The sequence below is a fragment of the Rhinatrema bivittatum genome, chromosome 1 (assembly GCF_901001135.1).
Source record: "Rhinatrema bivittatum chromosome 1, aRhiBiv1.1, whole genome shotgun sequence".
In the NCBI taxonomy this organism is placed as follows: Eukaryota; Metazoa; Chordata; class Amphibia; order Gymnophiona; family Rhinatrematidae; genus Rhinatrema; species Rhinatrema bivittatum.
Window position 1 is genome coordinate 34414446 of NC_042615.1, and position 72089 is coordinate 34486534.

The 72089-nt window shown below is 44.3% G+C and overlaps 2 long non-coding RNA genes across 3 annotated transcripts; one reads left to right on the forward strand and one right to left on the reverse strand.

Moving 5' to 3' along the window:
* Positions 1-22635: 22635 nt before the first annotated feature.
* On the reverse strand, positions 22636-25150 carry LOC115079841. The gene is made up of 3 exons (XR_003853398.1): positions 24960-25150; positions 24359-24406; positions 22636-22921 (listed from the first exon to the last, which is right to left on the reverse strand). It is a non-coding gene; the product is annotated as an uncharacterized LOC115079841 (long non-coding RNA).
* Positions 25151-25221: 71 nt separating this feature from the next.
* LOC115079844 lies at positions 25222-38850 on the forward strand. 2 transcript variants are annotated; one of them, XR_003853403.1, is made up of 4 exons: positions 25222-25343; positions 27315-27506; positions 37357-37462; positions 38620-38850. It is a non-coding gene; the product is annotated as an uncharacterized LOC115079844 (long non-coding RNA). The 2 variants fall into 2 exon arrangements; XR_003853402.1 differs by lacking the exon at positions 25222-25343 and adding an exon at positions 25557-25602.
* Positions 38851-72089: the final 33239 nt, after the last annotated feature.

Consider the following 72089-nt stretch of genomic DNA (forward strand, 5'->3'; position numbering starts at 1 on the left):
AACTTTAATTGGTCTACTATTTTCTAGGGATGTGCAGATGGAAATTTGTCATAATTTTTTTAGTATTTGTTAATTTTTTTTTTCTATTCATTTTGTTAATTTTTTTTTTTAGTGCACACTAAATCAAAATAGTGCATACTATATTGAAACTCCCACTTCACAAAAGTGGGAACAAAGAGGAAGTTTGAAACTACAGTTAGTAGGGATGTGAATCATGTGCCCGATCGTTTTAACGATCGGGTTCGGCTGCGGGGAGAAAAAAAATCTGATCGGCAAGATTTGTTTGGTTAAAAAAAAATCATTTTTCTGAATAGTGCGCACTAACGCGAGTTAGTGCGCACTATCAAAAATTGTTACTTAATGGTTTAAAAGTAACATTTGAGGAAATGTTCGTTAGCTAGAGGTGCGCACTAAGCCGCGCATGCTTGGTGCTGTCCCCCGTGGCCATTTTGCTACCAGATATAGCATTCACTAGCCAGAAAGAGAAAAAAAATGCCAGTAGGCTGCAGCAGTGACAGTGCCAGCAGTAGCCACTAGCCAGTAGCCAGTCTAGCCTCAGCCTGCTCTTTAAATTTAACCACTGTAAATATAATAAATTAATAATAAAGTTTTTTGTTTAGTTTTTCTATAGTATGTTAATGTTTTGAAGCTCAGGTTGCAAGTTTCTTTATTAAATGTTTTGTTTTACTAAAGTAGCATATAGAGGAGTACTTAATTTCATTTTATGTAAAGTTTCTTTAGTTTAATACACAAAGTACTTCATTTTATTTTATTCTACTCTAGTGAAAAAAAAGTTTATTTTAACACAGGAACTGCAAACTTGAGCACAGTGAATAGGGGGGGGGGGGAGAAAGAGGGATGTGAAGGGGGAGACAGCCCCTGCATTCAGCAGCTCTGATTTTCTGAAGAGATCTGTCCTTCAGAGACCAGGGAGTGGGACTGCTTGGCCCTTCACCTCCCCCTTTCCCTTCTCTCTCCCATATACCAGCAGTGGGGGGGGGGGGAGAGGGATGTGAAGGGGGAGACAGCCCCTGCATTCAGCAGCTCTGATTTTCTGAAGAGATCTGTCCTTCAGAGACCAGGGAGTGGGACTGCTTGGCTCTTCACCTCCCCCTTTCCCTTCCCTTTGTCAAGCTACCAACCGTTTCCATTTCCCATCCCCCATATATTAAACTATCACCTCAGTGGGAACCTTGGTAACATCAATAAATAAGAGGGCAGCCAATAGGAATACATATTAAGAACATAAGAAAATGCCATACTGGGTCAGACCAAGGGTCCATCAAGCCCAGCATCCTGTTTCCAACAGTGGCCAATCCAGGCCATAAGAACCTGGCAAGTACCCAAAAACTAAGTCTATTCCATGTAACCATTGCTAATGGCAGTGGCTATTCTCTAAGTGAACTTAATAGCAGGTAATGGACTTCTCCTCCAAGAACTTATCCAATCCTTTTTTAAACACAGCTATACTAACTGCACGAACCACATTCTCTGGCAACAAATTCCAGAGTTTAATTGTGCGTTGAGTAAAAAAGAACTTTCTCCGATTAGTTTTAAATGTGCCCCATGCTAACTTCATGGAGTGTCCCCTAGTCTTTCTACTATCCGAAAGAGTAAATAACCGATTCACATCTACCCGTTCTAGACCTCTCATGATTTTAAACACCTCTATCATATCCCCCCTCAGTCGTCTCTTCTCCAAGCTGAAAAGTCCTAACCTCTTTAGTCTTTCCTCATATTCATTCCTAACTGACCTTAACTGACCTAAAAAGTGTCAAATTGTATCATTTTCTGTTAGTGCGCACTAACAATGGGTAGTGCGCACTAACTTCCTGTTAGCACGCACTAACTCCCGTTAGTGCGCACTAAGACAATTAACAATTTTTTACGATAAATCGGGGGAATTTCTATTGTTTCGCACTCTTTAACGATTAATGACGATATTAAAAATATTGGACGATAATTTAAATAGTTAAAAAATGATTCACATCCCTACTGGTTAGTCTCACCTTGGTGGTGGGAAAATTAATGGAGACTCTGCTGAAGGAAAGATTAGTGAAGTATCTACAATCCGGTAGGATGCTGAACCAAAGGCAGTATGGATTCACCAGGGGAAAGACCTGTCAGACAAATCTGATTGATTTTTTTGATTCAGTGACTAGAGAATTGGATTAAGGAAGAGCACTAGATGTGATTTACTTGGATTTCAGCAAAGCTTTTGATACGGCCCTGCATAGGAGATTAGTGAATAAAATGAGAAGCTTGAGAGTAGGCGCCAAGGTAGTGGCGTGGATTGAAAACTGGTGGACTAACAGGAAACAGCATGTAATGGTAAGCGGAACCTCTTCTGAAGAAAGAACCATGTTAAATGGAGTGCCACAAAGATCGGTGTTGGGACCGGTTCTGAAGGGACTGAAGGTAAAGTTTATCTATTTGTGGATCATACCAAGATCTGAAACAGAGTGGACAGGCCTGAAGAGTAGAGAGAATGAAACGTATTCTCTTGAAATCGAATCTATCCTCAAGAGCATGAAACCCTCCTCCCACCAGTCTGACCCCATCCCCACTAAACTACTGCTCACAATTCCTAAAACCATCTCCAAAGCACTGGCTGAAATTATAAACTGTTCTCTCTCTCTCAAGGATCAGTACCCGATTCTCTGAAACTTGCCACCCTTAAACCACTATTAAAGAAACCTAATCTGGATCCTACCAACCCGGCTAACTTTCATCCCATTGCAAACCTCCTATTTATTGCTAAACCCATGGAGAAACTCGTCAACACCTGCCTCTCAGAATATCTAGATGATCACAAGATTCTCTTCCCTGCTCAGTTCGGATTCAGGAAATCTCTAAACACTAGGGATGTGAATCGTTTTTTGATGATTTAAAATATTGTCCGATATATTTTAAATCGTCAAAAATCGTTAGGGCCATGATACAATAACAATTCCCCCGATTTATCGTCAAAAAATCGTAAATCGGGGGAAGGGGGAAGAGGGAGGGGAAGGGGGAGGGCGGGAAAACCGGCACACTAAAACACCCTAAAACCCACCCCCGACCCTTTAAATTAAATCCCCCACCCTCCCGAACCCCCCCAAAATGCCTTAAATTACCTGGGGGTCCAGTGGGGGTCCGGAACGGCCCCCCACTGGACCCCGGCGCCGGCCATAGACCAACACGATTCAACTGCAGGAGGTTGTTCCGGACCCCCGCTGGACTTTTGGCAAGTCTTGTGGGGGTCAGGAGGCCCCCCCCCCAAGCTGGCCAAAAGTCCCTGGGGGTGCAGCGGGGGTCCGGGAGCGATCTCCTGCCGCAAATCGTTTTTCCGTACGGAAAATGGCGCCGGCAGGAGATCGACTGCAGGAGGTCGTTCCGGACCCCCGCTGGACTTTTGGCAAGTCTTGTGGGGGTCAGGAGCCCCCCCCCCCCAAGCTGGCCAAAAGTCCCTGGGGGTCCGGGAGCGATCTGCTGCCGCGAATCGCAAAAATCGATTGGCGGCAGCCATAGACCAAAATGGCGCCGGCCATAGACCAACACCCTAAAACCCACCCCCGACCCTTAGACCCAGATTCAGAACCAACATAAGGAAATATTTTTTCATGGAGAGGGTAGTGAATGCCTGGAATGCCCTTCCAGAAGAGGTGGTGAGCATGAAAATAGTAAATGAATTCAAAAGGGCAAGGGATAGATACTATGGATCCCTAAAGGCTTGAGGATGATAATGAAGAAAAGAGTGCATGGGGGTAACCTGCACAGTGTGGCAGTTAGTACCATTAACCAGAAGGCATGGAGAGATTACTACCCTAAACCAGTTAGCCTTGATGATTTTGACACAACTGCAACATCGCTCTCTGCACTTTGACGGTGGGACAGGGAAAAACGGGTTTTGGATTCTGAAGATAGCTAACCACGGGCCCTGACTTTTTATGTTCTAGGGTACTGATATGCTGACATTGGGGATAAAGCTTCTATGGTCAAGTCCAAAAGCAAAGAACATTCAAGCAGCATTGTCTGAATTATCAGGAAGGCTGCTCACCATGTAAGCTTGTGGCAGTAATTTTGTTATGGGTTTGACAGTTGCTTGGTTTTGCTTGTAAGTATTACTATTCTTAACATAACGCATGGGGGTAACCGGCACAGAGCGGCAGTTGCTGCCTTGAAAAGCCTGCTGGGCAGACTGGATGGACCATTTGGTCTTTTCCTGCTGTCAGTACTCTGTTACTATGTATGTTACTAGCGTGCACTAAATCCAGTTAGTATGCACTATTTCAATGTAGTATGCACCACTCTCTCTTGGTGATCTTTAACATTTTGACAATAAAGTCCCTAAATCAATAGCTGGTACATGCCTCTTACCAGTTCTTGGAAATGTATGCATGAAACTGGTTCACATGTGAACTGAGCCCTGGGGCAATTTAAGTGTAACCATTTACATGCATGAAACTGAGAGAGCTTGAAAATTCAGCCCTAAACGGCAATTAAAAAACAATTCTTGATATATTTTGCTTGGTTTTTGTTTCAATTTGCTCAAGAAGGGTAAATGACTCACAGCAATGATAACAAAAGTCTTGCTTCGTTTTTTTTGTTTTCACAAACTCAATGTACAGTAGTGTAGCTGCAGCATGTACTTTCCCACACTGGCTGCCTATTACTGTAGTTCAACCTTGACCCAGGGGCATCACCCTCTCTGCTGAATTGTGTGTGAAGTCTATTTTTGTGGCTGGAAGATGTTAGATTTCCTGCCACTTGGGACTAAGCTGGAATACATGGAATGCAAAGACTATCCCCTTCACACCAGCTTCTGTGTTTGAAAGGTTAGGGATATTATATTCACTACATTTTCAAAGCTGAGAGATAAGCCTTTGCTTCCGGCATGCAAATTCACTATCATGCAAAGTCTGCAGTGGTTTAGAATTATCGGCTCTACTATAATCTCACTTTCTACTGTAACTCTCCCTTCATGATCTTAAGAACATAAGAACATGCCATATTGGGTCAGACCAAGGGTCCATCAAGCCCAGCATCCTGTTTCTAACAGTGGCCAATCCAGGCCATAAGAACCTGGCAAGAACCCAAAAACGCTGGGCTGGATTTTATAAAGTTGCGCGAGCGCGTACTTTTGTTCGCACACCAGGCGCAAACAAAAGTACGCTGGATTTTATAAGATACGTGCGTAGCCGCACGTATCTTATAAAATCCAGGGTCAGCGCACACAAGGGGGTGCACATTTGTGCAACTTGCGAGCGCAGAGTCCGGCGCGCGCTGCCTGTTCCCTCCGAAGCCGCTTCGAAATCGGAGCGGCCTCGGAGGGAACTTTCTTTCCACCCCCCCGCACCTTTCCACCATCTACACACCCCCCGGCCCTATCTAAACCCCCCCCTACCTTTGTTGGCGGGCTGCTGGCGCGCCATCACCCGACCCGGGGGCTGGTGCAGAGGCCTCAACCACGCCCCCGGGCTGGCACCACGCCCCCTGGTCCCGCCCCCTGACCCCCGGACACGCCCCCTCCCCGCCCCTTTTACGAAGCCCCGGGACTTACGCATGTCCCAGGGCTTGCGCACGCCGCCGAGCCTATGCAAAATAGGCTCGGTGCGTGCAGGGGGGGTTTGGGGTAGGTTTTCGGGGGGTACACGCGTATCTTACGCGCGACCCCTTTGAAAATCTACCCCAGTGTCTATCCCATGCTACTGATGCTAATAATAGCAGTGGCTATTCTCTAAGGGGCCGATTTTAAAAGTTATGCACGTGGGGTACATTTGTGCGTGCCACAAATCTGGGGTCAGCGCGCGCAAGGGGGTGTTAGGGAATCTCAGTTTAGTGGACCCTTGGGCTGACCTGCAGGAGACTGGGAGAGATATTCAAAGTCTCTTGAGACACCACAGGCCGGGAGGCAGATGTTCAGGCAGGACGTAGAGGAGCTCTTCACCCTGGAAGCTGGTGCTCCCCCAGGAGGAGCCCGTAGGACCCCGGCCGCTGGGACTTAGGCGAGGTTTCACCCTTGAAAGCCGAAGCCCCCCCCCCCCCCCGGGAGGAGCCCGTAGGAGCCTGGCTGCTGGGACTTAGGCAGGTTGATGACCAGAACTGGGAACTGGAACCAGGCAGGAACTGTAGCAGGCAAGCAGGAACCAGGCAGGTACTGTAGCAAGACTTGGGTACTAGAACCAGACAGGAACTATAGCAAGCAGGCAGGAACCAGGCAGGTACTGTAGCAAGCAGGCAGGAACCAGGCAGGTACTGTAGCAAGACTCGGGTACTAGAACCAGACAGGAACTATAGCAAGCAGGCAGGAACCAGGCAGGTACTGTAGCAAGACTCGGGTACTAGAACCAGACAGGAACTATAGCAAGCAGGCAGGAACCAGGCAGGTACTGTAGCAAGCAGGCAGGAACCAGGCAGGTACTGTAGCAAGACTCGGGTACTAGAACCAGACAGGAACTATAGCAAGCAGGCAGGAACCAGGCAGGTACTGTAGCAAGCAGGCAGGAACCAGGCAGGTACTGTAGCAGGCAGGAATGGAGCGAGTTCCAAGGCAGCTCACTCCGGGGCACGAAGCAACAGGAATCCGGTAGGTAACCCCGTTGCAAGGCAAAGACCGAGGGTCCGCAGCCGGCTTATAAAGGCCGCGGCGTCTGACGTCAGGAATTGGGCGGAGTCACCACTGGCGGGAAACGGCCTAGAAAAGCGCCCAAGTGGCGCATGCGCACGCCTAGGAGCAGGGCCTCCACGGGAGGCTTCCCGGTGGCGCGGCCCTCGCGGGGGACGCCGCCGAGCCGGCCGCGAACTAGGGCCACGAGAAGCGGGAACAGGTCCAGGAACACGGACGTAAGGGACTGGTCGCGGCGCTCGCGGCCAGAACCGTAAACAGGGGGGCGCACACTTGTGCATCTTGTGCGCGCCGAGCCCTAGGGGAGTCCCGATGGCTTTCCCTGTTCCCTCCCTTCGGAGCGGCCTTGGAGGGAACTTTTTTTTTTGGTCTCCCCCCCCCCCACCTTTCCCACCCTTCCCCTATCTAACCCACCCCGCAGCCCTACCTAAATCTCCCCCTTACCTTATTTCGTTCAGTTACGCCATACCCTGGCCCGCCCCTTTTTCGAAGCCCTGGGTCATACGCGCATCACGGGGCTTGCGCACGCCGCCGAGCCTATGCAAAATAGGCTCGGCTGCCACCTCCCACCATACTCCAGCTGTGGAGTATGGTGGGAGGTGGCAGTAAGGCCTCCTTCCCTAAAAACCAGAGCACAGCTAAGCTTAGGCTGTGCAGGAAGCAACTGGGAGCAGCACGCAGGAGGATTAAGGTGAAAATTGCTTTCTTATCATATGCGTTTGAGACAGATGTGGTTTGAGAAATTAATGCTACAGAGAGACTTTAAACTACTGGGATAACTGGGGACTGTGTGTGCTTAAGCCCAGCTCACCAACTGGGGTGAGGGAATTTGAACCTGCAGCTGTGACACCCTGGAAGGAACGGGGTAAAGTAAAGTTATAGAAACTTTCAGCTACTTGGATAACCTGGGACTAGGTGTGCTTAAGCCCAGTTCACCAAGTGGGCTAAGAGGATTTGAATCCATAGCTGTGACACCCTGGAAGAAGCAGAATAAAATATAGGCAATAGAGACTTGAATACCTGGCCTGGAGAGCCTCCAAGGGTGGAACCGGGAAAGCTACAGGGAAGAGTCGGGCAGCGGGTCTATGGAAAAAGCACCCCCCCCCCCCCCCCAGCCCGAGAAGCTTAACCAGTGGTTCAGTTTCTTATGGCACCCGAGAATTCCAGCCGGATTGTGACTGGGGGAGTGGCCTAATGCAGGTCACATATCTCTAACGGGCCGATACAGTAAAGTCTGCGGGAGAGCAGGCCACTCACCAGTACACACGATGCAGTATTTAAATTAGGTCCGGCGGTAGATCCGGGCAAAAGGAGCGCACTGTACTGTATCGGCCTGCAAGTTAGCTGCACCTCAGAAGGTATAGAAGGTATACTTAACTTTCCAGCCATATCCATGTTAGCGAGAGCCATCTAAGTTTTAACTATCACCCTTCTAGGCAGATTCCCTCCTCCCATGGCAGAAGAAAATTATCAAGTTGGACTAATTTACATAACAGTCTGACCTTGATGGTGTGAAAATTAATGAAATCTTTACTAAAAGAAAGGATAGTGGAGTACCTACAAGCCAGCGGCTTGCAGGATGAAAGGCAGCATAGATTTTTATAAGAGGGAGATGGTGTCAAATGAATACGATGGATTTTTTTTGGTTGGGTCACCAGAGAATTACATCAGGGGTATGTGCTGGATGCGGTTTACTTGGATTTCAGCAAAGCTTTTGATACTGTCCCCTATAGGAGGCTCATAAATAAACTGAGCAGGCTGGGGGTGTGTGCTGGATTAGAAACTGGTTGAGTGATAGGCGATGTGGGGTAGTGGTAAATGCAATTCACACTCAGGAGAAAAAACGTGATTAGCGGAGTGCCTCAGCAATTAGTCCTGGCTTTGGTTCTGATCAGATTCTTTGTGACACTGTGGAGGGGTCAAAAGGAAAAGTCTGCCTTTTTGCAGATGACACAAAGATCTGCAACAGAGTGGACAGTGCCGAGGGAGTAGACAGAATGAGACGTGGCCTCAACATGCTGGAGAAGTGGGCAAATGCTTGGCATTTGAGAATCAATACATAAAAGTGCAGCGAGGAAAGATGAGATAGGGGAGCTATGACAGAGATATTCACTTTTCTCAAAAGGTTTCCATGCACACGAGCTGAGCCTTTTTCAAGCAAAAAGAGGCTCTAGAAGGAGGGCTCATGCAATGAAGTTGAGAGGGGGCAGACTCAGGAGTAATCTCAGTAAATATTTCTTTACAGTTGGGGGAGATTTGGAAATTTTACATGCACAAACACATCTATCAAAAGAGGATGAATCCAAACTGGGGAGACTGGATGAACCTTTTTGCCCTCTCTCTCTGGCATCATTTATTACGTTACTATAATACTTTAAGAAGACGTAAAAAAAATATTGATATTACATAAGGGATCGCTGATCACATCAACTTGAGTTCTGATCCTCCCAAGCAGGAGCTGAGCCAAACCAGTATTTGAACGGGAGGTCTCTGAAGAGGAAGCGATGCTGGCAGCTCCTCGAAGGACATTTTCTCATCTGAGCTGGTACTGACCCAATACCCTTGCATGGTGGGAGAGGGCAGCATCTTACCGAGAAGGACGAGAGCCTAAGCCAAGGTCTTTTTGTTTGCTTCAGCAGTAGCACCTGAATCCAATCTGCTTTGAAGTTCCCAAAAGACGGAATATAAAATAAATAAATAAATAAAATGTGCATCTTTTCTTTACAAAAGGGATTGGGGCTGCTGCGTGAGTATCACTATATCTTGTGCTTTCTTGTAAAAAGGGGGGGATACCTGCCTTTTGAAGATAGTCTCTTCTCTGAACCATGGACTACATTATCAGCCTTTTTTTGTGGTGCATTCTTGAATGTATCCTCTGTAAGGGATGTGCAAACCTTTTAAAAACAGGATGGCAGATAAAGGTCCCGGATGGTAGATAACGACTGTGTGAGCCATCTAGTCTAACCGGTTTTATCCCTGTTGTATTGCCATGTGGACTGCCTAGATTGGCGAGGCTCACAGGGAATACTTCGAAAAGGAAATTGAACAGAAATAAATTTGACCTCATATCTGCGTCCTCCTGAGCAAAAATATTTTGAGAGAGCAGAGATCTAATGGCAGAGTGAAAACTGCATGCAGGGCTAGGAACATTAATCCTGGAGTCATAGGTGAATTTCAGCACAAGCCATAGCATATGGACTGGCAAAATTCCAACACTCTCCTGCATAACGAGGCTAATTAGACATACAAATCACTCTCCTATCCTGTTGTATCCACCCCATTTGAGTTTAATTGAGTTTGGGCGAGTGACATAATACTCATGCTAATGGAATCCATAGATTGCACTAACATACTGGATTATCTTGAGACCTGAACTTGCGCTATCAGATCCCACGTACGTCTCTCAAGTCATCTGTTTGTCAGCAGCAGAGGAGTGAGGAGAATTCGACCCTCCAAAGGAAATCGGCACTTGAGAAAGAAAAAAGAAATTTGAATGCACTGAAATCTTCGTGCCCCTGAAGAGGTTTTTCCTAGTACTACTTTTATATATTAAAGTTGTGGTCTGGTTAGGAGGGGGTGAACACTCACAATCAACGGGATCCGCAGCAGAGAAATATTCACTTTGGTTTCAAACCCAGTAAATGTAAGCTTGAAAAAATTAAACACTGTTAAGTTGGAGATCTTGCTAAGTGCTTAAATTTGCCTGTGGGGAGTCTAATTCCTTCAGTCCCTCTTTCCTGGTAACACTGTGTGCTTCTTAGCTAAAAAAGAAAAAAAAAGAAAAAGAAAGATACTCAAGCAAGTATGGATTCCTATGGCCAAATGAATTTGAGCCGTTGAGTTTAGAAGACAGATCTGCACAAATGCACGCAAAACGAAGTTTAAGGCAAAGAACGCATCGAAGTAATAAACTAAAAATGCAAATGCAAGCAAGTACAGAAGAAATCCTAGAGAAAGAGAAAAAAAATTGTGAAAGCAAGCCACAAATTACCCCTGAAAGGCAGCTAAAGCAAGTCTGTCATTCTACACATTTGAAAAGAGGGATAGCAGCTCAAAGACAAATAATCCGGCCCAATGGTTGCTTTGCCATGTGTTCCATAAGCAAAGTTGGCTGCAGTGCACCCCTTCTTGTGCCACTGACAGTTACGATAGTGCGCACATTCAAAAGCCAAGCCGCAAGGTCTGGTAGCAATTCCCGCAGATGGAATTTCTTATGCTTGTGGCTCTTGGGTCCATTCCAGCTTGTTAAGTGCATGTGCTCTTGCTTTAACATTAGAATTTGTTACAGTGTGTTCTGGGAGGGAGCAAGGTCGAAAAAGAGAGCCAGAGAGAGAATGAGGCAGCAAAGTGAGAAAAGCAAAACTTGCAGTAGAAAAAAGGCAGATCAGCTCCTTGACTTGCATCTTGGAAAGAAAGTCAAAGCCCATTTTTTTTTTCAGCAGGCATTTGGTGGTTAAGTTGAGACCGATGTATACATTCTGCAGAACAACCTACAACACAAACTGAGAAAATAAACAATGAACCTATGTGATTAAGGACATTCTCCTTTGAGTTACTCTGGCAGTGCCTGTATTATGTCCTGCATGCAGTACAATGATGTGGCTGTCTTCTGGGTTTGCTCCACCATAATTCAAATTTAGGAAAAAAAATCACTTCAAATAGTCCACCTGGAATTGGGGCATTCCAGTCCCTAGAAAGCACATTGGCACCACACGACACCAAGTTAACCTAGCCATGCTTCTAGTACTCTTAACTATAGCTCTGCTCTGCTTCTAGTGCATAATTAATGCCATTAGCACTCTTTCACTTAATACTAAATGCAAATGATTATCAAGAGGAAATAAACTTGAAGTCTCTGCATGGCACTAGCTGAAGTGGAGGTGGACAGCAACAGCATTAGCTCCAGAATGACTAAGAATAACAGAAAAGAAACTTTGGTTCATAACTGTATGTGCAAGCAAAGGGCTGGATTTTCAAAATATTAGCATATATGTGTGCAAGTAACTTGCATTCACGTACATGCTATTTTATATAAACACCAAGGGCCCAGTATTCCAAGATATCTGGATATTTAAGTTATCCAGATATAACTGTTATGACTTGTAGGTGTGTGGACACTTGGGCTGCGATGAGAGGTGGTACCGCCCACAGGGAGGAGCCCTGTGAGCCTCACTGGCGGTAGGCGTGGTCTCAGAGGACGTCAGACACAGCTGTGGAACAGAGTCTTTATTATAGAGTGAGAAAGGCACAGCCCGTGGAGCGGGGAGTGCAGGAGAAAGTAATTAGATCAGAGCAGAGGGGTATACCCAGAGGGAATACCTCAGATGTGGAGATCCGGTAGTGGCCCGCGGAGCAGGGTACGCCGAAGAAGTCTCACTGTAGTGGTGATGCGGTAGTGGCCAGCAGCGCAGGGTACACTGAGGGATTCCTCACTTCGGGATGGTATAGTAGTGACCCGAGGTACGGGGGTCATGATGAGGGTCCTGTAGCGATGATGTGGTAGTGGCCTGCAGCGCAGGGTACACCAGAGAAGTCCCACAATAATGCTGGTAGTGGTAGGGAGTCGAGATACTCACAGAGTGGTAGTTTCAGAAGGGGTCCTGGGAACAGGAACAGACAGTGGTCCAAGGCTGAAGGCCCTCCGAGGAGCGGATAGCCAGAGACGAGGAAAGGCTCCCGAGGAGCGGGTACCCAGAGCGTGTCACGCCAAAGTAGAGTAGCTGGAACTGGAAGTCCGAAAGGACGAAGCGGATTCAGCAATGCGGGAACTCCTTGCTAACTCGTCGATAGGCAGGGCCAGTCAGCTTCAGTACAGCAGGGTAACTACGTCATCCGGAGGGGACGCCTCCGAGCTTCCCGCCATGACGTGTTTAAGACTGCCCTGTGCGCGCGCGCGCCTATGTGATCCCAAAGGCAAGATGGCGGTCGGCAGTGCCCGCGCTGTCCCGGGAACGCCAGGAAGACTGGCTGTAGCTGGCGGAGGCCGCCATTCTCCCCAAAGGTGACAAGGCAGCAAAGAAAGAGGTGAGCATCAGTGGTCGCAGCCGTCTGGTGATTTCAATTCTGCGTACATGTTTAAAATATATAAAAATTTGCATATCACGGAGATTCCATATATGCAAATTTATCTCAAGCATATTCATTGTTGATATGCTAAAAATCCAACGGGCTGTGGGATCCCCAGGACAGCCTTGAGAAACCATGCTGTAATTAATATTTCAGTCAGTAAAAGAAGGCAAGTTAACAAAAGGATTAATAATACGTCTACCTGGAACAGGCACTCTTAATCCTTAGTAGATGATGGCGACAACTAATACATATTCCTTAAGAAAAGAAGAAAATTGCCTTATGGTCACCGAAAATAAAACTGAGATCATGTCTTTTCTAATTGCCCTTTCAGGCTTACCTAATCCTTGTTTCCAGATTTTATGCGCTGGTGATAGTTTAAGCTTTTTCTCTCCTCTCTTCCGAGTTAGGTTGTCTGAAGCATTGGGCCATGCACTGTCACACTCAGGATACTGTAAAAACCAAGATTAAGTTCATGCAAAGAATCACCCAATCAGATGCTACATCAGTGAACTAAAATCAGACAGTGCGTTTAAAAGAGGCCAGTTATGCAAGCATGATTTCTAACAGATGAAAGTGTTCCTCAGTAGTTTTAAAATCTGTCGACCTGAGTCCTGCCTTCCTCTGGTCAGTCAGCCATCAGGATGAAGGCATCCCCTGTATCCAACAGGCCACCTCTCACTTTCGGATTGCCTCCCTGCTAGCAGCGTTTCACTGGAACAAACTACCACCCCCGGATATCCAAGGGGCTGTGTCCTGGGCCATCTCCCACTCAGAACTCATCTCAGTGAGCAGGCTTCACCTAGTACCTGATGTGCTCAGCATTTTGTCCGGGGTATGTGCTGTAATTCGGTCTGAACAATATCAGGTAACTTTTCAAAGGAGCAACACATGTACATGCAGCATATGGCAGTGATTTTCAAAAGCCATTTACCTGCATTATGGGCACCTAACGTGGGTAAAACCTATGGACATTGTCTGTGCTGTTTCATGTTGTTTTCAAAACAAAACGATAGAAAAAAAAAAAAGCACAAAATTTTGTGGTTTTCCTTCGATCATTTTTAGTGCGCACTAATTCTGAAGAGTGTGCGCTAAGCCCGAATAATGTGCATTATTTTGCAAACCTACATAAAAACAAAACAAAATTGAGAGTAAAACCTAAACAATATGGAAATTTTGCCTCTAAACAAAATGACCCATCACAACATTTTTTGGCCTGCACACATTTAAGATTTGCTTTTCGGCAGGTCACTCCTTCCAATACTTTCTACTGAATTTAATTTACTATTTCCTTTCAATTATCCTATTCATGGCATTTAAATTAAATTGAGCTTTAACATCCAATACATCCATTAAAAAATGGGATTTATTAATTGGCAGTGTGTTATTAATACGCCTTTGTTTTTATTTTATTTGTACTTATGCAGTACATTGTGTGCCTTAAGTTTTGGCAAGCACAATGGCAAGCAAGAGGTGGCTAGCGCCACCAGGCTCTGTTTGCCGAGTATGAAATGAATCCATCAGCCATACGGACACAGGAAGCCCAGTACTCAGGGCTAGTATTTTAGCAATAGCGTGGAGGGAGCCACGCAGCTTGTAACATGCCATGCATTTCTGCCCCCCCAAAGTGTGTGCATATGTTTCAGTACACGCAATAGCAGGAGCACACACTTTCTCTACCCATTTTATAAAATGATGCATATTCTTTTTGCGTGCATAATAATTATAGCAAAGGAAGCCCCCTGGTCCAGGAGCTACGATCCCCTCTTGCTTTTGTCTGGCCCTACCATTCCCATGAGCCATTGACTGAGAGGGCCAGGGACGGTGTGGTTTTTTTTTTTTTTTAAGTGAGTGGCTGCTGAGGGGCAGGGTTGTGGTTGGGAGGTCAGCCAGCCAATGGAGAGGCAGCACAAGGCTCGGTTTGTGAGTGAGCTCCGAGCAGGCAAGTGCCCGGGTTGGCAGCTGTAATGGCTGCTCTTCTCTCAGTCGCACTCCAGCTTCTCATTTCTTTGGGGTTTTCGTTCGCTCTTGTTGGTATGTCTGCCGGCTCCAGTAGGGTTTCCCCTCGGTGGACTTTGCTTTCAGAGCCTTTGTCGGCATTTCTCGGCTTTGTAGGTTGTGGTTGGCGGTGTAGTGGGAGGCGGGAGGACAGGTGGTGCAGCGGGGAAGCTGTTTTGTGCGGCAGCCGGTCAGAGCTTCCAGGTAGAGGCAGGGTGAGGTGGTCCCTCTGCTAGTAACGTTTTGTTTGTTCGTTTTTGGGTTTATTATAAAGCTATTTTAAATATGTGTATTTAAACCTGTGCACAATCGTTTATGAATTTCATTAATTTTTGGCTAACTCTGAAATAAAAAGGGATTCTGGAAAGAGGCATTGGGATTTTATCGGAAACTGTTGGGAATTTACTTCATGTAATTTAATGCTAAGAACTAAATAACTAAATTTAAACAGGTGCATGGTTGCACATGTGCGTGCATTCATTGACCCATGCCCAGGGATGCAGCCATGTTATAACATACGTGCTTATATGTGCACATGTTATAAAACAGCCTGGCCGTGCGCACATGTGCGTGCAATTTTAAGTGGACGAGCGCTAATGCTCACAAATGCTGCTTCTACTGCGTAAGTGGGAGGATTTTAATAGACACGTGCACCAACGCCATTGCCAGCTTTCCCAGTTTGTTCCCAGTTCACCCAGTTAAGGGATAGGATGTCTAAACCCTCTCGTTTAATAGACTCCCTTCTCCCCTGTTAGCCCTCATCTTTAAAACCCCGCTGATCTGCCTAGATTTGTTTTACAGCTTACACTTCATCCATAGCAGAAGTAAAGTTAGGCGGCAGGGGACCCCATCACGCGCCAGTGCACATAAGCATTTATGTGCTGATTTCAAACTGAAATTCAGGAACGCCCATGCCCCGCCCACTCCCCGCCCCTTTTTGGAGACTTCATTTGTGTGCCGTCCCAACATATTCCTGCATCCCCTAACTTCGGCACCCGTTGGGCTTTTAAAGTTCATCTTTAGATATATTAGAGTTCTATTTACTGAGTTTGGGGTTTGCTACAACCAGATGATGTCAAAAAAGCGCAGGCAGCAAGCTGCTCGGGAGAGACCTTCTCCTAAGGGATCTCTGGGTGCTACATCTTCTGCTAAAAGGACATTGACAATGCCAACTTCATTGAACGGGATTTATCTGAAGTTCAAGGTGCTTTGGTAGCAAGGCTTAGCATCTCTAGAGGCCAGGGCAGAGGTCTGATTCTGCCAGAGTTTGCTCAGGAAAGAAGCTGGCGGGTGACTGCTTCGTCCTTCTCCACATCCCTTGTCTCTTTTCTCATAAGGCAGCTTCAGATTCCAGGAGATCTCACGAGCGATGCAGCTGACGTTTTACGCTTTGGAACTCGAGTCAGGCCCCGTGCCAATTCTCCCGAGAAGACTTCTGATGAGGGCATGCCTGATGGTCAGTATTCTTCTGATCATGATGGAGTTTTAGAGGCAGAGGTGTCTTTAGCTAGAAGGGCAGCAAGTTTTCCTAAGACCGTAAATAAACAAAAAACATTTTCAGGAATCTCAGATGTATTATGAAAAAGAATGGATAAAGAAAAGTGGAAGGGTAGGGTTATTCCTGCTAGGCCACTGAAGTTTGGAGTTCTTCTGAATCACAGGTCTCACTGGATTCCTTTTCAAAGTCGGAGTCGGAGTCTGAAAGTGGACTTTGCTTTAACTGCATCTGGAGGAGTGGGGTCATCAGCGACAGCTCCATGATGGCTCTGGCAGTGGGATATCCACACGTGGACACGTCTTTAGTACTGTTGCGCCTTTGAGTATTCATGGACTTCAGAAATTATGATTCTTCGAGGCAAAAATTATTGATGTATTTCCTATACTGGCAAAAGAGGAAGATTATTCTGTCAAGAAAAAAGGGGAAGATAGCAAAGCTGTGTTTTATTTTGTAAACCGCCTAGGTAACTTGCTTCACAAGGGGTATATAAAATTCAATGCATGAAATGAAAAAGGGTACAGTGAGTAAGGTGATCTAATTTGCAGATGGCATAAGCGGATTGTGAGAAATTGCAGGCGGACCTTGCAACACTTCAAAACTGGGCATCCGAATGATGAATGAAATAGAATGTGACCAACTGCAAAGTGATGCACATGGGGAAAAGTAACCCACTTTGTAGTTACACGATGTTAGAATTCATATTAGGAGTTACCACCCAGGAAAAGGATCTGGGCATCATTGACTCAGTGTGTGACGGTGGTCAAAAAGCAAACAGATTGTTTAGAATTATTAGGAAAGGATTGGTAAATAAAACTGAGAATTTTATAACACCTCTGTATCACTCCATGGAGAGATCACGCTTTGAGCACTGTGTGCAATTCTGGTTGTCGCATCTCAAAAAAGATATAGTGCACTAGAAAAGGTTCAGTGAAGGGTGGCCAAAATAATAAAGGGAATAGAATGGCTCCCCTATGAGGAAAGACTAAAGAGGATAGGGCTGTCCAGTTTGGAAGCTGATATGATAGAGGTCTATAAAATCATGAGTGGAATAGTATGGGTAAATGTAAATTTGTTATTTACTCTTTCAAAAAATTCAAAAACTAGGGGAAACTCCATAAAGTTAGTAAGTAGCTTATTGAAAACAAATCAGAGAAAATTCTTTTTCACTCAATGCACTATTAAGGTCTGAAATTCATTGCCAGAAGATATGGTAAAGGCTGTTAGCATAATTGGGTTTAAAAAAAAGGCTCGGACAAGTTCCTGGAGGAGACATCCATAAACTATTATTAACCAGGTAGACTAGGGGAAAGGCACTACTTATCCCTGGGCATTAGTAGCGTGGGATCCATCTATTGTTTGGCTTCAAAAACGGCCAAAGCTACCTATTAATCCTCCTAGACCTATCAGCTGCATTTGATACCGTAAACCACAGAACCCTTATGGATCGGTTGACTGAAATAGGAATAACTGAGAAAACATTACAATCGTTCTTGTCCTACCTATCACACAGAGGCTACCAGGTATTAATAAATAATACCCGCTCGAAGAAAATAAACCCAAACACTGGTGTTCCCCAAGGCTCTGCACTATCCGCAACCCTTTTCAATATATACCTCCTCCCGCTTTGCCACTTCCTAAATGACCTTGGGCTCACCCACTTCCTATATACAGATGACATCCAAATACTAATCCCAATCCAAAATACATTGGAAGAAACCTACAAAAAAATAACCTCACATCTCACCAAAATAAAACAACTATTAACCAACATGAAACTCATAATAAACATCAAAAAGACAGAAATAATACTCCTGGATAGAAAAAACACCCCATCACCCCCACCACAGCTCAACATAGAGAACCAAAAGACAACAATCTCCCTTGTCTCTCATGCTCATAACTTAGGGGTCATCATCGACAGTGAACTATCCTTCATGAACCACACCATGAATAAAATTAAGAAAGGATACTACAAACTACTTACACTAAGGCGATTAAAACCTTTCCTTACTCCAGATGACTTCAGAACAGTCTTGCAACTACTCATCTTCTCCAACCTTGATTATTGCAACTCCCTAGAATTTGGATTACCACTCTCCACCATCCGCCCGCTACAAATCTAACAAAACACTGCCGCCAGAATCCTCACAGGAACAAAAAAGCACGAACATATTACACCAATTCTCATTGCACTACATTGGCTCCCAATAAAATTTTGAATAGATTACAAAATACTGACCCTACTGCACAAAACAATATATGAAGAACGAACAAACCGGTTAAGTACAACAATAGAAATACACACACCTCAATGAAACCTCCGCTCAACCAACAAAGGCCTTCTGAAAATCCCACCTGTGCGCTCCAAACAACTCACCTCAACTCGTGTAAGAGCCATATCCCTCGGCAGCCCCAAACTCTGGAACACCCTCCCAACGGAACTAAGAACTCAACCAAACCCAAAAACTTCAAAAAGGATCTTAAAACCTGGATGTTCACCAATGACACATGCACATCCTCCCCAAAATATAACACAATCCAGAATGAATTCTCCTTATCCCCGCCTTGTTAACCCTCCTACAGAACCCCACCATGTACACCAGTGCTACTTTAAGAATATCACTCTCCACCTTACTATTGCTATGAATGAACGCCATATGCCAATCCATCTACTAACCTTTCTAACATTTTATCCGTCGAAAACCCGTAAACCGTTATGAGAGCGATATTAATGCCTCTTCTAACCTCTTAACATTGTATTCATCGAAACTTGTAAACCGTTATGATGGCGAAACCGAATGACGGTATATAAAACTTGATAAATAAGTAAATAAGTAAATAAATAAATAAATAAAATGTCAGGGTCTAATGAAAGTGCAACAGAATAGCCATGCTTTTGACTGTTGTTTAATAAAAGAAAACTGAGGAGAAAACAGAACATGTACTCCCTACTTACATCCTGCAGCTAAACAACCCAGGTAGTCAAAATTTGTGATTTTACTTTCTGGACAACGAAAGGAAGAGATCCAATATAGTTCAATGTAGTGCAGCACAGCCCGGTTGAGACCCAGTCTTAAACACTTGGTAGATATTGTGCCAGCAGAGGACTCCCTGCTGAGTAGAACTGAAAACAGCTGGTTGCACAGGGTGAATGCCTGAGTGATGTAACCCAGCCTATAATACCTGGAAAAGTAATAATATTACTGCTTCCCCTAGTCTTCACAGGTGGAATAGCTCTCTCTACAGAGCTCCAGCCCACTACCTCCAGGGTCAGTGGTTTAAAAACCCCAGCAGTCCTTCCATTGGGATCCTACCAGGTAGTTGTGATTTGAATTAGCCACTCTTGGTAACAGGATATTGGGTTTAATGGACCCTTGGTCTGACCCAGTATGACTGTTCTTTATGAGAACAAGAAGTGAAACATGAGACTGCTAAATCAATTCACAACTGGGTTTTAGCCTTTCACATTTTGGCTAGAATACTGGGTGAGGCAAAGCCAGAGCATTACCCTAGTGTTTCTTCGTTATTCTGATATAGTTATTAGATCCCATAGAACATATGGTAGATGGGCTTGGTTAAATTATGATGAACAGTTTCTAAAATGATTGGCGGATGTGGATATTTCTTTCTCTGCGATGACACCAGAGAGACCTTGGCCCTTTCGGTCAGGTTCTCAACTGAGTTCAGCAGCGAGTCACAAAGGCTCCTTCACTAATCCTCCCCAGTCTGGTTTGCCACTTTTGGGGGTGGAGATTCTCAGGTTATATCATCCAAAGGGGGCAGGATCTCCAATATGTGTTTCCACTTTACTACAGGGTAGTGTATGTGAACAAACTGCATTTTAAACAAAATGTTCCAGCTGTGAAAAAGGTCAAGGTCAAGAAGTCCATCCAGCAACTCCTGCCTTCCCAGTACCTAAGGGCCACATCTCAAATGAATCTGGAAATTCTGGATCACTGGTGAACTCATTACCCTAATGTTCATGATGTGTCCTTGTTTTGCTATGGTTTTAGAATTCCTTCCATGGTTCCCGAGCTGTCTGACAGATCTCAGACTTAGGGAAAGAAACATTGAATAAGGAAGTAGCTTTGGAAATAGGAACCAGAGCCTTTTCCTCTACCCCTAGTTGAAGGTTTGGTTATCTCTCCTTTGGGCATCATCTCTAAATAAGAAGAGGGTAAGTTCCATCGTATTCACAATTTATCTTATTTAAATGTATGTTAGGAAGATTACTGATTTCCTGCACCCTACTCAGTGCTGTACGACACAGTATGCCTCTTTTGATCAAGCTAGACAGTTTCTTAGAGTAGACAATGCGGTGTTGACTCACTTATGGTTTAGAATCCGTTTTTTGCCTTTTAGTGATCCATACGGGCTGCTTTCACTTATTATAGGGTTTACATTTAATTCCCAGTACTTTTTTTGATAAACGCATGCCTATGGGATGCTCAGTTGCTTGGAGGCCTTTACTAATCTTTTTTCATTGGGTAACTGCACAAGCAGCTGAGAGTGACCATATTATTCATTATCTAGATAGTTCCCTGGTTGTCTCGAATGGCTGTAGACATCTTGTGACCACATTTGAAGCACTAGCTAAGGAATTTGAATTGATAAATCAGCTGACCCTTGCAGAGTGCTCAAAGTTTTAGGGACTGAATTAGATTCAGGGCATATGGTGTAGCCTTTGCTGATAAAGTTCAGAATTTAGTTCAAGCAACTGATATGACTTGTTCTGTTTATAAATTAACTGTGCATCAGATTCAGTCCTTGATAGAAAGATTTCATTTTACTTCTATAGTGATCCCTAATAGGGAGGGTTTTTATAAGATGGTTTGCAGACATGACGAAAGAGATTTTTAGGAAACATCATTTTATTAGAGTGCCTTGGCGAGTCAAAGTTTTTCCAAAATTTCAATGGTGTCAGGATTTGACAGACCTCAGAAGTTTCCAGCTGGGATTTGGAATTATTTACTGATGCTTCAGGTGTGTGGGGGAGGGGGATTGGTATTTATTTGAAGGAGATCAGCTGAACTTTGGCCATAAACAGGCCAATGCAACACCGAAGCGCTAAAAATGTCTTAAACTGGATGCACTTTTTTTTTTTTAAATGCATGCACAATCACCTCTCCTGGGTGCTCCATGAAATAGGCAAATAAGCCACCATGCTAAAAAGGACGAGCTAGGAATAAGTTGTATGTCCCTGATGCATCCATGGCATCGAATGCCCAGGAGAAATGGCTGTGCGAGGGTTAGGAAATCGGATGCTCAATTTTACGAGTGTCTGTTTTCCTAACCTGTGCCACAGCCATGGATTAGGAAAATGGACACTTGTTAACTGAGCAAGACTTTTTTTAATTTTTTTTTTTTTTACATTACTTCTCTTTTCAGTTTCTCTGACTTAATATTGCTGCTTTTCTGTTTACTTTTGGGGGTCCTCAAGACTTAACGACAGCTCTGGGGTAAAAATGTGCGCTTCTGGCGCACATTTATTTTTTACATAAGGGGGTACTAGCCAATAGCCTCATCAACATGGCATTTACATGTGATGAGAGCTATTAGCTTCGCGCTTGTTTGGACATGCATTTTGGACGCGCTGATCCCCTTATTGCATAATGGGTTATGGATGTGCGCCAAAAGGCGCATCCATCCACGGGTTAACCTGTGCGTTAGCCTGAGCGCACGGTATTACATCGACCTAAAAGTTGGCATTGCAAGGGCCCGGGGTGGTCATTTCTGGAGCTTGTTCCGGTTTTAGTTGCTTTTATGATTTGGGTAAAGAAATTGGTCCATAAAAAAGTAGTAATGCATTCTGATAACATAGTGTGTTGTCTAAGAAACTGATCATCAGTCAGCAAAATGTCCTCTTCTCGCTGAGATCTTGCAACTTTTGATTCTGCATTATTTATCTGTTGAGTGTGTATGTAATTATGTTGCTAATATCAAACCAAAAGACAATCAGATCAGACAGGTTTAACAATGGGATATCCAACATCTTCCCCGATAGACCAAATGGGGTAAAAAATTAAAATAGGGATAGGTTTTGCCACTCATGTTTGGATTAACTTATTTAGTTTTTGAGTCTCCCGTTTATTGCAGCTAGAGATGCTAGTACCTCTCCATTTGTAATGACACTGAATAGGTGGAGTTCTATAAAGGAATGTTTAGTAAAATTTGTGTAGAAAATGATTGTTGATCTCTGACCTATGTATTTCCTCAATACAATGTAAGATAATTGTATTTGAAAAATGATAAATAAAGAATTAAAAAAAACAAAAACAAAACAATGGGATATGACATAAGTGCCCTTATATATTCAACAGTTTGCAAATAAGGGTGTCAGCAAGCCAGGAAACAAGTGTAAGACCACCTTATAGGTAGTAGCCTGGACCTCTCAATCATCCAACCGAGAAACACTAAAAATAGGCAGAAATGTGTTAGCAATGCGTCAGAAAAGAGTTAGCAAATAAAGTTCATTTTTTTATATGCATGTACAAACAAGCTTAGCATTCAGAAAAACCAACGTAACTGCAGAAAAAATGAAACCCCAATATCAGCTGATGTTTCAGATTCCCTGCATCAGGGGGACTTATCAGACAGCATAGTAGTCTTCTAGGAAGTCCAGGTGCTCTAAACGGATCGTCTGATCTTCAGATGAGTGTAGACAGCAGCCAGGAACCAACCAGATCCCAACGCTCCATTTAAAAGGTAACACAATCTCCGAAAGCCAAGTGTCAGACGTCTGATGTCATAACCTACAAGAAACCAAGCTTTATTTAAACGAACAGCACAGTAGGGATACAGTTAATAATAGCTGCATATTGACTTCATTATAATCTGGCTGTGCAGTGGTTCGGGAAGAATCATATATAAGAATGTAATCAATAATCTTACTAATGGAACAACCAAGGCGAAATGTAAACTCTGAGCTTCACTGAATTACTTGTTTCTTCTCTTCTTCTCATGTCCAGAAAGAAGTAACTGCTGCTAAAGTGTTTTAAAAATGGGCAGCCTCGTATGTGACCAACTGAAATCCAGGAAGAGTCGTCCAATCACAATGGAAATGCAACCCAAACTATGAATGGGAATTAGGTTGCGAGTGTATAGGGAACAAATGAAAACAATACTACTAAAAAATATAATTTATGAAAATGAATGAAAGCAGTGAATAGGAAGGCAAAACGAAGCCCGTACAGCAAACTAGGTCTGAAAAACGGTGAATAATAGCCACTCAATATCGAGAGTATGTGCAGATGAAAATCACAAAGCTAAAGGCAGAACCAGGAAAACACATACCTTTCTGCGTTGCGCATTATCTGTTAAATTTAGTGTGCCATTCCCTCTTTGGCGGGCCGATACAGTACAGTGCACTCCGGCGGAGCGCACTGTTACCCCACAATTGGACGCGTGTTTTGGATGCGCTAACTTTACCCCTTATTCAAGCCGCACATTTTACTTTCAGAAATTAGCGCCTACCCAAAGGTAGGCGCTAATTTCTCCGGGCACCGGGAAAGTGCACAGAAAAGCAGTAAAACTGCTTTTCTGTGCACCGTCCGACTTAATACCATGGCGATATTAAGTCGGAGGTCCTGAAAGTTAAAAAAAGTAAAAAGAAATAGAAAAAAAAAATTTGAAATAGGCCCGCGGCTTGCAGGTCGAAAACCGGGTGCTCAATTTTGCCGGCGTCCGGTTTCCGAACCCGTGGCTGTCAGCGGGCTCGAAAACCGACGCCGGCAAAATTGAGTGTCGGCTGTCAAACCCGCTGACAGCTGCCGCTCCCGTCAAAAAAGAGGCGCTAGTGTCCCTAGCGCCTCTTTTTACCGCCGGCCCTAATTAAAATAAATTAAAATACTGAATCGCGCGCACAGGAGAGTGGCCTGTGCGCACGCTGGGAGAGTGGGCATTCGCCCGCTCTCCTGCGTTTTTAACTGTATCGGCCCGTGGGTCGGCAATCTCTAACAGTTGATGTTTTGGTTGCACCAGCCTTCTCTGTCCTTTTAGCCTCTTTTGCATTACAGTGTAAATTATGCTTTCCTCGTAATGTCCCTTCCGACGTAGCCCTCCGGTGAAACAAGGACCATGTCGGGGGACCTACTTCTTATGATGTGTGTTGTTACGTGCAGCTTTCAATAAACAGCATCAAATGACTGTGCGCTTAAGAATTTTTGCTTTGGACAGTGCTTATATCTTACCCACACTCTTGGTTCTTTCTGTGTGCACGACGCTACATCTGTAAGTCACTGGAAAAAAAGAGACATAAAAATTACTGAAATCCTTGAGAATAATTTGCCCATTTTCTCTGGGTGGGGGAGCTTATGAGTGTGTGTGTGTGTGTGTTGTTTCTTGATTGCAATGCGGGCTAATACAAGCGATCTGGGAATTCATCATCTGAGACGTTTGAGAAAATTCTGCATATGGTTTTCTTGGAGTCTTTTTCTTTTTCAATCTGTCCTCATGATCAAGAAAACCCACCTGACCGTTAACAACCTGGAGACTGAGTGACATTTTGGGTCCCTCTCACAGAATGTATTTTTTTTTTGCCCAGCCTTAACTAAAAGCAAGCCAACATGCAAGTAGCCCAGAAATCTGTCCCTCATAACAACCTTCCAGCGCAAAATGTCTTTTGTGGTCACAGCGGATTACTGTTCTCAGAGCACACGGTGTTATTATTTCCCTGCTATTATCTGCAAAAAGATGGTTCTCCTTTGTTGCTCTGTCTACATGAAACATCTGGAACCTCTGCCAGGGTTGCCCTGCGGAAAACGTCTTTTGTTGAACTTCTCTGCCCCTTACATTGTTAGGAAAGAAAGGTGCGAGGGCAACTGAATCCTCTTCATCTGACGCTCGAAATAATGGCGCTTGGCTGCTAAGAATGTCCTTCTGCTTGCTTAACCGATCATATAACACAAGGCCCGGGGTGAAGTGATGCTCTCCCTCTGTGTGGCCAAGAGTCATTTAACACCTCCGACCACACTGGGAATGGGCGGGTAATGATTCATTAATTAAAAGGACAGAGGGGAGATGTGGATGTCTCGCTGGATTACAGCCAATGCCTGCACCTCCCAGCTGTTCAGGGAAAAGAAAAAAAAAAAAATGTCTGCTGGAACCCAATCAATCTTCAAAGCAACATGAATTACTCTGTTCAGGGAGCCTCAGCATTGCATTATCAACTGAGGGGTTTGTTTTTTTTTCTGTCTGGCTTAGAGGAGGGACATAGGCAAGAAGCTTTAATGAAAACTTTAAAGACAAGGGTTGATAAATTTGAACCTAAGTGTGCTTCTTTCCGCAGCCTACCATAGATGGGGGACTAACACCATGGTGATCCCTCCCCCCCCCCCCCGTGGTAATGCTTAAGTGACTCCAGTGGTTTTCTTGTGCTCTGCCTGCAGACTTTGCTGCCAGATTGGTTCAGTGTGCTTTCAGCAACAATGAACAGGTTTGTGGGGGGGGGAGACCTTTTGATTCAGCAAAACAGGGCACCCTACAGTAAAAGATTGAAATTGTATTGGTTTTGACTATTATTTAAGGTGCTTTTTTTTTTTTTTACAAACTTTTAGAGGCCGATGTGCTAACCTGCAAGATTTCCCCGGTGGGTTTTGACCATTATCGTGAGAAAGAGTTTCTTACCCATGCAAATAAGCTGAGTAGCAAACCATGATCACCGGAAAAAAAAAAAAAAAAGAGTACTACAGCTCGTTAAGGTATAATTCTCATTTTTGCAAAACTTGGCCCGGGAAGATATATTTTTGCATGTTGGATTTTGCTGAATTCAAACTGAATTAGCCATTTTACCTGGTCTTATCTTGCAGCAGCTCTTTCATTTTAAATCTGAATAAAACGTTGCACGCAGCAAACTGTGCGCAGTTTTACTACTCGCAATGCCAGAAACCGGTGGGAAATTCACAAATGGGGCTTTGCATGCAAAAACATGGAGAAGCCTCAAAATGGAGGGGTTTCCAGGTGTTTTTTGCAAGTAACTCCCCGATTGTGAATTTTTTTTTCTGATGATAGCACATAGGCCTTATTGCCTGTGGCTTTGTGACCTCAAGCTTGCTGCTGTACCCCCATTATGCTCCTTTGTGTCACTGTGCCCTTTTGTCACCGAGTTGCTGTCACAGCATAGGATACACCAAGTCTTCAATGCCAAACATCCATATGACCCCTTAAGCATAAGAAAAGTGTCACTCCATTATAAAGGCCGATGCAATATCGGCTCGTGTAACCGGCGCCCAGCCACCTCTCCTGGGCACGCGATGCATTATTTAAATGAGGGGCTCAAGATAAAAAGGAGGTGCTAGGGAAAATTGTGCGTCCCCTGGCGCCTTCTCGGCAACGGGCACACAGGAGAGGTGGCTGTCGGTGCGGGCTTTGAAAACAGACGCTCGATATGAGTATCTTCCCCCCGCCACTGGCACAAGATAGACGGCCTTGACCATCTCTCTTGTGCGTCTGTAATGGGCACCCAGAATGTTTTTTTGTTCAAGACTTTTATTTACTTCAATCTGCTTTCTCTGGTTCCTCCTACTTAAGTATCGCAACGATACTAAGTGCAGGAATCACTGAAAGCAGGAATTTTTCTTTTCCCAGTGAGCCCTTGAGCGCGGCAAACCCTGGGCTGGCGTAAAATTTGCCGCGTTGCAATGAGCACATTGGCCGCATGGGAAATTTTTGGAATCCCGGGGATTGGCTAATAGCCTCATCTCCATGGAATTTACATGTGATGAGTGCTGTTAGCTACTCGCTCGATTGGATGTGCTAATACCTGTATTGCACTGGGGGGTTATGTACAAGCGTCCAAAATGCACATCCAATTGCATGTTAAGCCGTGCGCTGGGCACAGCACAGGGTATTGTATCGGCCAGATAGTGTGCAGGAGTGAAAAATTCAACATATCTAGCTATAGAAATATTCTTAGGTTCTTTCCAGGCCAACATATTGCTACTGCCTCAGATTTTGAAGAAAGCAAGACAAATGTTTTCAAGATAACCTTTTCTAACCTTCCTTTTATGTTAGTGATTTGTTATTTGGGTTTTTGGTGCAGGAATTTCTTTCTGCTGCTTTGGGCTTCTAGCTCAATCAGAACCCACCTCTTCTGGCACCATGGGCCTTGATTTACCTTCATTTACATTGATTTTCCTCTGTTTGTAGAGCCCTCCTTCTCCACACACCCCTAACTCCGAGGTTGCAGTGACTTTCAGCCTCATCCGGGACTTTCTCTCTTGCTGTAATGTACTTCTAGTACTGGTCCTGGAGTTCTGCAGAAACCTGAAATCCTTGCAGGCTGCGATACCTTCTACAGGACCATAAAAAAAAACAAAACAAAAAAAGCTATTGTGTCACGTGAGTATTCCAGGGCACCACAAAGAGCCCTTCCTCAGAGGTCTTCTGTGCACAGGATGAAGATTATCCACAGACTGAAGCGCTGTTTAATGTTATAGATCAAAGCGACACAAAACAGTGCTGGGTCTGTACGTGAAGCCAGGCTGCCCGGTAAAGTGATATGCATTGCATGGCAACCACATGGTGCCACGTCTGCCTTGTAGTTTCGACTCAGAGATGTCTCAGTATAACCACAATAATTCCCAGTGATGCCATTTTCCTTGAAGAGAAAGTAATTCATTCACTATATCTTGGGGTGACGGGGGAAGGGATAGTGGGTTTGATTTCAAAGTTTTCAATAGAAGATGTTTAAATAAAGACTGATTTGGAATTAGTGTATGATTATGTTTCTGTGCAAAGGGAATATAGTAGAATAATACGATAGCAGCCCAATTATAGCTGGGCAGTCCGGACACCCGTGGGCTCCTATCCGCCTCCACCCCAGCCCCGCTGGGCTCTCCCACTTACACACAAGGACAACACAAAACACAACTTGAATGCAAAGGCCCGAGCCGTTTATTAGAATCCCTAAAATGGGAGTCTAAATAAGCACTGAGTCCGTTCAATAATGTTACAAAATCATGGCCGGGCAGGTGCCGGTACTCTAACATCCACCCAAGTGGAACCACGGGTCTCACACCAAGCGAGCCCCCAGAAAAGGATTCATGACTGCCAAGAACTGGATGGGATCCCGACTTGGACCGCCACAAAGCAAGCCTACTGTCATATCCCCTCCGCAGGAGGGCATCCCAGACCAGCTGCCACAAAGCAAGCCTTGCCAAAGCCTCTCCCCACGTAACAGCCTCGATCCGTTGAAGCCCCGAGTGCGGGCCCATCATTGATCAATCGTGCAAGTGGGTGAGGGCCCATAGTCCTCTCACGTACATATTGGCACCTCTCAGTTTCCTTCTAATGCTTCTGCATTTACAAAGGCACTCCTGGACTTGTCACTGCCGCCACAGGGGCCCGGCATGCGAGAGCACGGAAACGTCTTCCCGCCTGCGTGCAACGGGCCTCCCCAACAATGGCTATGGCCACTAGGGATGTGAATCGTTTTTTGACGATTTAAAATATCGTCCGATATATTTTAAATCGTCAAAAATCGTTAGGGCCACGATACAATACCAATTCCCCGGATTTATCGTTAAAAAATCGTAAATCGGGGGAAGGGGGAGGGCAGGAAAACCGGCACACTAAAACCCCCTAAAACCCACCCCCGACCCTTTAAATTAAATCCCCCACCCTCCCGAACCCCCCCCCAAATGCTTTAAATTACCTGGGGATCCAGCGGTGGTCCAGAACGGCGGCGGTCCGGAACGGCCCCCTCAATTGAATCCTGTTGTCTTCAGCCGGCGCCATTTTGCAAAATGGCCGCCGCAAAATAGCGGCGGCCATAGACCAAAACGATTCGACGCAGGAGGTCGTTCTGGACCCCCGCTGGACTTTTGGCAAGTCTTGTGGGGGTCAGGAGGCCCCCCAAGCTGGCCAAAAGTTCCTGGGAGTCCAGCGGGGTTCCGGGAGCGATTTCTTGCCGCGAATCGTTTTCCGTACGGAAAATGGCGCCGGCAGGAGATCGACTGCAGAAGGTCGTTCAGCGGGGCTTCCGGACCGCCGCTGAACGACCTCCTGCAGTCGATCTCCTGCCGGCGCCATTTTCCGTACGGAAAACGATTTGCGGCAAGAAATCGCTCCCGGAACCCCGCTGGACTCCCAGGAACTTTTGGCCAGCTTGGGGGGGCCTCCTGACCCCCACAAGACTTGCCAAAAGTCCAGCGGGGGTCCGGAATGACCTGCGTCGAATCATTTTATTTAAAGGGTCGGGGGTGGGTTTTAGGGGGTTTTAGTGTGCCGGCTCACGATTTTAATGATTTTCACGATAGTTTACACACCCAAACGGCAACAATACGATTCCCTCCCCCTCCCAGCCGAAATCGATCGTTAAGACGATCGAGGACACGATTCACATCTCTAATGGCCACTACATCTGGGTGAAAAGCCTCTGCATCGCTTGCAAGAACAGATCATTTTCCAAGTTCGACAAGTGTAGCTTGTCTGGAGCATACAGCTCTGTGCAGTGCACATCCACCCATTCAGCTCGCAAGTGATAACCACCCTGGAGTTTTATGGCTTTGGCTACCTGCCGGTTGTACTTAACATAGTATCTACCCCAACACCCCGTGCACATCAAGCTATGATGAGGTATGATCTCGCAGCAGATGTTTGCCTTCGGCCATGATGAAGTCAGTCAGCTAAAGTCTTTCCTGATATCGTTCATTAGAGCTATGCCGACGCCTTTGCCTAAGTCAATGCCACCAAGGTGAATGATGATTAGGTCAGGAGGTGCTGTGCTCACTTTTCTTGACTGCAACATGGGCCATAGCTGATGCCATCACATGCCTCCATGGTGAATGATGATTAGGTCAGGAGGTGCTGTGCTCACTTTTCTTGACTGCAACATGGGCCATAGCTGATGCCATCACATGCCTCCATGATCCAGCCAATCGATTGTTCAACCTTTCTGCGAGAGCCTAAGATCATAACCAAACTTCCCTTTGATGGCTCTTCTCCATGCATGCATGATGAATGAGTGGCTGATGATCCATGCAGAGTGACACCGGATGACAACTGCAAGTGAAATAGAAAACTAGGTCATGGCATGCGCCCAGCTGGGTGCAAGTGCAGGGGAATTCTCCTCGTGCCTAACGTAAGATGCGTAAGCTCCCAACATCCATCGACCCAGTCACTGAATCGCTGCCTGCGGAATCCCGGCAGTGGTGGCACTGGAAGCAGCTCACTGCAGAATGAGTGAGTGCCAAAACATTCGCTCTGGAGTCCCACCTCAGCTAGGGCTTTCTTGAATACCACCGAAAACTGAGCACGTTAAAGGGGATTTATCACAGTGTAGCAAAAATAAATCGTTCCCTTTTGGGCGTATGGCTAGGTATCAGGTTACGGCCGCTACTGGACAAGTCTCCAGATCCCTGACCGCTGCCAGTTTGATGACTTGGCCACGGGCACTCTGGTCAGTCTTAGACTGCCTCAACTTTAGATAAAGCCTGTGATGCTGATGTCCTCCCTCAGCAAGCCCTGCAGCTGAGATGCCTTCCGCGATGGTGCCATAAACTCGCTGACTTGCAGAGCACTGAAAAATGCCAGTATGAAGGTGACCTGGAAAAGCACAGTCTCAAACTCGTCAGAAGCTACTGCAGTTGTCACAGTTGCCACAGTTGTAGCAGCAGGTCATGGGTTAATGGTCTCTGAGTGTTGTGCCGCGGCAGAGATTCCCTGGCCCAGCCTAGAATTACTCTTTTCATCACGAAATGGTGCTCAGTGCAACCTTTTTCGAGCTTTGAGAAGAAATCTAGGACCATTAGGTGCGAATGAGCCATGTTCCTGGACAGTCCCTGCCACTTGGCATGAACAATATATCTAATCAAGGGGTGTTCTGGAACCCGGTTGCTGGACTTGCGGCTCGCAATAAGAAATGCCTTAACTTTGCTGTAGTTGCAGATGTAAGAATTCCATGTAACTAGGGCAAGATCTTCACAGCATCTCGTGTGCGATTTCGAAAGACCAAAGCTGTTCCAGGACCTCCATGCTGTTCGGTTCGGCTTGCGACGTTAGCTTCCTGAACACGGACCACTCGCAACGTGAAAGAGTCAGCTATCTCATTGCACGATCCAGGAACATGCTTCGCCCGTGCAACAGTGTTTGAGTAAAGGCAGAATAAAATAAATTCCCCTAACAACTCTGGCACCAGGAAGCACTTAGAAGTCTGGTTGTTAATTGATTGAACTACTGCCTCGTTGTCACACCAGAGCACTACTCATTGACGGCTAAGAGCGCCTCCCCAGACATGCATGGCAACAACAATGGGAAAGAGCCCTAAAAATGTGATATTCCTGGTTAGTCCACACACGGTCCAGCTGTCCAACCAGTGCGCTGCACACCAATCACCCTTAAAATAGACACCAAAACTAATGCCTCCTGATGCATCAGAGTATAACTGAAGGTCATTGCTGCTGACCGGGCTTTGGAGCAAGGCTGAGACACCATTGAAGTCCCTGAGGAACTTGGACCAAATCTTCAGGTCCTCCTTGATGGGCTTGCTAACCTGCAAGTGATGATGGCCATGAATCAGTCTTACTGTGGACCGAATCAAACGACGCAGGAATATCCTTCCCATGGGAATAACCCACACGGCGAAGGTGAGGCTGTCTATAAGGGACCTCATGTGTCTCAGAATAACTTTCCCGTTGCGCAAGGTGGCGGCCACCAGCTCTGATAGTTTTACCTCTTTGTCACATAGCAGCTTGGATTCCATACGCGTGGAATCAAGCTCAATTCCCATAAAAGTGAGGGCAGTTACCGGGCCAAGGGACTTATCTTCTGCCAAAGGGACATCAAATCTGCTTGACAAATTGTGAAACTTGTGGAACAGCTTAATGCATTCCAGTGAATCCTTTTCCTCTATGAACAGGAAGTCATCTAGATAGTGAACTAGTGATGCTAGCCCGGAAGCCTCCTCAGTTGTCCAGTGAAGGAACGTACCGAATATCTCGAAATAAGCGCAGGAGATCGAGCATCCCATTGTCATACTAAACGCTGCCATCAAATTGGAAGCCAAGCAAATGGAAACTGGGAGCAGCCTAAATGCACACCCAATGATCTTAGTAAAGCCAAGGATGAATATTGCACTGAGCAGCACTCCAAGGGAATATGGTCATTCACAGAAGCTCCGAGTGGGTGAGAAAGGTTATGTAGGAGCCTGTATTATCTGGGCTCCTTCTTGGGAATGACTGCTAGCAGGGAGAGCACCAGCTGTTCCAAGGGGGGCTCAACGAACGGGCCAGCTATGCACCCCAGCTGAACCTTCTTTCCGATTTTTTTCCTGTACTATATCAGCCAGAATGCGAGCTGAAGGTGCGTTGGCCACCTTAGCGGATTGTGGCTGACCCATGTGAGGAATGAGGAAACCCTCTAGGAAACTGCTCAGTACAGTATTCGCCGTGGCCCTCTTGGGATACTGAGCCAACCAGGGAAGCATCACTTTCCACCTCATTGGGGTTGGGGCTGAGGCATGTTCATTTCCCTCACTTACAGCTGTGTGGAAGGACATTTGTTGGCCTGGTGTGGAGCGGCACATTGGCTGAAGATGTGTTTAAATCTGCAATCTGTTGCGGAGCAAGCACCTCAGTTGAATTTCCAGCAGGTGCTGCTCGTGCCTTGCGCACTCGGCTTGTCTGCTGCCTGCCAGCTTACTACAAAAGGGATGAGAACTGGCTTTTGTGTCCATGGCCTGGGCAGACATTTTTGTGAGCCAAAGGCCGACGTCGTGCCTTCTCCACAACATGGCAGACCTACTAGCCATTCTCTCGGGGAAGGCCTCATCATAGTTGAGCCATGCAAAACCATTGCTGCAGGGCTGGAGGCTGATGTCAGACGGGACTAGAGACAGAAACCAGAGGAGACTTGGGATGCAGGCTGCAGGGCTGGAGGCTGATGTCTGGTGGGTCTGGAGCTCAGGCAAGAACCAAGGTCTGGGATGGAACACTGGAACAAGACAGGAGGCCTGGGAGCCAGGGAGCAAGGCTTGAGCCAGGCAGCTTAGGGGAGCCACAAGGCAGAAGGCTACGGAGAGCCACAAGGAATACAAGGCGAGAAGGCTTTGGAAAGCCACCAGGCAGAAGACTGCGGAGAGTCACAAGGAACAAAGGGGCCAAGCAAGGAGCTGAGTAGACTCAATGACAAAGCACAGGGTGTAGATTGAGGCAGGGCTAAATGGGCAGAGATCTGCTGAGTCATGAGGTCACCAAGACTAGAGCTGGAAAGAGGATAGGCACAGCTTCTGGAGGACCTCTGGTGGTTAGGAGGCTGCATGACAAGCAGAATCACAACATTAAGCATGTGTAAACTCCATTGATTATATTTATGCAGTGAATATCTCTTTAAGAAGACTTGAGAGAGAGAGAGAGATGGGCATGCTTCATTGGACACTGTTGCTTTACAATAGCCATGCTTAGAAGTAATACACATGCTCAGTAGTTGGAACAGCTACACATGGAATAAATGTATATGGCCAGCAGAAGGGTGGGGTTTTCACAGTCCTGCATAGACCCCCCAGAGGTAGCAAATCTGTGCTACCAACAAGATCCTTGCAGGTCAGAGGCATACTTGGAAACTCTCTGGATTTGACTCGGAAACTCTGGTATTCTAATGGAACTGCTGGGTCTCCGGGCCAGCACCTAAAATCTCTGGGTGCCCCGCTGCTGATGGCATCTGATTGGCCTACATGGCCTAATTGAATGTCTTCTTCCTTTTCCCTGCCCTGTAACCAATTGGAGGCCTCCTTTCTTCTTCCTGCACCTGCAGACTCATGGGATGCATCCTCCCTTTTTCCTGACTGTGCTGGCAGGGAAGAGGCTTACGATTGGCCTGTGGGGACAGCAAGAAGGAAGGAGGCTGGTAGAAGCAGCAATAGAAGAAGAAGATGCTACTGCTTCTATTGGCTGGAAGAAGGAGTCCTCACATCAACCCCAGGAGGAGGTTGCTGCTATTGATGAGTTTGGGGTGGAGAGAAGTAGTGAGTGAGGGGGGTATGCGTGTATGTGCGTGTATGCATATATGTGAAAGGACATGTATGTGTGTGAAGGAGGGCGTGTGTGTGTGTGTGTGTGTGTGTGTGTATGTGAATGGATGTGTGCATGGGGGAGGGGAAAGAGCAAGTCTGTGAGAGTGTGTGTGTGTGTGTAAGAGGATTAGTGAGCATGTGTGTGAGAGTGTGTGTATGTGAGAAAATGAGCGGAGTAAAGGTGTAATGAGCATGTGAGAATGTGTCAGAGAATGAGGAATGAGAGCACGTAAGCATGAGTGTGTTAATGTGTCTCTGTGTGTATGAGAGTAAGTTTGTGCACACCCGGTCTCTCGCTTCCCCCCCCCCCCCCCCCACACACACACGCACACACTTTCAAGGTAATCTCAGGGTGAGTTAGATGTCAGTGGAAATCTGAGGGGTAGCAGAACTCAATCTGTAGAAACTTTCCTTTTCAGAGTACTGCTAAATAATTTTATAAAAAGCTGCTGGTATCTGTTTGACTTGCAGGTAATGTTATATTTCTGCAGATGTTCTCCTGCCTAATGTATGAGTAAGGTAATTCTGATTGCAATTCTTTGCAAGTAAAGGCTAACAGAATGCAAAGATTTATGCTACAAGTTTGCACGGGGCTTTTCAGTCCACAGCAGGCCTGCGCTGCCAGTGGAAATCAGAGGGCGTTTCATCCTTTCAGATGGAGTAATGGACTCCTAAAGGCAGTGAAGGCAGAAGGAATACTCCTGAAGAAGAAGATTACGTCAGGAACCGGATCCCCCAGCAAGGAAGAAAGTTACAAATAACAAAATGTCTGAACTCTAAGGAAAGGGAGTGGGCAATTAGGAAGCTGTGTTTTTCCTATTACAAAAAAAAAAAAAAAAAAATCCGAAAGATAACTGTAGAAAAATGATCATTTGCATTCTTTTAATGAATACTTGATGTGATACTATTTTCATGGTTGACATAAAAAAACAACTTTTTTTTTCCATTGTAAGTTACATTAATAAAGTTATATCTTTGGTTAAAACAATTACTATTCCACCCTCTCTCCGGTTTTCCTGAGAAGCCGGTCAGTGGTTACCAAAGGGAAAATGAAGGGCTGTGGGGACAAATGTTTTTGTTTTTTGTAAACCGATGCGATGTGTCAACGGATGTCGGTATAAAAGAGACCTTAAATAAATAAATAAATAAATTCAGACCCTGAATTGAACTGTGAGTTCCTGTTACACATGGGTTTGGACAGGCGAGTAACTCACTCTGAACTCTGAATGTTAAAACGACGTCAGCAGGTTTCATCTACTAATACAGCAACGCTCAGAAATGTACCTAACGTTTCAGCATTGCTCTCTGCTGCGATAGCAGTGGAGAAAAGGGGAACTGGATTCAGACAATAACCAGCACTGGGCCGGCCTAGGGTACTCATACGCAGACATTAGGGAAAAAATTGCTTCTACGGTCAAGTCCAAAAGCAAAGCACATTCCACCTATCATTAAAATCATCCATTGTACTTGAAGACTGGAAGATAGCTAATGTAACCCCCATATTTAAAAAGGGCTCCAGGGGCGATCTGGGAAACTACAGACCGTTAGCCTGACTTCAGTGCCAGGAAAAATAGTGGAAAGTGTTCTAAACATCAAAATCACAGAACATATAGAAAGACATGGTTTAATGGAACAAAGTCAGCATGGCTTTACCCAAGGCAAGTTTTGCCTCACAAATCTGCTTCACTTTTTTGAAGGAGTTAATAAACATGTGGATAAAGGTGAACCAGGATTTTCAGAAGGCATTTGACAAAGTTCCTCATGAGAGGCTTCTAGGAAAAGTAAAAGGTCATGGGATAGGTGGTGATGTCCTTTCGTGAATTGCAAACTGGCTAAAAGACAGGAAACAGAGAGTAGGATTAAATGGACAATTTTCTCAGTGGAAGGGAGTGGACAGTGGGGTGCCTCAGGGATCTGTATTGGGACCCTTACTTTTCAATATATTTATAAATGATCTGGAAAGAAATACAATGAGTGAGATAATCAAATTTGCAGATGACACAAAATTGTTCAGAGTAGTCAAATCACAAGCAGATTGTGATAAATTGCAGGAAGACCTTGTGAGACTGGAAAATTGGGCATCCAAATGGCAGATGAAATTTAATGTGGATAAGTGCAAGGTGATGCATATAGGGAAAAATAACCCATGCTATAATTACATATTAGGTGCTACAAACCAAGAAAGAGATCTAGGCGTCATAGTGGATGACACATTGAAATCGTCGGTTCAGTGTGCTGCAGCAGTCAAAAAAGCAACAGAATGTTGGGAATTATTACAGGGAATGATGAATAAAACGGAAAATATCATAATGCCTCTGTATCGCTCCATGGTGAGACCGCACGTTGAATACTGTGTACAATTCTGGTCGCCACATCTCAAAAAAGATATAATTGCAATGGAGAAGGTACAGAGAAGGGCTACCAAAATGATAAGGGGAATGGAACAGCTCCCCTATGAGGAAAGACTAAAGAGGTTAGGACTTTTCAGCTTGGAGAAGAGATGGCTGAGGGGGGATAAATATGATAGAGATGTTTAAAATCATGAGAGGTCTAGAACGGGTAGATGTGAATTGGTTATTTACTCTTTTGGAAAATAGAAAGATTAGGGGGCACGCCATGAAGTTAGCATGTGGCACATTTAAAACTAATCGGAGAAAGTTCTTTTTCACTCAACGCACAATTAAGCTCTGGAATTTGTTGCCAGAGGATGTGGTTAGTGCAGTTAGTGTGCTGGGTTTAAAAAAGGTTTGGATAAGTTCTTGGAGGAGAAGTCCATTAACGGCTATTAATCAAGTTACTTAGGGAATAGCCACTACTATTAATTGCATCAGTAGCATGGGATCTTCTTAGTGTTTGGGTACTTGCCAGGTTCTTGTGGCCTGGTCTGGCCTCTGTTGGAAACAGGATGCTGGGCTTGATGGACCCTTGGTCTGACCCAGTATGGCATTTTCTTATGTTCTTATGTTCTTAATAAAATGAGCATGTACATTCACAAGTAGCATGTACATGCACATATACTATTTTATAAACCTCAAGTGCATGCATTAACAAAGAAGCAGTTTAGGGGTGTTTCAGGGCATTGTTTGTAAGCGGTATTTGTGCATGAACCAAACTTGTCCATGCATTTTTACACCTGTCAAATTGGCTCACCCAATTGAAATTGCAGTCTTTTGTCTGTAGTTTCTTTTTAGGGTTGGAGGTCTGGATGAACTGGTAGGGTGTTCTGGGTGAAGCACTGGAGGATTTAGGTGAACTGGTGGAGGCGCCAGCGAAATAGTGGTTCCAAGTAAGTTCACATTTTCAGAAGTGGAATACATACATGTTTAATTCTGGATTATTCTGCATGTGTCAGGATCAGTAGAACGCGGAGGTTTGTTTGAGCACCGAAGAGACATAGAAGAAATAATGTTACGAAAAAGGATGAAATGAGGATGAATAAACCCTGAGGAAGACAGCATTTGTCGAAACTTGTGCAAGTCAGGATTGTTCGAGACATTTCAAAGCTAAGTACAGTAGTCATATATCCGACGGTTGAATAAATGGTTGAAGTGTGTTTCACACGAAGAAAAATATATGGCCATAAAATTGAAGTTCAAATAATATAAAATAAAAATAAAAAAGGGGTTTCTCTGTAGCCCATCTCATGAGATTTTTAAGAAAAATACATTTTGAATAAAAAGAATGGAGGCTGGAGGGTGTGTTTATGATCAGAACAACAATGGCACCGAAGGGGTAGCCCATTAATATATGAAACTATCCCCGGCACTCCTATTAAATTTAAATTTAAAATTAATTGAAGTACAAATTTTGAGGAAGGCAGCAGAGAATAGCCTAAATAAATATAAGTACCAGCTGAAGGGGTTTTTTGTTTGATATAAGATATACACTTGGTGGAAATCTCTTTCTGAAGTAATAACATGATTTTAAGCTAATCAAGTTGCTTTACTTTGATAATGCGAGTAGGTTCAGATTTTCGATGACCTGTTAGTGCTTACCAGACTTTTGGGACTTATTCAATAAAATCTTTATCTGAAGGCACAGGACAGGGAACATTTACTTTTGAATAGAGTCCTTGCTGTATAAGAAAATTTGTTCTGTTTTAGAACACTGTGACTATGCAACAATAGACACTTAGGAAGTCAGTTGTTTACTGCAAGGCATTCATTATGCTAACTTCATGTATTTTGGCTTCTATATTAAGCTATCATTTCCCTAGCTTGCACCAATATAACAAGGAGGTACTTCTCCCACGCCATCCTCACCGTCTCTCTTGTCTTGATCAATGCCCACTTTTAAGTATAATCTAGGGAGCTGGATGCCGTGCTTCTCCCTTCTCCACTCTGTGGTTTCTGCACTGTAGTATAAGGTTGACTTTAGTTTCTGCTTTAGAAGGCAGCAAGAGCTCACATTTGTAAAGCACTGAAATTTGTTTGCTTTAAATAGACCCTGTAATGGCTTGCAAAGCTTGCTGGTTTGGCACAGAAGCTTTCTTGGACAAGCGAAGCATCCCCAGGCAAGAGAGAGAGAGAGCACAGCTGGATGGTAAATGAGCAGCTCAGCCCATTCAGCAGAGAGGCCTTGCTCTCACAGTTTCCGGGACCTGACTCTGCACTCACTGGCCATTACCAGGATCAAAGAATGTAAATGTTTAGCTCCCTGTAAATGAGGTCCATAAAAACCAAAAATATACACAGGCATTTGTTGCTATTTCTTCCGTGACCCAGATCAGAGCCTACAGGTGACTAACTCTCAAGGTTTATTATTTCATGCTGTAAATTTCTCTGTATGCATTTACCATCTTCCAGGATTCGTTTCATGGCTATGAAAATCCTGCAATCTTTTATTGGACCAACTCAAAATGATTTGTGCTGTGGCATCCTTGAAGACCACACAAGTCCGTTCTTCAGAAGTGATGCCAGATTCTAGCTATCCCCAGGCGCAAGGAAGTTATTAGAATTCTGCAGTGCAAAATCCTTACATCTTGTACTTCATACTCTGAGAGAATAATAATAATAATAATCGTGTTGATTTAATGGCTGAGAGTTTAGTGCATGCATTGCCGTAGAGAAGACCTGGGTCTAATTTCTAGGTCAGGCTTTTGCTTATTACACAGTCCCTGAGAGGAGAAAGTCTCAGCCATCTCTCATTGATGAAATCCAGTGGCTAGACTTAGAGACCCGGGCTCCATAGGGTGCTGTGGATTGTGACCCTTGACTGAGAGCTGCCACTACGATAACCAGATGGAGTTGAGAGAAGACTATAAAAACAGTAGAAACCCCCCTGGATATTGTCAATTGAAAACTCATGGAGCCATAGCCCAATAAAGGCCAGTTCAGAATGAAATAGAAGCCCGAAAGAGCAGCAGAAAAATACTGGGCCAAAAAAAAAACCTCCTCTTTCCATTGGGGTAGATTTTTTTTAAAAAGCGCATTCGCGTCCTTTTGTTTGCGCACCAGGCGCAAACAAAAGTACGCTGGATTTTAGAAGATACGCGCGTAGCCGCGCGTATCTTCTAAAATCCTGGATCGGTGTGCGCAAGGCTGCCGATTTTGGGCAGCCAGTGCGCGCCGAGCCGCACAGCGTGTCACCGTTTCTTTCACCCTCCCCTCACCTTCCCCTCCCTTCCCCTACCTAACCCACCCCCCCCCCCGGCCCTATCTAAACCCCCCCCCTACCTTTATCCACGGATTTACGCCTCCCGGAGGGAGACGTAAATCCATGCGCTCCAGCGGGCTGCTGGTGCGCCAAGACTCGACCCGGGGGCGGTTCCGGAGGGCACGGCCACACCCCCGAAACGCCCCGGGCTGAAACCACGCCCCCGGTCCCGCCCCTGAAATGCCGCACCCCGCCCCCGAAACGCCGCGTCATCCGGTCCTGCCCCCGACATGCCCCTGACACGCCCCCTTTGAAAAACCCCGGGACCTACGCGTGTCCTGGGGCTCTGTGCGTGCCAGCGGCCTATGGAAAATAGGCGCGCCAGCGCGCAAGGCCCTGCTCGCGTAAATCTGGGTGGATTTACGCGAGCAGGGCTTTTAAAATCCGCCCCATTACCTTGAGTAAAAAGATGATCCATTTCATAAACCATTCCTAGAATTTTACTTTAACCAACTAACATTTGAGCATAGCTCAAGAAATGTAGCATGAGACACTGCCTCGATTATTTTTTAAGTCCTTGTTATTAGTCGATTGTAATCAGCAAAGCAAAATTCAAGGTTCTTTGCATTAATTGACATTTTTATTATTCTGCCTTCTGTTTTCATATTAATTAGTAAACTGTTTGCATCACTATCTACATGTGTTCTGGGTCAGGCAGACAACCGAATTTTCCATCCAGGCAGCTAAACTTTCTCTCCAATCAGTCCTCAAGAAAAAGATTCTTTAAGTTTGAAATTATTTATTGTACAGGTAAATTCTACTTACAATTGTTGCATCTCGAACACAAGCCCCAGGGCAAAGATCTTTGGTAACTGGAGACAGGGTAGCAGGAGGGAGAAGGAGGTCTCCTGTGTTGCAGGAGTTAGTTTATGGTAGAGGTAGGAAGCTTGAGGGATATGAGGCTGATTTAGTCTTCAGACGAAGGCAGTAAGAGAAAAGGTAAAAAACCAGATCGTTTCACAGGATTTTACAGAGTGCTGCTGAATCAGAAGCAAGCATGGGCAAGACTGAGCTCTCGTTGAGAGCTGCTAAAGGAAACGCCTCCACAAGCTGGGGGCAGGGGGGCAAGGTCCAATGGCAGTGAGCCTAAGAACCATGTGACACAGGGGGAGCATGAAGGACAGTCCCTTGAGCCTATAAGGCACCTAGGAAGACTCAAGTTAGATTGAGGGGCAATCAAGCTCTTCTGATAGTGAGAGAAAGTGGAGGGGGGAGGGAGCTTCTCTTAAGGGCAAAGGATCCTCTTAAAGGCAAAGGCTCACAGACTTTTATCATGGGTTACAAATAATGTTTCAGTATCAAGAATCCTCAGAAGGGAGGACTGCACTAAACACAGTTAAACTACAGTATATACAGATACAAACATGTACCCACTGCTGGGGACAGAACAACATGAAACCCATCTCCCAAGGGAGATGGAGGTTAACGAGCATGCTAACATTAAGTGAACAGCAGCAGAGAAAAAAGAGGACAATGCAGCTATGTAAAATGAGCCGCCAGCCCAGGAAACCTAGAAAGAGATTGAAAAGTCTGCCAGACCCCTTACTGTGAAGATGCCTAAATGACCATTGAATAGATGAGTCAGAGACTCAGGTAGAGGATTTGCATGTCACAGCCCCCAGACTAATGTTGGTAACTTTCAGTGAAATATCACTTTAAATCATACAGAACTATGACTGGAAAAGTCATACATTGGAAAATTCTGAAAGAGAGAGGGATTTCTGAGAAAAATGTACAGAAGAAAGTCCTAGGGAGCAAATAGATTCTCACCCTGACTAACAAGGGAAGTTAGAGCCTTAGGTACCTAGTTCTCAGACAATGCAGGACAAAGCCAGGCAGGATGGAAGGGTATGCATATATTCTCTTCCCATGGTCTTGTCTGGCTCTTGGCCTTTTGGCTAAGAAAAGGCAACCCATCCAGGATAGTTAACAATGAAGGACTGGCCATGAGCTTAGCAGAGCTAAAATTACTAAAAGCTGAAACTATGGAGGGCCTGACTCACTAAATCCTAAACAAGCCATGTTTTAGTGGAGCTGTCAACCCAAGCTAGGAAAAGCCCTCCTACCAAAGGTAGAAAAACTGAAGGACAGTGGTATATCTGGAGGTGGAGTAGTCCCCCAGATGGAAAGGGACCCCAGAGGCAGATTGGGAGATGACCCTGGGTCCCTCTTGAGCAAGGAGGACCACAGTGGTAGATTGAGCAGTCTCCCTGGAGGGTATGGACCCCAGTGGCATAATGACTGGTCCCTGAGGTGGGTGTGGACCCCAGTGGCAGATCAAGTGATCCCCCAGGAAGGTGTGGACCCCAGCAACAGATTGAGTGATCCTCCAGGAGGGTCTGGAATCCAGAACATTCCAGGAGGCAGAGTCAGTCCCATTTGTTTTCCTGGGGTGAAGGAAGGGAAATCTTATCCACTAACACCTTCTTCCCCAGATGGAAGCTCCAAGCACCAAGAACATGAGGAACAAGGGAATCTGCCCTAGGGGTGCTCCCAAATGCCCCAGAGGTAAGCGATCAAGGAGGCATTACATATAAGCCTTGCAATAACGTTTTCTTCAAAATTAGCAGTGCTACTTATTTTTATCTGAGTATCAGTTTGCTGTTTGACTCCCTTACCTCCCTTCTTCCTATTAACCCTCAGTTTTAAATGCAAAACAATTATTTTTTAAAATCCTTTTTTCCAATTAAGAAAAAAAAAGTTGACTATACCTAAGTGGCTAAATTTATTTATTTATTTATTTATTTATTTATTTATTTATTTATTTAAGGGTTTCTTATATACCGAGGCACGTTTGCAAAACATCACCTCGGTTCACAATGTAACATAACTTAGCAACAAGCTTTACAATAATAATAATAATAATAACTTAGCAACTTACAACCGTCCTCCACTTTCTCTCATGTACACCCCCAGCTTCATACCAAAGAGTACCCCCAGTTCTCTTTGGTGCTATCTCTCTCATCTCATGCATCACTTCTCCCCTTCCACCCCATTCCCACATAGGTCCCTACATCCGAGAATGTACATTCTCATTCTTTCTCTTTCTCTCTCAACTTTTCATTTTTTTTTCTCACTATCTCTTTACTTCTTTCTCTTTTTCTATTGTTCTGTCTCTGTCTGCAGTTCTTTCCCTTTACCTCTTGGCTTCTCTCTCTCTAACTTTTTGTTTTCTCTCTATCTGTTTCTCACTCTGCATATATGTTTCTATTTGCCTTTTTCTCTTCCCTACTCTCTCGCTCTCTTTCTCTAGGGATTCTGGGAGTGGTGTGAGAGTGAGTCTGAGTGTGATTGGTGTGGGAACCTTTGCTCATTTTGTGTTGAAACTGGAATGATCTTTCCTTTTTTTTCTTGTGTGTGTGTGTCTGTGTGGTTTACTCTTTGGTTGTTTGGAGAGGCTCTGGCAATTAGGTAAGCAAATTCTCTAAATTGGGCCCTTTTTCCCCCAAAAGCTGGAAGAAAAATCCTCATTCTAACCTAGACCCTCCTGCACATATGATGATCAGTGACAGATTAGGGTTTTGCCACCCTAGGCACTATTGGTGCTGTGACCGCCCCCCACCGAACCAGAAAAGGTTGGACAACAGGGATCAGAAGGTCTAAGGCACAGCCCCACAGTTTTCTGCACTAGCCAGGGGTAGATTCTGTTGCAAAAATTAGAAAATTCTGAAGCACATTGGCAATCATTTCTATCTTTCACATTGTTATAAAAATGAATTAATTTTCCACCTTTCTTGTGTCTTTATAACAATTTTTTATTAGTTGAGGAAAAGAGACCTCAAAGATCAGTAAAGGGAGAAAATCTCAGGGATGGGATGAGAGGACTGGGGAGAGGGGGAAGGAGAGGGAGAGGAATTGGGGATGGGGAGGATGGGGAGGATGGGAGATGTGGAAGATTTAGGAAGGAGGGACATCAAACATTTGTGATGGGAGAAGGAGTGAAGTTCCAGGATTGAGAAAGGAAAGAGTAGAAGGGGTTGCAGGGCGAGTTCTAGGATCTGGGGAGAAGGTGGTGGGGGTGGCCAGGAGCATAAGCACTAGCTAGTTAGATTTAAGACAGGCCAAGAGAGAGTTTGGAGGGGAGGCTTTCAGCAAACAATGAGAGGTGATAACATTTGTTTTGAGTAGATTTGAAGCAGGGGGCCTATGGGGGGGGGGAGGGTCAGTTGGGCTACTGGGTGGCCAGGGGGAGCAAGGGAGGTACTTGGGGATGATGGCAGAGAAACTGAGTGAATTCTTATCTTGGGTTTTATTGAGAAGGATGTTGGGAACATATCCACACCTGGGACATTTTTTATTGGTGGAGATTGTGAGCAGCTAAAATGAATGCCAACACTTCTTGTGTTGACCAAAATAAATTGCAATGGTGTTTTCCAGCTAGAGCACTGAGATCAGAAAATCAAGGTTTGTTGTGAAGACCCACTACAGGCTTCAACAAACTATTGCTGAGCATTCTCCTATACAGCTCCAACATTATAGAATACTCTTCCATTGAACCTATGGAAAGAAACTGATGTCAAAATATTTAGGATGTGCATTAAGGCATTACCTTTCCAAGGGGCATTTGAAGGCTAAGTGATGTTATTGTATTTTTTGTATTTTAGGTTTAATAGTATGTTTTAATGGTTTCTGTGATTTTTATATGTTTCCATGTACTACTTTTAACAATTTTATGTTTGTTACTTGTGTAAACCGCACTAAACACACTGTTGTATGGAAGTTTACGGTCTACAAGATTTCTAAATAAGTAAATAATTGAAAGGGAAGGAAGGTTCCAGGATCTAGGAAAAAAAATCTGAGGTCAAGGGAGAAGGGATCTGAACTGAATCAGTGGGGGTGTGAGAGGAAGCAGGTGTCCCTACCGTGCTTTGGTCCTGCTTCTTCATGTATACCGTCTCTAACCTCCTACCCGCTCTGTCATATACACAGGCACACACAGCCAGCAGCAATACCTTCTCTCTAATACATACACACATACAATCCCTGTTCCCGTCCCCACACTGCCTTATCTATTATCTACAGACACTTCCCCCAGCCAATCCACTCTCCCCCCCCCCCCCCCCCCGCAGCCACTTTCCTCTCCCCCAGTGATCCCCACTCAGCCTCTCCTAATCTCTCCAAAATGATCCCCCTTGCCCTGTCTGCTCCAGGCTCCTGGATCAAGAAGCAGAGGGCTGTTCTCTGCTGCTTGAGATTTGGCACAACAGGGAGGCAGCAAATCTTCAGCCAGCCTGCTGCCCCCAGATGTTTGCCACCTTAGGCATTGGCCTAGTGCCTGTTGACAAATGCAGGCCTGATGATGATGATGATGATGATGATGATGATATGCCAGCAATAGAAGGAGTCAGGCAGCCCCAATAGGTTGGTCTTCTGATTTTTGGAGGGTCACAGTGAGCTCCAAATGAGAGACAGAAGGTGCACTGCTGCCATACCTAGTTGAACGGTACAATCAGTCCCTGGAAAGCTACAGTTGGCTCCTTTTCGAGATCTGCAGTGGAAACCCAAAATCCAGTGAATCCAGTATATATATAAAATGTATGTGCCACATAAAAGCAGTTTACAATAGTTCCCATACATAATAAAAACAAATAAAACCAATACAATACATAACATATAAAACACTCACACACATCCCATGTACTAATCTCGCACACATGTAAACACTGCTCCCTCACTTCATTCCCCCCCCACACACACACACTCGCACATACACACACAAGATTTCCAGATGATCCCCTCTATTTACCAAGCCTCTCTGCTCATACCCCAATGATACCCCATTAAGCCCCTCCTAATCTCCCCAAAATGATTCCCCTTTGCTCTGTCTGCTTCATGCTCTGTCCCCCCCCCGTCCCTCAATGGCAGGAGGAGAGAGTTGGATTGGGAACCACAGTAACTCATCTTTGCTCTGAAGTCTGATCCAGGTTCACCCCCTCCCTCTCTGTTCCCTGTTTCTTGCCTGGATGGAGAGGGCTGGATCAGGAAGCAAAGGGCTGTTCTCTGCTGAGAGAGATTCAGCACTGCTTGAAGGCAGCAAATCCTAAGCCAGCCTGCTGCTTCCAGGCCTTTGCTGCCCTAGGCATAGGTCTACTGTGCCTATTGACAAATCCAAGCCTGCATATTTATCTTTTGCTTACAGTGACTTGATGAAATTTGAAACATAGGGAGTTTTGGTGTTACAACATTGTGTACTGTACCCCCAATGCTAGTCTTGACATATATAAGCAGCAGAACAGACAAAGTCACTTTTGTCACAAAGCATTCCATATGCTGTCTGCTTGCTGACTATGTAGATTTACACTATTACGTTACTAAGTGACACAGTTTATCAAAGCGTCGCTTCTTTTTCCACCTACAAAAAAATCAGAGATCAAAGAAAGCGAAAGAAAAAAACTGCTATTCTTGGTTGCCAATCACAGAGTCACTGAAGCTGCATACCAACACTGTGAAACATAGATATCTCTCTGCAGCAAAGACACACTCTTACTTGTATTAAAATTATACATTAACTCTGTAACTGTCAACAGGGAGGCTATATTTACTCTGACAATGTGACAAGAGGCAACAGCCTACCTTTCTTCTCTTATGTTTTTCTAATCTTTGTTTCACTCTGAGAAAGAACTTCAGAATCCAAACTTCTCTCTCTGAAATCTACAAACAAATGACTGAACAAAATGGTGACTGCTCAAAGTTACATTTTGCTGTCAGTTTCAGGTTTAAAAAAAATGAGGATGTCACTCTGGGATAGGCTAGTTGAAAAAGTGCTTCACTTTAATTGGTCCTCTTTCCTTATTTCCTACACCAGCTCCAACCTGTCTGGCTTGCATAGAAAAAAGTGCAGATGCCCTTGCTACATAGACTAAGGACAGTAATTTTATTGCACGCCACCTAGAGCTGAAGTCTTCCTGCAAGTTTCATTAAAAATGAATGGAAAATTCCAGTTTTGGAGCTCAAAATAGGATGCATTGCTTCCTTTATTGACTTCAATGTGAAATGTATGAAAGAATGTCACAAACAAATTTGTTTTTATCTGAAATAAACAAAATGAATTATAGAGGCATCCAAATCAAATTAGAAAACCAAAACACAATTATTTTCTGTGCACATCCATATTATTTACTCTATCAAATAGTGCTAAGATTAAGTCATTTAAGTAAGTAGGGTTTTTTTCAGTGGATTTTTATTTATTTATTACGTGGTTGTTCTCCTCTCTTTTTTGAATACAGAATTCATTCAACGTGGGTTACAGCATATTAAAATATTAGCTTTCAAGCAGGTCACTTGTAGCATCACATTACAAAGTTGTAAACATTTTGAATAGCAGCAAAATCACAATACAGTATGCCAAGATAAGGTGCGTCTCAAGGCCTAACTTAAAATAGACCATTAATCACAACTAAGATCTAACATCTCTCAAATATCTCCATAGCAAAATTCTGAATTGTGGTCAAAGTTAATAGCCTAGCTGGATTTCAAAAAGGTTTGGACATGTTTCTGGAAGAGAGGTCTATTAAAACTTATTAGTGAGACAGGCAATGGACTTGTTACCTCCTACATCTGGGACTGACCAAAGAGAAAGGATCTTCTGGGCGCTTCCAGTTGACCCAGGTTGGCCACTGACAGGGACAAGGTGCTGGGCTCAACAGGCCATTGCTCTGATCCAGCATGGCACGCCTTATATATTATATTCTTATTTTGTTTGTCAGATTAAGAGGCTTTTGGATAATTGGTATTGTTACAGTTTGTCTGTAGCAAAGATGTTTTATGCTAGTTTATGTTATTTTATGTCATGTTATTATTGTTTGCTTTAATGTTGTTTTTATGATTTACAATTTTATGATTCTCTATAGACGGATGATAAATGATAAAATAAATAAATCTGTCATGATGGCAAATATCACATATTTTGAAGCTATGGCAGCTATTTCTCCTGTTTTTCTGGATATTTTTTTCTACTTATTCTTTTGTGGGAATTCTTTTTTTTTGGGGGGGAGGAGTAGCCCATTGGTAGAGCACTGGGCTGTGAACCAGGGTTCAAATCCCAGTGCTGCTTCTTGTGACATTGGGCAGGTCATTTCTCCCTCTATTGCTTCAGATACAGACTTAGATTTTGAGGCCACTGGAGACATGGAAATACACAGAGTACCTAAGTGTAATCCACTTTGAAGTACCAAAAAGCAGAATATAAATCAAATACATAAATAAAACAGCTTGGCTGTCATGCTAGTCCAATTGAATGAACAAAAACAAAGGTTAACAAATAAAAACAACATTTCTCTGTCAGTTTTAAGAAATGTGTATCTCTTATAGTATTTTTGTGTTTGTGCAGATCAGGAGGAAATACATTACCATTTCCATTTCTCCAGTATTGCACTGTATGCAGAGTCTGGTTTCTGTCTCTCTCCTTCTCTCAGTCCTTCTCTATACACAGGCTGGTGACAGACACTTACTGGCAGTCTTCAAGTTCTGGTGATGGATAGCACAGGTACTTTGTCTAGATGATATGTTCTCCTACTGTCTGTACTTGACAGCGACACATTTTCTGGGCTGAAATGGGTCCCTACTCCCAGTCCTGGAGTCACCAGCAATAGTATTTTCTGTTTCTAATGACTAACTTCCCATTAATGTTTCTGGCTTTCTAAACTACAATTCCCATGATGCCCAGTAAGCAGAGCTTGTTTTTGGCATCCAGGGATGTCATTTTGCTAAAGCTTCCACCAGATCCAATCAAGTTCACCGCGGTGACTTTGTCCTCAATAAAAACATATAATCGGCCACTTAGTGTATATTTTATCTTTTGCATTACTATTATTATTGCTACAACAACACTTCACCAAACTACCGCTCTAAGAAGGCAAGGATTTACTGTAAAAAAAAAATGGTGCCGGGAAGCTCTAATGCATCTAGGCAAGCCAGAGACACATAAATGAGTGGAAGCAACCGCCCTCAGTTACTTTTCTCATTTCCTTTCTGCCACTTAATTAGAATTAACAAACAAAGAAGCAGAACACCTCTCTAATATAGTCAAAAAACCAAAAGAGAGGGAAAAGGATCAACAGTCCAATCCACAAACCTTCAACTGATTAATGGCAAATGACGATATCATAAACGATCTTCGCTTTGAAATTTCAATCCACGGCCTCTCGCCTCGCAATAGGCCGCAAGCCTTAATCAGCTTACAAAGCAGAGTAATATATAATCATCTATCGTCATTTGCTCATATTGGTACTAAACTTTATTATAGTCTCCTAACTTTTACCGCAAATGTGAAACAAAAACTATACTTCCCACCAATCTTAAAAATTGAAATTTTTTTTTTATATATATCCAAAAATTTAGAGAGAGGAATACTTAGCCCATGCTTTATAGAATATCGATTAATTAATTAATTAATCGATATTATAGAATTAGAATTAACATTAGTTCATGGAATCTAGGGTTTGAAGGTGAACTGAAATATGTCTTCTGCTAAACATGGTTCTTCTTAGTTCATCCAGGGAACCCATTGCTTTCACCGGCTGGCCTGTGAGTGCAATGCCTGGCAAGTCCTCTGTAGTATACCAAGTTTGTACATGTTGCCATGATCATGTTGTTTTGCACAGCCATAAAGGCACCAGCCTGGGCGTTTCTTCACTTTACTGTTTCTGAAGTACCATATGACCATAGACCATATGGGGAAGCTACACGAATGCAGGAAAACACGCTGCTCTCATCTGCGAGGCTCATCAAAGTCATGAATTTCGGGGACATTTTGCCAGCAGATGTAGACATGGTCACAGTACTGAATAACTTCAAAGGCAGATCGAACATGTTTATGGACGATGGTGATGATGTAGCTAGACTCTTTAGGAAAAACCGCTGAGCCAGGAACTTCAGGATAATTGCCATATTTTGGACTAGGAGGTCAATTTTCTTTTCAATGTTGCAGAATTGTGCTACAGCTGAAAGCATTTTTTAAAATTATTTCCAGACTTCACTGGATTACCACATAGGGAAGGGAATTCTTTAGCTCCCATGTAGCGGCAAAAGTCTGTGTATGCAATACACACATGCAGCCTAAATTAAGGATCTCCACAGCAAACCTAGGGACATAATCTCACTTTGAAAATTTGTCGATAAGCGGCCCAAAAGTAAGCACATGAAAGCCAACCTTGCCCCAGCCCTGCCCCCCTGGAATTCCTCTGCTCAATTCATGTGAAAGCAAAACTGGGCCATGCATGTTCTTTATGCGAACAGAGCAGCATTGGATTTTGTGCATTAAACCATGTTTTACGCATGTAGATGGCTTGGAAAATGATCCCAGGGCAGGGCAATTTTCAGCAAGTCAATGGGGCTTGCAGGCCCATGGGCGCTTTGTAGGCACTTCTCATGCAGCACGGTGCTTCCCTTTGAAAAATGCAGTGAGCCAGGATCGGCAAGGAGTCTTTATCCAACAGACTTTGCTGGTGTCCCTCATAACATTGCCCCCCAAGAGACCTGTTGACTGTGCAGGGTTAGACGCTGCGGGTGGTGGATGTGTGGCGCACTCTCCTGGGGTGGGTAATGGAAGCCAAAAAAGGTAACAGAATTTAAAAGGACAATGGAATAGGCACAGGAGAAAGCACCTCTTTCATTTTCACAGAATCTATGTTTATCTAATTAAACTGTGTTGGGGGACTCTTCAAAAAGTGGTGCATAGAAATGGCGTGCAGTACTATCCCATTACAAATAATATTGTCCTAAAGAAAATCCAACATAGTTGATTAGAAATTGTCCCACATGCAATCACTCACACACTCCCTCTCTCTCTCTCACACACATGCAATCACACACACACCCAGGCAGACACCTACCCACCACACAGCTCACAACACACGCAGAGGCTCACACATACAGTTTCAGGGCCTGGGCATCTTCTTCACCCGCCAGCAGGATGGGGTCCATGAGTAGCCACCGGGTCCTCCTTCTTTCTTTGGCCAACACGGGATGGGCTCTATGGTAGCTGGCGGGGCATCTTAGTGTTCAGCTGTCAGTGAGATGAGGTCCACTGGCGGCCTCTGGGTCTTCTCTCTCTCTCTCTTTTTCTTCTGCTGCTGTGGTGGACTGGCGGATTGTGGGGTGTGTGGCAGCAGGAGTTGTGTTTAGCTGAACTTCATCTCCTGCTGTTGCAGAGCCGGTCTCACAATAAGGGCTGCGTGTCTGGCCCCGGGGCAGCAGGAGACGACGTTCGATTAATCACGACTCCTGCTGCGGGTGGGGGAGATGCGGGATTTGTATCGCAATTGCTTCAATCATTTTTCTATTCAATGTCATGCCACTAAAAATGGCCTCATATGCCACTGATGGCACGTGTGCCATAGGCTGCCGACCCCTGGCCAAAGGATCTCTACTAAGAGGTTAGTCCCACTATAGTCGCAGAAGCAAAAATAGTAGTTGGTTGGGTTTTGCTCCCCTATGTGGGAGACTTAATGGTGGAGTCTTCAATTGCATACCATTTAGGATCTGGATTTTTATTTCACCCTTTCAGAAGGCAGGATGTCTTGTCTCTATACCTGCTCCTAGGTCTTCTAGGGCTACAGCCTGGGTATGGAATAAAGGAAAGGATTGTCTTGTTTCCCTTTTGGAAGAAGTCATGTTTTCGCCTTATTTGAGTTAGGGTAAAAGAGGTTTATCCACTCTTTCTTCCTCTCTTTTTGCTTTCCTGATTTTAAGAATTTCATCTTTGCCATCTGTCTGACTGCCCTTGGATCCATGAACTCAATCCTTACGGGGGTCAATATTCAAAACTGGCCAGTTAAGTAACAGCCGGTTAGAGCCTGACCGGCTAATTTACGATGTATATTCAGTGGCACGGCTTTGCCTGCTAAGGTTAGGCCTGCTCTATGGCACATCTAAGCTTAGCCATACAATTTATGGGCTAAGACCGAATATCGGCAGTTAGCCACAAAGGTTGTACAGCTAACTCGGTCCATCTCGATCCACCCACTGCCTGCCCACAGCTTATGCGGCTAACTTATTAGCTGTATAAGGGAACAGATAAATGGTGGCCGCTGAATGTGGGTGCATATTCAGCAGCCAGGTTACATTATTCGTTGTACAATTGCTTAAAGAATATTATACATTTAGACTTCAATTACCCTAATATTGACTGGGTAAATGTATCATCGGGTCACGCTAGAGAGATAACGTTCCTGGATGGAATAAATGATAGCTTTATGGAGCAATTGGTTCAGGAACCGACGAGAGAGGGAGCAATTTTAGATCTAATTCTCAGTGGAGCACAGGACTTGGTGAGAGAGGTAACGGTGGTGGGGCTGCTTGGCAATAGTGATCATAATATGATCAAATTTGAATTAATGATTGGAAGAGGAACAGTATGCAAATCCACGGCTCTCGTGCTAAACTTTCAAAAGGGAAACTTTGATAAAATGAGAAAAACTGTTAGAAAAAACTGAAAGGAGCAGCTACAAAAGTAGCTGCTCCTTTCCAGTCCAGATGTATTCCACACATTAAGAAAGGTGGAAAGAAGGCAAAACGATTATCGGCATGGTTAAAAGGGGAGGTGAAAGAAGCTATTTTAGCCAAAAGATCTTCATTCAAAAATTGGAAGAAGGATCCAACAGAAGGAAATAGGATAATGCATAAACGTTGGCAAGTTAAATGTAAGACATTGATAAGACAGGCTAAGAGAGAATTTGAAAAGAAGTTGGCCGTGGAGGCAAAAACTCACAGTAAAAACTTTTAAAAATATATCCGAAGCAGAAAGCCTGTGAGGGAGTCAGTTGGACCATTAGATGATTGAAGGGTTAAAGGGGCACTTAGAGAAGATAAGGCCAGCGCGGAAAGATTAAATGATTTCTTTGCTTCAGTGTTTACTGAAGAGGATGTTGGGGAGGTACCTGTACTAGAGAAGGTTTTCATGGGTAATGATTCAGATGGACTGAATCAAATCACGGTGAACCTAGAAGATGCGGTAGACCTGATTGACAAACTGAAGAGTAGTAAATCACCTGGACCAGATGGTATACACTCCAAAGTTCTGAAGGAGTTCTGAAGGAACTAAAAAATGAAATTTCAGACCTATTAGTAAAAATTTGTAACCTATCATTAAAATCATCCATTGTACCTGAAGACTAGAGGATAGCTAATATAACCCCAATATTTAAAAAGGGCTCCAGGGGCGATCCAGGAAACTACAGACCGGTTAGCCTGACTTCAGTGCCAGGAAAAATAGTGGAAAGTGTTCTAAACATCAAAATCACAGAACATATAGAAAGACATGGTTTAATGGAACAAAGTCAGCATGGCTTTACCCAAGGCAAGTCTTGCCTCACAAATCTGCTTCACTTTTTTAAAGGAGTTAATAAACATGTGGATAAAGGTGAACCGGTAAATGTAGTATACTTGGATTTTCAGAAGGCGTTTGACAAAGTTCCTCATGAGTGGCTTCTAGGAAAAGTAAAAAGTCATGGGATAGATGGCGATGACATGCCGAAATTGCATGTGAAGACAGGTCTGAAATAACTATCGGGACCTCCGTGAATTTGTAAAGTGGAGTTTGGACCTGTAGCAGCTCTACGGCGAAGTACGCCAAGCCATGCAAGTCAACCAGAAACATCCCTGAAGCAGCAGACCGCGAAACGCGCGCGTCGGACCCCTGACTCCGGCTGAGCTGAGCACAAATAGGGAAGTAATCCCTTCAATTTTATATTAATGTAAAAATTGAAAAATTGAAAAAAATTGAAAAAATACAATATCTGAGTTTCACAATGCATATAACCGAAGCCTTAGAATGCATATAACTCTGTGCTTATCTAATGAACTAATAGACTTATGATTAAACATGATCCACAAAAGTTCAAAACACAAGTACTAACTTGCAGCTCTGTGGATGTTATGAAGGTCCCTAAGCTACAAATGTGATATGTAAATATGAACAATAGAGTTTAAACTTGAATACCTATTCAGTCAAAGTCTTGTTACAATGTTTTTTTCCAGGTAATTGAAGTCTCCCATTATTACCGCACTACCAATTTGGTTAGCTTCCCTAATTTCTCTTAGCATTTCACTGTCCGTCTCACCATCTTGACCAGGTGGACGGTAGTATACTCCTATCACTATAGCCTTCCCCGACACAAGGGATTTCTACCCATAAAGATTCAATTTTGCATTTAGTCTCATGCAGGATGTTTATCCTGTTGGAATCTATGCCATCCCAGACATAAAGCGCCACACCGCCTCTCGGGTGCTCCTCTCTGTCATTGCGATATAATTTGTACCCTGGTAGAGCACTGTCCCATTGGTTGTCCTCCCTCCACCATGTCTCTGAGATGCCAGTTAAGTCTATGTCATCATTCACTGATATACATTCTAGTTTATTTATTTATTTATTTATTTAAGGTTTTTATATACCGATGTTCCTGTACTAGTACATATCACGTCGGTTTACATAGAACCAAAGTTGGAAATTACATCAAACAAGAGGGTACAGATAACAGGGCTAACTTCATATGAACTTATAGATAAAGCAGCAAATGACTTAAAATAAAATTAAATTATTATAAATATAAGTATAAATATACAAAATATATATAAACATAAACATTCAACAAACTTGGATTTACAGCAGACTTGGAAAGCATGAATGCATTATAACATACAGCTTGCGGGGAAATAATGAGATTAAATTATAAGATTAAATTGTTACGGCGTCGGACATCTCGCATCATCGTGAATCTGACCCTGAGGGAGAGACCTTTAAGTGAAGGCTTTTGTGAAAAGCCAAGTTTTGAGCTTCTTTTTGAACGTCCGACTACAAGTTTCTAGCCGAAGGTCTGTGGGAAGGGCATTCCAGTGAGAGGGGCTGGTGGTCGAGAATGCACGTTTCTTGAGCGATGACTTGGCTGGAGGTGCATATAAGGTGCCTAAGTAGCTGGTTCTGATTGGTCTCGATGATGCGTGGGGACGAAGTGGGTCACTTAGATTTATCGAAGTTTGGGAATGAATGGCCTTGTGGGTTATGGTTAGTACTTTGAATATGATTCTAAATTTAATAGGGAGCCAGTGTAGGTTCTTTAGAATAGGTGTGATGTGTTCTCCTCTACTAGAGTTGGTTAGGATCCTGGCAGCCGAGTTCTGCAGCATTTGTAATGGTTTGGTGGTGATAGCTGGGAGGCCAATTAGTAGAGAGTTGCTATAGTCAATTTTTGAAAATAGAATAGTTTGAAGGACTGTTCTAAAGTCCTGAAAATGGAGGAGAGGTTTTAGCTTTTTCAATATGTGTAGCTTGTGAAAACATTCTTTCGTAGTGTTTGTGACAAATTTTTTGAGATTCAGCCTATTGTCGATAGTAACGCCATGGTCTCTTACGTGAGTGGGGGAGATCATTAGAGGTGTGATTAGATTGTTGGCAGCCTGACAGTTGTCATCCAGGGTGAGCAGCATAAGTTCTGTTTTTGCAGTATTGAGAACTAAGTTAAGGCTAGTGAGGAGGGAATTTATGGACTGTAGACAGTTGTTCCAGAAATTGATGGTGTTGTAGATAGATTCAGTGATAGGCAACAGGATCTGGACGTCGTCGGCGTATATGAAATGTGTGATCTTTAGACTTGAGAGCAGATGACATAGTGGGAGAAGATAAATGTTAAACAGGGTTGGGGAGAGGGAGGATCCTTGTGGGACTCCAAGAGTGGACTTGACCGGGTGTGATTCCTTATTGCTTATTCTGACCTTGTATGTCCTATTGTTAAGGAATGATCTGAACCATTCAAGGGCTGATCCTGAGATGCCTATGTCTGAGAGCCGGTTGATGAGGATAGAATGCTTTACAGTGTCGAAAGCTGCAGATATATCGAGAAGTGCCAGGAGGTAGGGGGTCTTTTTCTCCAAGCCAGAGAGGACTCTGTCCGTCAATGAGATTAAGAGGGATTCCGTGCTGAGGGATTTGCGGAATCCAAAGGGCTGTTGTGAGAATCTTGTGGTCTTCTAGGAATTCCGACAACTTTTTGTTAACTATTCTCTCCATGAGTTTGGCGACAAACGGTAGGTTAGCGATGGGGTGGAAATTGGCCGGGTCTGCAGGGTTCAGGTTGGGTTTCTTGAGGAGAGGTTTGAGAGTGGCTAGTTTCAGCATGTCTGGTACAAGTCCTTGTGTTAGCGAGTGGTTGATGATCTCTGCTAAGGGCTTCGCAATGATGTTTGGGATGGTGAGTAGTAATTTAGATGGAATGGCGTCTATCGGATGAGTGGAAGGTTTCATCTTTTTGAGAATTGATTCAATTTCGAGTGAGGAAGTGAGTTTGAAGGATTCTAGGTTTGCTTTCTGGCTGAAGGGGGGGGGGGAGTAGAGAGGGGGCGGTTCTGTATTACACGTAGCCAGAGGTGCTATTAGCTTGAGGATTTTGTTTTCGAAAAATTGTGCAAGTTCAGAGCATCTGGATTGAGCTTGGTCGTCAGGGATAACTGGTGAAGTGGGTTTTGTGAGCTCTGATACATATGAGAACAGTGCTTTGGCATTGAAGGCAAAATTGTGAATTTTGTGTGCATAATAATCTCTCTTTGTGCGAAGGATGTTGTTCCCATCTTACTTCTTAGACTTTTGGCATTTTCTCCCATCTTACTTCTTAGACTTTTGGCATTAGCATACAAACATTTCAAAGTTTGTTTTTTGTTTGTATTTTCATTCTGCTTTTTAATTGATAGGGATAAGTTAGAATTTTTTTAGCTCAGGTGAGTTTTTAGTTACAGGCACTTGGACTACTTTTCTTATTATTGGAACCTCACTGTCGGGATGCCCTAATTCTAATGCATCATTAGTATCCTTTGAAGATACCTCTCTCTGAACCATGCGCTGCTGAGCGACTGTCGGCTTTCCCCTTTGTTCTAGTTTAAAAGCTGCTCTATCTCCTTTTTAAAGGTTAGCGCCAGCAGTCTGGTTCCACTCTGGTTAAGGTGGAGCCCATCCCTTCAGAAGAGACTCCCCCTTCCCCAAAAGGTTCCCCATTTCATAACAAAACTGAATCCCTCTTCCTTGCACCATCGTCTCATCCACACATTGAGACTCTGGAGCTCTGCCTGCCTCTGGTGACCTGCGCATGGAACAGGGAGCATTTCAGAGAATGCTATCCTGGAGGTTCTGGATTTAAGCTTTCTACCTAAGAGCCTAAATTTGGCTTCCAGAACCTCCCTCCCACATTTTCCTATGTCATTGGTGCCCACATGTACCACGACAGCCGGCTCCTCCCCAGCACTGTCTAAAATCCTATCTAGGTGACGCGTGAGGTCTGCCACCTTCGCACCAGGTAGGCATGTTACCAGGCGATCCTCACGCCCACCAGCCACCCAGCTATCTACATTCCTAATAATCGAATCACCAACTATGATGGCCGACCTAAACCTTCCCTCCTGGGCAGTAGGTCTTGGGGAGATATCCTCAGTGCGAAAGGACAATGCATCACCTGGAGAGCAGGTCCTTGCTACAGGATCCTTTCCTGCTGCACCAGGTTGATGCCCTCCAATCATGAAACCTTCTTCCTCCAAGGCAGTACCAGGGCTGCCAGTCTGAAGTTGGGAATTGGCTACTATGTCCCTGAAGGTCTCATCTATATACCTCTCTGTCTGCCTCAGGAAGAGGAAAAAGAAACCAATCTGTTTCTCAAAGGTAACTAAGGGAGATAAAGAAAAAAATCAGGAAAGCAAAAGGTTAAGTGGAAGAAAGGATTGCCAAAGAGGTAAAGAGAGGAGACAAAACATTTTTCAGATACATCAGACAAAGAAGGGAGGCCCAAAGTGGAATAGTGAAATTGAAAAGTGATGAGAAGCAATGTTTGGAGAAAGACAAAGAAATAGCAGAAATATTAAGCAAATGCTTCAGTTCAGTGTTCACTAAAGAAGACCCTGGAGAAGGACCATTGCTGATTGACAAGACCATGGATGGAAGTGGATTACATGCAACCCCGTTTACAGAAGACAATATATGGGAAGAGCCAGGAAATCTGAGAAGTGGCAAAGCCATGGGGCCTGATGAGGTTCATCCCAGGATACAGAGGGAGCTCAGAGATGTGCTGGTGGGTCCGCTGAAGGACCTGTTCAATAGATCCCTGGAAACAGGAGTGGTGCTGTGGGACTGAAGAAGAGCAGTTGTAGTCCTGCTTTACAACACTGGGAGCAGAGAGGAGACTGGAAACTATAGGCCGGTTAGCCTTACCTTAGTGGTGGGAAAATTAATGGAGACTCTGTTGAAGGAAAGGATAGTGAACTGTTTACAATCCAGTGGGTTGCAGGACCCAAGGCAGCAGGTATTCACCGAGGGAAGGTCCTGACAGACATCTGATTGACTTTTTTTGATTGGGTGGCAAGAGAACTGGATCAAGGAAGAGCTTTCAATGTGATTTCCTTGGATTTCAGCAAAGCTTTCGATGCGTCCCACATAGAAGGCTCGTGAATATAATGAGAAGCTTAGGTGTGGGTGTTAAAGTGGTGTAGTTGATTACTAACTGGTTACCTGACAGGAAACAATGTGTAGGTAAACGGGAACCTACTCTGATGATAGAACAGTGTTAAGCGAAGGACCTCAAGGATCAGTTTTGGGACAGGATCTGTTCAATATCCTCGTGAGCGATATTGTGGAGGGATTAGAAGGGAAAGTTTGCATTTTTGCAGATGATACTAAGATCTGCAACAGAGTGGACATGCCTGAAGGAGTAGAGAGTTTGAGAAGTGATTTAAGAAAACTTGAAAAGTGGTTGAAAATTAGGCAGCTGCAATTCAGCGCCAAGAAGTGCAGGGTCATGCACCTGGGATGCAGAAATCCAAAAGATCTGATTGTGATGGGGGGGGGGGGGGGCACGAAATACTATTGTGCAAGGAGCAGGAGAGGGACCTTGGGGTGATGGTGTCTGGTGAACTGAAGGTGTCGAGCCACTATGACAAGGCGATAGCTATTAAGGCAGAAAGATGTGGGCTGCATAGAAAGAGGAATAACCATCAAGAAAAAGAAAGTGATAATCCCCTTGTACAGGTCCTTGGTGATGATGATGATGGATGCCTGGAATACCCTCCCTGTAGAGGTGAGGAAGATGGGAATAGTTAATGAATTCAAAGGGGCATAGGACACACACTGTGGATCCCTATAGACTTAAAGGAATGGTATAACATTTCTGCATGGGCTATCTTGCACAAAGCAGCAGTTACTACCCTTAACAGAATGCATTTGGGTATCCTGCATGGAGCAATAGTTACTATCCTTAACAGGTTACATGGGGGTAACCTGCATGGATAGGAATTACTACCTTTAACAAAATGCATGGGGGTAACCTGCACAGAGTGGCAGTTAATACCCTTAATAGAATGCTTGGGGGTAACCTGTATGGAGTGGCAGTTACTACCCTTAATACAAAGCATGGGGGTAATCTGCATGGACAGGCAGTTATTGCCCTTAACAGAAAGCATGGAGGTAACCTGTATGGAGTGGCAGTTACTGCCCTTAACAGAAAGCATGGAGGTAACCTGTATGGAGTGGCAGTTACTACCCTTAATAGAAAGCATGGGGGTAACCTGCATGGAGAGGCAGTTGCTATCCTTAATAGAACTCATGGGGGTAACCTGCATGGAGCGGCAGTTACTACCCTTAATAGAACGCATGGGGGTAACCTGCACAGAGTGGCAGTTACTACCCTTAATAGAACTCATGGGGGTAACCTGCATGGAGAGGCAGTTGCTATCCTTAATAGAACTCATGGGGGTAACCTGTATGGAGTGGCAGTTACTACCCTTAATAGAAAGCATGGGGGTAACCTGCATGGAGAGGCAGTTACTGCCCTTAACAGAAAGCAGTTGGGTAACCTGCATGGAGTGGCAGTTACTACCCTTAACAGAAACATGGGGGCAACCTGCTTGGATAGCCAATTACTACCCTTAACAGAAAGCAGTTGGGTAACCTGCATGGAGTGGCAGTTACTACCCTTAATAGAACGCATGGGGGTAACCTGCACAGAGTGACAGTTACTACCCTTAACAGACATATGGGGGTAACCTGCACAGAGCGTCAGTTACTACCCTTAACAGAATGCTTGGGGGTAACCTGCATGGAGTGGCAGTTACTACCCTTAATAGAATGCATGGGGGTAACCTGCACAGAGTGACAGTTACTACCCTTAACAGACATATGGGGGTAACCTGCACAGAGCGCCAGTTACTACCCTTAACAGAAGGCTTGGGGGTAACCTACATGGAATGGCAGTTACTACCCTTAACAGAAACATGGGGGTAACCTGCATAGAGTGACAGTTAGTTACTAGCCTTAACAGAAGGCTTGGGGGTAATCTGCATGGAGTGGTAGTTACTACCCTTAATAGAACTCATGGGGGTATAAGGCAACATAACAAATTCTTTACAAAGCCTGTTATTATATACAGTAACTCTGTGCAGTACAATAGAAGATGATTTGTTACTTGTGAAGGTTAGCACTGAAGACGTGCTATTCTGTCTGTTGGGCTAATCTAGAAGAGTCAAAGTTAAGAAAAAAGTTTCATGTTACTAGAAGATTGGAAATAGCTATGATGTCCCCACAGTATTCATAGATTTAGCAAGATTCCTTAGAAGAGAAATATTCAGATTCTTCAGAGGGAGCCCCACTGAACTTCCACACAGGATGGAAAAAAAAACAGCTGCAATTTTGTTTTTATAGCACCATATGTTCCATTTTTTATTGCAAGACATTTCCAAATTAAATAACTGCTCTTAGCTAAAATCTTGCGAGCCAGAAATGGTTCTTCTGGAGTCACTGTTGGAATTAAAAAAAACAAAAAAAAAAACCAGAAAACAATAAGGAAGATTGAAAAGTATTTACAATTAAAGCAGCTGAAACAGGAAAAACAAAACACTACATGGTTGTGACAATGCACATAAACCAGAATAATGCAATGTTTACTTCTTGTCCTGACAGCCCAGTGAAAACATTTTTCCCTTCAACAGAAGTAACAGAGCAGGATGCTAGACCACCCCGAAAACCCCAGGGAGAGCCAGCTTAAACCACTCTGTTTATTTATTTATTTATTCATTTTTATATACTGACATTATGTTATCGCCGCGGTCGCCGCGTCAGCGACCGGGCTCCTACCTCCTCAGCTGGGTCCGGGGGTCTGCCGCAAGCCGCGGGAGCCAGGGCCGGCCTGGCCGCATGGCGGTGATCCTCCCTCGTGGAGGACGCTGCCGAGCTCGGGAGATGGCTCCGCCCCCGAAGGGGAACGCGCGCGCGCGAGGGGCCGGCTTTTGACAGTCCAGCACCCGGATGTGCTGAACCGCCCCCTCTCTGACGTCAGCACCGGCGGGGAATTTAAGTCGCCTTCACTCCTTCCTACTTTGCCTTGCACCGAGTTCACTTCGGTGGATTAGTTGCTGCTCCAGGTGCCCCTGTTTCTGCTTGTCAGTCTCAGCATTCCAGTTTCCAGTTTCCTGTTGCCTGCTTTGATCCCGGATTGTCTTCTCGCTTCTGATTCCTGCTGCCTGCCTTGACCACGGATTGTTTCCTCGCTTCTGATTCCTGCTGCCTGCCTTGACCATGGATTGTTTTCTCGCTCCAGACTCCAGCTGCCTGCCTTGTTCACGGTGCGTCTCTCTCTCCTGCCTTCACGCCTGTTCCAGTTCCGGTCCGGGCCTTCCACGCCAGTCCTCGCCTAAGTCCCAGCGGTCCGGGTCCCTACGGGCTCCTCCTGGGGGGACCTCGGACTTCCAGGGTGAAGCCACCTAAGTCCTAGCGACCCGGGCGTTCACAGCTCCTCTGGGGGCGTCACGGGTTTCCAGGCGAAGGTTCATCTACGGCTGTGCGTGTCTGCCTCCCGACCACTTCCCAGCAGGGGTCGGCCCAAGGATCCACTTTCGGATTTCAACACATTAGATCGGAGATGTCACATCGGTTTACAGGGAACGGAAAATGAAATAAGCGAAGAGGTTCTTATCTCTTACAATGAAACGTGGTAACCACATAGAACATGCGTATAACGTGGGTAACTTAGTAACGTGGAAACTTAGCAACGTGGAAACTCTACCACCATCTCAAGCTCCGGGTCCAGCAGCAGCAGCAGAGGTAAGAGTAGCTTTCTATGTCAGAGCTTCCCAAAACCTGTCCTGGGGACCCCCAACCGGTCAGGTTTTCAGAATATCCGCAATGAATATGCATGAGAGAAAATGTGCATGCGGTGGAGGCAGTGCATGCAAATGTATCTCATGCATATTCATTGCGGATACCCTGTAACCCTCGACAGGCTGAGGGTCCTCAAGGACAGGTTTGGGAACCAGCGTTCTAGGCCCTTCTACTGAAAAGCGAGGGCCAATGATATACAGTGGGTGAAGGCCCTTATTCCGGATTTCCTTAGGCATGTTATCTGTGATTTGTGCTTTCTTACTTGCATGTATGGTGTTTTGACTGTTGCACGTGATGTGGGATGGTTAGTGGGATGGGATAAGAAGGCAAGGAAGTGGAGTGGAATGAAAGGTGTGTGGTGGGAAGATGCGCACCCCTGCCCCGATTCCTGCCCAGGCACAGGGGGCTCACTGGGACAGTAAAGGGCCACAGCAGTACCCATGCCTCCCAGGTCCTTCCTGCCCAGGGGAAGACACAAAGCCGACTTCTCAACAACCTTGGAGGGTTTCCTTTCTTCTGATGGCTCTTCTGTTCGCCAGACCAGTCAAAGCCACAAAACACCAGCCTGCACTCTCAAGTTGGTCATCGGACATAAAAGTCTCTGTCGGTCTCTTGTGTCAGGCAGGCAGAATTAACAGTGCACACCAAGGATTTGATGCACCGAACGGTACAGGAAAATATGCTCCATCGCATGAACAAATAAACTCAGTCTCTGAATGGAGCACAATGCTGCCCATCCTCAGGTGATTCTTCCCCTCCTACCTGTTTCTGGATGCAGCTCTCTTTCTTTCTTTCTCTCTCGCTGCTCTCTTCAGGTAGATGAGCCTCGGGTTGATCCTTTTTTTTCATCTGATGGCACCTTTCCCCCCTTAAAGGACAATCCTCTTTTTCTCCAAACATCTCAAAGGTACTCTCTTTGGATAGATGAGGAATTGGACATAAATCTCTCTTTAGTGAGGCTACTTCTTCTCTTTCTGGAACCCACAAGACCTCTTCCCACTCCGTCAACTAACACTAACAGGTTGGCTCAGTATCGCAGATCTGTACCAGGTCACAGCACAGATGAGCACCAGATTATCAGAACTCAACAAAGGAATCAAGGCCAAGCAAAATCCCAGGTGTGCACTTCCAAGCAACAGGAAGGCGAGAGAGAAAGGCGATCAAGGGATGGAAGCATCTATATCTAGAAGGCTACGTACACAAATGCTTATAGCCTGGGTAATCAATATCAGATCTGGAGGCCCTAATTCAGAGCTTCCCAAACCTGTCCTGGGGACCCCACAACCAGGCAGGTTTTCAGGATATGCACAATGAATATGCATGAGCTAGATTAGTATATACTGGGTTTCCAATGTATACGGATTAATCTTATTCATATTTACTGTGGATTTCCCAAATGGCTAACTGGCTGCAGAGTCCCCAGGCCAGGCCTGGGAGGTGCCAGAGGTTGGACTGATTACTGTTGCTATCATAGAGACATGGTGTGATGAGAGCTGTTTAAAAAGGGCAGAGTAGGTAGAGCAAGAGAAGGAGTAGCACTTTATGTAAAGAATAATATTAAAGCAGCTGATTTACAATATAATATACAGTATACATACACTCTAATAGGATGAGGTGCTGTGAGTTAACCTAGAGAGACACAATGAACATTCATTTACATTTGTATGATCTAAACAATTCTAGTATAGGGAGAAGAGCTGGATTAAAATTTAGTCAAAGTCATCAATAAAATAGCAAAGAGTGAGTGGGAGACTTCACTATGCCAACTGGGGTTTTTCTGCTACAGGTCCCGGTAAGAGCAGAGTGATATTGGTTTTCCTTCAGAGGCCTGCCTTGGGCAACTGGTAAAAGAATGCACAGTGAGGAGACAAACCTGCATCTACCTGAAAATGTGTAAAACATTTCTAATATCTTAATTGGTGGCCACCAGGGACTAGTGATCTCCAGAAAATATGGTTTAATATGAAGAATTGGCAGAGGAGGGTCACATAAAAGTGAGTGTCCTGGACCTCATATATTTCAACTTCAGCAAGATAGGGAGGCGCCTGGAGTACAGGAGGATATGGAGAGTATAAAGGAACAGTAGAAAAACTGAAAAGAGCCATTGTGACGATGACAACAAACCTTCACACCAGGATAGCAAATAAAACCTCATAGATAGAGCTTTTAGGTGTTTTACTGAAGGGTAAAGCAGGAGAACTGGAGGGTTTGTCATTAGATCAGGAAGTGGTGAGATGGGGTACAGTCCTTAAGACTTCAATTGTTGACTGGACCCCAGAGAAAATCTTGTGAGTATACCCTTTAAAACATTCTCCATTGTTTCATGAAGGCCTTCAGCTCCCAGAGTAACAAATGAGCCAATTAGAGCTTAAGTGAAGAAAATATAGCATTTCCCAAAATTTGGAATTATGTAAGAAAACAATTAGGTTATAAAACAAGGGACAAAAAACCCTAAAATATTTTATTGGTTGCATTGACATCAGCAGGAAATCACTCAATCCAGTTATTTGAACAATGATTGTGGTATTTATTTGTCATTTTGATTGCTGCATTTGATGTGCTTTTAGGTTTATGATTTTACTTTGCTTCATGTTTTTTTGACAGAAGGTGGAATATCAGATTTTAAGAAATCAAATTAAGGATTTGTCTAGTTCTAATTTTTTGAAATATGTTTAGGAATCAGGATTGTTATCATGTGAGGACTTTTATAGAGTATTTTCAAAAATAACTTTTCAGATAGCCTTGGGTCTGCTGGCCATACCTTAGAACTACTGTTCCTTAACCCCCTCTACTTCAATTTGGAATCTTTCAAATTAGCAATATCTCCTATTCCCTGGTCAGATTACTATCTTATCAATGCTTCCATCACAACTAACTTTCACACTCTTTCTCCCCAATCTTCTTCTAATGAAGGTCCTGAAAAGGAAACACATAGAGCCTGAGGCATTTAAAGCAAAATTCCTTCTCTTACTATCAGCCCTTCCTGACACCAACATCAATGATGCAGTATGTTACCGGCAATCTGCCCTTATCACAACAATAGACAAACTTGCACCTCTGAAATTCTCTTCACAAAAACGTCTCTTATCCGCACCGTGGTTTACTAACACCCTCCAATACTCATAAAACTAACAAATGGTCAACTAGTCACGTATTTCAAACAATTTTCTATATACCACTACTTGTGAATTAATAGCAGTTAATGGATTCTCTTCTAGGAACTTATCCAAACTTTTTTTAACCCAGCTACACTAACAGTCTTAACTACATCCTCTGGCAACAAATTCCAGAGCTTAATTGTGCGCTGAGTGAAAAAGAACTTTCTCTGATTTGTTTTAAATAAGCTACTTGCTTACTTCATGGAGTGCCACCTTGTCCTTCTATTGTCTAAAAGAGTAAATAACCGATTCACATTTACCTGTTCAAATCCTTTCATGATTTTGTAGATCTCTATCATATCCCCCTCAGCCATCTTTTCTCCAAGTTGAACAGCCCTAACCTCTTCAGCCTTTCCTCATAGGGGAACTGTTCCATGCCCTTTATCATTTTGGTTACTCTTCTCTGTACCTTCTCCAGTATAACTATATCTTTTTTGAGATGTGGCAACCAGTCTTTCACACAATATTCAAGGTGCGATCTAATAATTGAGTGATACAGAAAAATTATGACATCCTCCATTTTATTTGCCATTCCCTTCATAATAATTCCTAACATTCTGTTTGCTTTTTTGATAGCACAGCACACAGCTGACGATTTCAATGTAATATCAACTATAACACCCAGATCTTTTGCTGGGTGGTAACTCCTAATATGGAACCTAACATTGTGTAACTACAGCCAGGGTTATTTTTCCCTGTATGCAACACCTTGCACTTGTCCACATTAAATTTCATCTGCCATTGGGATGCCCAATCTTCCAGTCTTGCACGATCCTCCTGCAATGTATCACAATTTGCTTGTGAGTTAACTACTCTGAATAATTTTTGTCATCCGCAAATTTGATCACCTCATTCGTTGTACCCCTTTCCAGATAATTTATAAATATATTGAAAAGCACCGGTCCGAGGAGAGGCGAGGGGGGAGGAGTCAAGATGGCGACTTGACCGCGTGAGCTCTTCATACCTGCTCCTGCTGTTTCTCTGAGAAAACTTTCCTATATATAAATAATGCCTCCGAAAAGGAAGGGAAGACCTAGGAACTATCCCTCGGCGACTATGGTCTCTCCGGGGCAGCGAACCATCGAGCAGAGCGTGAAAAAACCTGGTAATTTGGAGCTAAGAGGCCCGGCTGTCAGGTCACAGGAAGGAGAATGTGACCTGACCTCGGAAGGAATTTCCCTTAGCCCCCTGGACGAGTGACTGCCTCCGGCAGTGCGTGGGACCTCAACGCCACGGCTGGGAGGGAGTCCCGATGTGGACGGCGTCTTTCAGCCAGAGGGAGTGGAAGAGAGGAGAAGCCCCGCACAGGTCCCTATTGAACCGGGAGAGTGTGGCTTCGGAGAGCAAGATCTGGAAGGAGGAGGAGAACAGAGGAGTACAGGAGGTGAGAGATCTGTCGCGTGCCCTCCCCCCACACCCGAGGCCACACTGAGTGTTGTGAAACCGGAGGTGGTAACGTTAGATTCACTTTGGAATCTTTCGTCTGCTTTAGTAAAAGCTCTAGAGGTTTGTTCCGGGAAAATTGGTTCATTAGCACATCAAATGGACATACTAAACACTAGTTTGCAAGAACAAAAACAGGATACTACGAAGAAAATAAATAACATGGACATGGAAATAAAACAAGTTAAGCAGGTTCAGGCTACAATTATACAGGACTGTGGTCAAATAAACAGAAGACTCGAGAACATGGAAAATGTTATGAGACATTTAAATTTGAGGGTAATAAATTTCCCTAGGGTGGTGGGTGAATTACCTAGAGTGACTATTAAACGTTATTTCCTGGAGATATTGGAAATCTCCCCGGAACAATCCCCACCCTTGGATAAGGTATATTTTCTACCTATTCGTACAAGCCAGCAAGTACAAATGCCTCCTAATGCTTTGGAAAATTTAACAGCGTTTCTCGAGACATCTGCGCCTGAAATAATAGAAAGAACTACTTTGCTAATATCTTTTTTTAATGAGTTTGATTTAGGTAAAGTTATGCGGGCCTATTTCAAAAAGATTCAAACCATGTTCATGGGAGGAAATGTGAGGATATACCCTGACTTGACTAAAACGACGCAGCTAAAAAGAAAGAACTTTTTAGTTTTAAAATCTGAAGCTTTGGCAATAGGGGCATCCTTTTTTTTGAGATTTCCCTGCAAATGTGTTGTCAAATTTGAAGGACACAACTATATATTTTTTCAACCAGATCAACTCAAGAGCTTTATTGAAGCAAAAAAGAGACCCCCTGTTATAAGCAGTGGGTAAATCGTCTATATATGTAATACCTGGTGAATCTAGTCGCCTTTTTCTTTTTATTGATATTGCCTGTATTCTCCTTTAATTTGCATGTACCTCCCCCTCCACCAGATTGGGGTCTAATGGGTTCATAACAATTGAATATTGTATTTCTGTTATAATGATATGTTACTGCTAGAAAATTTGAATTTCCTAATTGTTATTGAACCATATTACATGACAAAGTAGATGCTTTGTAAGTTGTTAAATTTAATAAAGATAAAATAAAAAAAAAAAAAAGAAAGAAAAAAAAGCACCGGTCCAAGTACAGATCCCTGAGGCACTCCACTGTTTACATTTTTCCACTGAAAAAACAGACCATTTAATTCTGCTCTCTGTTCCCTGTCTTTTAACCAGTTTGTAATCCACGAAGACATCGCCTCCTAGCCCATGAATTTTTAGTTTTCTTAGAAGCCTCTCATGAGGGACTTTGTCAAACGCCTTCTGAAAATCCAAATACACTACATCTACAGGTTCATTTTTATCCACATATTTATTCACCCCTTCAAAAAAGTGAAGCAGATTTGTGAAGTAAGACTTCCCTTGTATAAATTAGGGATGTGAATCATGTGCCCTATCGTCTTAACGATCGAAATCGTCCGGCAGGAGAAGAAAATCGTGTTTGGCACGATTTTTTAGTTAAAAAATCGTTAAAAATCGTTTTTTCCGATTAGTGCGCACTATCTCCCGTTTAGTGCACACTAACAGAAAATGATACAATTTGACACTTTTCAGGTCAGTTAAGGTTAGTTTAGGAATGAATATGTATTCCTATTGGCTGCCCTCTTATTTATTCATGTTACCAAGGTTCCCACTGACAGTATATGGGGGATGGGAAATGGAAACAGTTGGTAGCTTGACAAAAAAAGTAATGTGATCAGTCAATGTGACTAGAACTTGTGCCCTAACCCTGATACCAGGGGTGTTGTGATCTTCCTGCACACAGTGCCCTAACCCTGGCACCAGGGGTGTTGTGATCTTCATGTACACAGTGCCCTATCCCTATTAATACCAGGAGTGTTGTGATCTTCCTGCACACAGTGCCCTAACCCTGATACCAGGGGTGTTGTGATCTTCTTGCACACAGTGCCCTATCCCTATTAATACCAGGAGTGTTGTGATCTTCCTGCACACAGTGCCCTATCCCTATTAATACCAGGAGTGTTGTGATCTTCCTGCACACAGTGCCCTAACCCTGACACCAGGGGTGTTGTGATCTTCCTGCACACAGTGCCCTATCCCAGTGTGTCAGTGTGTGCAGTAAAGTAGACCTGCCTTTTCCACAAGCTGGAGTCAATGTGTGCAGTAAAGGAGACCTGCCTTTTCCACAAGCTGGAGTCAATGTGTGCAGGAAAGGAGACCTGCCTTTTCCCCAGCTGGAGTCAGTGTGTGCAGTAAAGGAGATCTGCCTTGTCCACAAGCTGGAGTCAATGTGTGCAGGAAAGGAGACCTGCCTTTTCCCCAAGCTGGAGTCAATGTGCTGTAAAGGAGACCTGTCTTATCCCCAGTCTGGAGTCAGTGTGTGCAGAAAAGGTGACCTGCCTTTTCCCCAAGCTGGAATCAATGTGTGCAGTAAAGGATACCTGCCTTTTCCCCAAGCTGGAATCAATGTGTGCAGTAAAGGAGACCTGCCTTTTCCACAAGCTGGAGTCAATGTGTGGAGTAAAGGAGATCTGCCTTGTCCACAAGCTGGAGTCAATGTGTGCAGGAAAGGAGACCTGCCTTTTCCCCAAGCTGGAGTCAATGTGCTGTAAAGGAGACCTGTCTTATCCCCAGGCTGGAGTCAGTGTGTGCAGAAAAGTTGACCTGCCTTTTCCCCAAGCTGGAATCAATGTGTGCAGTAAAGGAGACCTACCTTTTCCCCAAGCTGGAATCAATGTGTGCAGTAAAGGAGACCTGCCTTTTCCACAAGCTGGAGTCAATGTGTGGAGTAAAGGAGACCTGCCTTTTCCACATGCTGGAGTCAATGTGTGCAGTAAAGGAGATTTGCCTTTTCCACAGCTGGAGTCAGTGTGTGCAGTAAAGGAGACCTGCCTTGTCCCCAAGCTGGAGTCAGTGTGTGCAGTAAAGGAGATCTACCTTGTCCCCAAGCTGGAGTCAGTGTGTGCAGTAAAGTAGACCTGCCTTATCCCCAAGCTGGAGTCAATGTGTGCAGTAAAGGAGATCTGCCTTGTCCACAAGCTGGAGTCAATGTGTGCAGTAAAGGAGACCTGCCTTATCCCCAAGCTGGAATCAATGTGTGCAGTAAAGGAGACCTGCCTTTTCCCCAAGCTGGAGTCAATGTGCTGTAAAGGAGACCTGCCTTTTCCCCAAGCTGGAGTCAATGTGTGCAGGAAAGGAGACCTGCCTTGTACCCAAGCTGGAGTCAATGGGTGCAGTAAAGGAGACCTGCCTTGTCCCCAAGCTGGAGTCAGTGTGCTGTAAAGGAGACCTGCTTTTTCCACAAGCTGGAGTCAATGTGTGCAGTAAAGGAGACCTGCCTTTTCCCCAAGCTGGAATCAATGTGTGCAGTAAAGGAGACCTGCCATTTTCCCCAAGCTGGAGTCAATGTGTGCAGTAAAGGAGACCTGCCTTGTCCCCAAGCTGGAGTCAATGTGTGCACATAATGCAATGCACAGGAAGCAATGATGTGACTGCTGGAGTGGTGCACTGCCTGCCTACCTAGGCTTGAATATATTAATGCTGCAGTACTAATAAAAATAAATTATAATTCTGCTAAAATGCCACTAGCCTCACCAGTGACACTAGGCTAGTAGCCTAGTCAGACATTCACCACCACCTAATAATAATTAATTATTAATTCAGTGATATAATAAATCATTTAAAAAAAATTGAGTAGGTTAATATAATAGATGACTGTAGTACATTGAATAAAGATCTGATGTTTCTGCTCTCCTCACACCAAACAAAAGCAGAGAAGCCCTTCTTATAAAGCTGAGCTAGTGAGTTAAGTAGGAGGAAAAGTAAACATACTGGTGGCCAGTGTGGCTCTTAAAAAATACACTTACCAACAATCAATTACCACATATATTTGAACTGTGTAGTTCCAGCCAGGACCACCTTTCTAAAATGCACAGTGATTGGCAAATTCAACATGCACTAGCATTTCACGTGCCTGCTATCAAAAATAATAAACAAACAAGTTCTAGTCACATGAGTGATGATCATCACATTACTTTTTTTGTCAAGCTTCCAACTGTTTCCATTTCACATCCCCCCAACCATTACCTCAGTAGGAACCTTGGTAACATCAATAGATAAGAACACAGCCAGCCAATAGGAATACATATTCATTCCTAAGTGACCTTTACTGACCTGGGAAGTGTCAACAATTTGTATCATTTTCTGTTGGTGTTCGTGAGTTTCCAGTTCCATTTTCCATCCCCTCAACCATCACCTCAGTGGGAACCTTGGTAACATCAATAGATAAGAGGGCAGCCAGCCAATAGGAATACATATTCATTCCTAACTGACCTTCACTGACCTGGAAAGTGTCAATTTGTATCATTTTCTGATAGTGCGCACTAACTCCCGTTAGTGCGCACTAACACGATTTAACGATTTTTAACGATAAATCGTTAGAATTTCTATTGTATTGTGTTCTATAACGATTTAAGACGATATTAAAATTATCGGACGATAATTTTAATCGTTGAAAAACGATTCACATCCCTAGTATAAATGCATGCTGACTGTGTTCCATTATGTCATGTCTGTCTATATGTTCTGTGATTTTATTCTTTATAATAGTTTCCATGTTTTTTCTCAGCACTGAAGTCAGACTCACCAGTCTATAGTTTCCCGGATCACCTCTGGAGCCCTTTTTAAATATCGGGGTTAAATTGGCCACATTCCAGTCATCAGGTACAACAAATGATTTTAATGATAGGATACAAATTACTTGCAATAGGTCTGAATCCTGCAATTGGACTTCTCCCCTTCTAACACATGCCATTTCCCTCGGTTCTTTTAAAAGCTGGATATCAACTCTGCGGTTTCAAAGGGATTTTATTCGGAGCATCTGGAATGAAACAATTACAGGCAATAACAATTTCTTGTTGATCAGGCCTCCTTCTAACATACAGCTGTTTGGAACAAAATGGAGGAAGGACTTAGGGACCAACACAAATTACATGCTTCCCTGAGTGCAGGGCACCATGGTAAAATTACCAATTTTTGGTGAAACTGCTTAAAAATCAGAATATTAATTAGTAAGTATAATATATAAAGTCTTTTTTAGTGCTGTTAAATTAGCACTATGCATTCTTGTGTTTTGCTCTTTTTTTGGAATAAAATTCCTTTGGTACATCAAACTACGACATCTTCTCCATCCCCCGACTGAAAAAAAGAGGAGGAGGACTCCTATTTGCATCAAAAAAAGACCTCGGGTTCATCCAGCACCCATACAACTCAGACTCTAAACTAGAAATGGGTCTCTTCACCTCGGAACAACTACAAATCCTACTCGTCTACGCCCCTCCGGGCCTCCTTGAGACAGACCCCTCCCCCTTAGTAGAGGAAATCACAACCCTCATCAAACTGGACGCTCCAGCAATTATCCTAGGAGATTTTAATCTGCATGTGGACAATCCTACCCCATCATCCAGCTGTGAATCCTTTCTCTCTGCCCTCTCAGCCCTGGGTTTCAAACAACTAGTTACCAAACCCACACACAAAGCAGGCCACACGCTGGA